Raw genomic sequence first — 72,089 nt, 5'->3', positions numbered from 1 at the left:
CCTATCTAACATATAACTAAACAGATAATTCAATAACCTGGTACTCCTTAAACCTCTGGTGCTACCTGTAACTAAGCAGCACACCTTAATACATATACTGCACTCTCCTTTCTTACAAAAGACACATATAGCAAGCAGCGTGATGAAAACAAACAACAGGGATTAATCCCAGAATGAACATACAATTACACATGGCCCTTCGGGCAGCATAAACAACATACAAAAACATACATTGAGCCCCCAACTAGTTATTTGCACTAGAGAAGTTTCGCTCCATGCCCCTGAGTCAGCTAGGACCCTTGAGTCCTTTTGGCCATGCAGTATGCGTGAGTTTCCTGCACACCGCTGTATACATGTGCTCACAAGAGTTGCTTAAGTGTAAGACGGTAACCACTTTTGCACATATAACGTATACACATCAGATTGGACACACCACGCCTTTCAATGTTGGCCCAGGTACTTATCTTGAGTCTGGGAGCCCCTCGGGACTTCACAGACGCTCCGTGCCTTGCAGTAACACCACCCTTGACACCAATCAGCTCACAGAGAAACACAAAACTTCCCCCTGTACTTATCTCGGGTCTGGGAGCCCCGCGGACTGCCCAGACAAAGGGTGAAGTGCTGTGAATCAACCGTCTGCTCTGCGGTCCCTCCTGCTCCTCCTGATACAGCTACCGTAGGGAATTCGTCCCGCGTTCAGTTTTGCTTTCCTCAGCGTGCGGCATGCCTGTGTCATGATCTCTGCTTCCAAAAGGTCAGGGTTTTCCCAACTCCCTTGGAAGCAGATCCATAACCCAGGTTCCGAGTGCCAACCAGTCCCAATTGGGACCTTTTGGACCCAGTCCTGGCGCCAGTGGCACCAGGCTCATAAATATGCCCAGTCCCAGCGCTGGAAGCGCCGGGCTCATAATGCTTGGGTGGACTTACCTGCAGCAGACCATGCTGCTTACTTGCCTGCCAGTTGAGTCTCTGATCCTCTTCTGTTTGGAACTACTTTTCCTGTTGGGTGGGGCAGGAGCCACTCCCTAGATTCAGAACACTGGAACTCTTCTGGAAAGCAGGAACTCTTTTCTTAGGCGTGGGGTGGGAGGAGACACCTAAGCACTACAGGAGGCTATTTAAACCACACCCGATGGATGAATCTTGCTTTGCATTATTCTGCATCCTCAGCAGCAGAACGCTCATCGTGTCTTCTGCATCTGATCCTGGGCCTAAGGAAAAAGGCTTACCATTCTGAATCCAGTCTTCAGCAACGCCTATAAAGACAAGAAAGAACAGGTTAGCATTACGGTCTTCAGTGACAGCTCTTCACTTACCTGGTCCATCGGCTGTCACCAACGCCTCGCGCTGCATTCCGGCATCTGAAAGACAAAGGCTTACCTACTCTTCGTGCGCTCCGGAGGTCTTCACACTGCATTCCGGCATCTGAAAGACAAAAGCTTACCAACTCTTCGCACGCTCCGGAGGCCTTCGGCGCTGCATCCCGCATCTGAAAGACAAAACAAGGTGCGTTTAAAGACATTGGGGAACTTTAATACTCACGTGCCATTACTCCTTTCCACATCTAACCCAGTGGGTATTCCGGCACCCTGCAGCCGCCCCGAACTTGTACCTGCAAAATAAAAAGACAGTTAGAGCGCATCGTGAAGCAGGCAACAAGCGCTTACTTACGTGCTTCCAGGCGCTTCTATTCATCACACGGGCTCCATCTTCAACTCACTTCAGCCCGCCATCCGCCATCGCCGGAACCCTGCAAAACAAGAGACATCATTACTAAAGACTTTAAAGACATTAGAATTACTCGAAACTTACCGTTCGTGCAGTAAACGACGGACAGCAGTCCTCTGAAGTCAAGAGGCCTGCTCCCCTTATCCAGTGAAGAAACTGGTTACAGCACCCTGCCTCGAGGCAGATGGAGAGCACGGCGTTCACTTACCTAAGACATCTTACCCTTCGAGCCAGACATACAGTGCACAGAGGTCCAGCCCAAAGAGCCAGCCGTGTGTTACACATCACCTTTGAAGATACGGTATATGCCCAGTCAAGACCGGCGCCTCTACGGGAATCAGGTGAGCGTTACAGCCTGCTCCCTAAACATCCAACGAACAAAATAAGCCACACCTGCCACTCGCCGTTGCCTGCTAATAAGCTGTGCTTAATTCCATACAGCTGGCAACGTGCGCGCGTGCAGAACTACCCGGCACGCTGAGGCTGCTGGTAACTGTAGTTTTCAGGTCCTCCCAACACTCCTGTATATTAGTAGGCAAATTTTAGCACTCCACGTCTCTGCCAGCCCTTATTCCTGACAGTGTCTCACTTCCTGGTTTGGGTCCCAGACCCCTGTTTCTCTCGCTTTTCGTTCAGCTCTCTTGGTTCACACTCTCGTCAAGAACCAATATGAGGAAGATGCTTTACTCCTTGATGTGGGTCTCTGACCCCTGTGCTCTCACTCTCTGATTCAGATTACTTTGCTTACTTTCTCGCCAACTACTGGTATGACGAAGATGCCTCGCTCCTTGATCGGGGCCCCCGACCCCTATGACTCTCACTTGCTGGTGGTCAGTGGTTTTTGCTAGGCCAGTAGGCGGGGGAAGCGTTCCTCTGATGCAGGACCAATTTGCTGTCTGCCCGTGTCCCTACCAGGTCTCCCGAACTTCCCTGTATCTGCCGTTGGGATCAGATGGCTTTCCGGTTCTACCTGGGATCGGGCGTCCTTGCGGGAGCACCAGAGTTCCTTCTTCCTCGCCTTGTCAGCTGCTCGGGTCTGTGGGCTGCTTCTCACGGCCTCGCCACCACACTGTACTTTGACTGGCGGTGAGGTTGCTTCCTGCTTGGCCTCTGTGAGACTTCCACGCCCGCTCGCCTGCGTCCGTCGCTCTGCCTGGTTCTTCACTGGACATGATCCGAAACTCCTTGGTTCGTCGCGGGCTGAAGACACCATGTCCTTCTTCGGTTCCCCCTTTGTTATGCAGGCTCCACCCTGGTGCAATATCCACACCTGCAGTAGGGGCTGTCATGTCAGTCCTGTTCCTCCTATGGGCCACCTCTGCCCAGTACTTGGGTCAGGGAAAACCTCAGAGCTCTCAATGATCTTCTTTGTCCCAGCACTTTTGGTTAGGTTAATCTCACAGATGTTACAGAAGTAATTTTCTCCATAGGAGTATGGGTAAGAAGAGGGGTCTAAGGACTGCAGGGTTGTTTAGGGCATGGGTGGGGGATGGGTATACTTCATTCTCCCGAGATGTTCTCCCTTGTCTCCAGAGGGGAGCTCTCCCACTATGAGATCGTCCTTCTGAGTGCCACCCCCTGAGGGACTATCGGGTAGTGGCCTCACCACCCTGGCCTCATGTGAAGGGACTTCCCCTCGGGGAAAAGCGACGATATCTCAGGATTTGTCACAATCCTTAGTTGGGCTCACCTGTGTTGTTTAACTTGCTGCCTTGTCGCACATCCTCCACAGGACTGCCACAAGACTGCAGCAACTCTGCAGCTAACTCCATGGTGCTCCGCACTCAAGCAGGGTTTTTGTGTGGATGCCCCTCCTCATCCTCAGCGGGCCGGCAACACAGTAAACGGGGAAAACAAACCAGCTCCAGGTCAAGGACTGCCATGAAACTGAAGCAACTCTGCAACTAACTCAGCAGCACTGTGCGCTCGAGCAAAGTTTTTTATGGATGCCCCTCCCTCTGCGTGCCGGCAACACAGTAGCCAGGGAAAATAGAGCAGCTCCTGAAAACTAAACCAGAGGGCTCTTTTGTTTTTTACTTGTTTATTTTGAAACGGTTGCACAAGCAGAGATAGCACATAGATAAAAAGCATACATCTTATCATAACGCAAGACTACTTGTCCCTCCTCCCCCCTCACTCCACCAGTTCAGGCATCCACTTGGCTGCACGCAGGTCAGGTCCATTTGGTGCTAGCTCGGAGCTTTCTCATAGGGCCAGTTGGGCAGCTCAAGGTTCATGGGTTTGTGCCGGGAACTTCCGCTCGTGGTCTATAAGCGGGGCCCAAATGTCTGTAAACCGGTGTAGGAGACCTGCTTTGGCTGCCGTGACCTTTTCCACCACCAAAATGTCCCAGAGTTTGGTCCACCATACATTCAGTGAGGGGCCCTCAATGTTTTTCCATGTATGGGCCGTTGTGATCCTTGCCGCTAATAGCATTTGGGTAAGAAGATTGCCAGTCGTCCCATCCCTTGGATAGGATCCCGGTGCTGGCGCGCCAAGTAAAATAGCTTCCGGTTCATTGGGAATCGTTACCTGGGTGATATCTTTTATAGTGGCAATGCAATGGTTCCAAAAGGATTGCATGGTGGGGCAGGTCCACCACATATTTATTTATTTATTTATATTTGCATTTGTAAAGCGCCACGCAGCCCGGAGGCATAGGGGCGCTGTTTCAAGAAAATGACTTAGTTACAGTGCAAGATGCAGTAGACAGTGAATGTTACAGAGAGATCGTGACTGCCAATAGACTGGATAAGGAGGGCTGCCTTACATAGGTTATACAGTTGGCAAGGTGAGCACTGACAGGTGAGAAATGCATATGTCCAGTACCAGGTCCGAGTGGCATTTATACAAACAACATGGTTTTTATAGCTTTTCGGAAGCCCAGGTGGGACTTGATGCCTCTGATCTCGGCGGGTAACAGGTTTCAGTTGGTGACTGCAAGGACTGGGAAGCTAGCGCCCCCTGCTCTGGTTCTGATGCTTTTTGGAATTGATAGTCGGTTGGTGTGGCTGGATCTGGTTGGTCTGTTTGAGGAGGGACCAAAACATCTCTGCGCAAGGTAGCGAGGTGCTGTGTCATGGTGACATTTGTGGGTAAGTGGCAGTGATTTGAAGAGAATCCGTTCCTTGACAGGTAGCAGCCAGTGGACGGATTTTCTGGTGGCCGAGATGTGGTCTCTTTTAGAGATTCCAGTGGCTGCTCTGAGGGCATTGTTCTGCACCGTTTGAAGTTTTTTGATGTTTTTGGCTGAGGTGCCTAGTAGAAGTGCATTGCAGTAGTCTAGGTGGGAACCTATGATTGCTCTGGTGATGGTGAGGGAGTTTTGCTGCAAGAGGAAGGGCCTTGCGGCAGTGATAAGTTTGGAGTGGTAGGGTGCTGCTGAGGAGATTGCATTCACCTGTCTGTCCATGGTGAGGTTAGAGTCCAAGTAGGGTTTTGACTGCTTTGGAGACCGAGATGTGGCAGTTGTCAATGATGAAGGAGTCATATTGGGGCCCCATTTTATTGATTGTGGCTGGCGATCCGATGATAAGTAGTTCTGTTTTTTCGCTGTTGAGGCAGAGCCAGTTTTCGGCCATCCAGGTTTGGATGGTGGTGTAGATGGAGATAAGGATTTTTTGGTCAGCCTCGTAGTCGCCGGTAAGAGGGGTGAGGACTTGTGTATCGTCCGCGTAATTGGTGTATGTGATGCCCATTGCATCGAGGTATTTGAATAGTGACCTTGTGAAGAGGTTGTACAATGTAGGAGATATGCAGGGCCCCTGCTGGACACCGCACTTAATTAAATGTGGCTGGGTGAAAGCTAGGTCGGAGAAGACTTTCATTTCTCTGCCCCTAAGGAAGGATGCTATCCAAGCGGTGGCGTCTGCTGAGAAGTTGCCCGCTGTAGAGAGGTGATGGCAGAGGGTGTCATGGTCGACCAAGTCAAATGCCGCCGAAAGGTCCAGTAGAAGTAGGAGAGCTGGTCTGCCTACGTCTCTGACCCGGGCAGTCCGCATTTGCGCCAACATAGGGGGCTAAAGGATCGATTACATTGATGAAGGTATGTTGGAGAATAATACCAGCAAAGGAGCAGTTTATAGGCACATTCTCGGTTACTAATGCAGAAGGAGGGTGAGTGGGCTCTGCTATATATGTCCACCCAGGTTTGGTTGTCCAGTGAGTGCCCCAGGTCCGATTCCCACTGTGTCATATATGGGTGCCAATGGGAAAGGAGATTGTATTGTAATAGTTTGTAAAGACTGGAGATCCTACCTCTCGCCGGCATTCCCTGCAAGGTAAGTTCGATAGGGCTGGGATTTCGTGTGGCCTCCCGTCAGACCAGTGGATGAGTGCACCAGTGCCAAAGCTGTGCATAAGAGAATCTGTCTGATTCAGCTAAATGAAAAGACAGTTTTCAGTTCTCGAAGGTGCAGGGTTGGCCATTTTCAAAGAGCTGTCCCAAGGATTCCAGCCCCCCCTGCGACCCAGTTTTTAGAATTCAAGTGGTGAGACCCAGGGGAGAAGGCTGGGTTGTGGAAGATCGGGGAATATGGACCTAGGCCACATGTGATTCACTTGGATTTTAATGGCCAATCCCATATACTAAGGGTGGCCTTGGTGGAGGTCTGGATCCCCGTCTAGGTCCTCCGAAGTGGGGAGGGGACATGAGTAAGAAAGCGGAGGGCAAGCGAGAGTCGAGATTGCTCCAGTGCGTTCCATTTCGGGGGTCCATCAGTCATGCACCAAGCTTGGAAGTGCGCCAGTTGTGATGCCACTTGGTATTTACGTAAATTAGGGAGCCCTAAGGCCCCCAGGGGAGATTTGCCCATCATGACTTTCTGGGATATTCTTGACTTCTTACCTCTCCATATAAACCAGAGGATTTTCCTTTGCAGCCGTAGGAGGGGAGGCAATGGGACTGTAGTGGGGAGAGAGGCACAGGCATAGAGAAATTGTGAGAGGAGATTCATCTTACAGGCTGTAATTCGCCCAATGAGAGATATTTCTTGTGAGGACCATCGTTCTAAGGTCCCTTTCCATTTCTTTAAAGAGAGAGGGAAGTTCAATGGGTATACATCTTTTGGGCATGCCCGGATCCGGACCTCTAGCTGAGATATAGATTTCCCGCTCCATTGAATGGGGCATAGGTGCTTGAGGTCTCAGGCCCACCCCCAGGGTTGTAGATTTACCAAAATTAATGCCAAACCCTGTGACCTCTACGAATCTGTGAAGCTCTTGAAGGGAGGACATCAAGGAGGGACAGATATCTGTTATAGACAGCAATACATCACCTGCATAGAGCAAGATATTATGCTGGGGGGGTGTCAATTGGTATCCTTTTATATTAAGGTTAATTTGAATCCGCTGGGTGAATGGCTCCATTACCAGAGCAAACAGGAGAGGGGACAGGGGGCATCCCTGTCTGGGGCCACAGGTCAGGGGAATAGGTTCTGATAGGTTCCGATAGGCTGATGGTCTAACCAATATTGACATCAAAAAACATCCGGAAGAATGGGCTGTAGTCTTAAGGGATATCTTCAATCATTGCCATAAAGCCAGACAGGATCTCGGCATCCTGGACAGAAGCGGTACTGGTCCCTATTTTTAAAAAAGGGTCCAGAGAAAACCCATCCAACTACAGACCCATTGCACTGTTGGACATTTTGGGAAAATATTTGCGACTTTATTACTCACGCACTTTCAGAAGTGGGCAAGAGCTTCACCTGCAGCTGATATTTTCCAGACTGGTTTCCAAAAGGGCACAGGGACGGCGATAAACATCTTAATTCTAAACATCATTAAGGCCAGGGTGAAATCAGGTGCCCCTAAAGTTCATCTGGCTCTGGTCGATCTATCGAAGGCCTTCGACATGGTGGATCGTGAGAAACTCTGGGAAAAAGTGAGAACCTGGAAATGCCCGACTCCAATATTGGATCCAATCATGGCCCTACACACTCAAACTTCCATGCGTGTCGCCAGAGCCAGCAAGGCCACCTGCCAAACAAAATTCTCACAAAACGTGGGGTCAAGCAAGGTTGCCCCCTGGCACCGGCTCTGTTTATTGCCTTTATAGGCGACTTCCAGTACACTGAAGAGAAAATTCGCTCATTCCCGCCAAGAGTGGAACTGTCAAAAGTATCCAGGTTATGGTACGCGGATGACCTGATCCTGATGGACCAGACAAAAATAGGTTTACAACGGCAATTATCAAACCTCTCCGCCTACATGAAAGAAAACAACTTAGAAATTAACACCCAGAAAACAAAAATCCCGCTCTTTACCAAATCGACAGTCGACCGCAAAACCCCATCGGCCTGGTTCCTGGAAAACAACAAATTGGAAGTGATGAATGAATACAAATATCTTGGGGTGTGGATAGATAATTCCCTGAAAGAAAACACCACTACGAAGGCCCTGTGGGATAAAACAAGAAACCTGACAGCCCAACTAAAAGCTGTAGATAAAAAATTTGGAAAGTTTTCGTGGACACCAGCTCTTCATTTCTACAAATCTAAAATAGTTCTCGCTCTAGCTTACGGAATGAGCACAAATCTAACCCTTCCTGAAGAACTGTGGCTAAAATTGGAAGGTTTTGTGTGGAAGACGGTGCTGGGCCTCCCAAAGTCAGCCCCCATGGCGGCGATCCGACGGGACCTTGGTTTTACGTCTGTTGCATCAACAGTGGAGCAAGGGGCACTCCAACTCTTTAGAAAAATTATTTTGCCAGACGGTCTTCCCATCTTTCAGGTGGTAGCAGAAGAAATTCAAAGAGGGGGGTGTAAACCTCTAACTGACTCGATCAAGAAACGGAAAGACAAACTGGAAGAGATAGCCTGCACGGAAGAACTCTTAATCTCTAATCCTGGCAGAGTGAAAGAAAAAATAGTGCAGCAAGATTGGATCTTGACAAATGAAAAAATTCTGTCATATAAACGATTGAAAGATCTTCCGCCTGGACACAATAAACCAAAAACTCAGCTGAAATATTGTGAAAAATGTCCGGAAAAAGATCTGAGAAGAACATTCATGCGAGCTCGGTTAAATACCCTACACACAAGGGACATTTTGGCCATTAGATCTCAATCTGCAATAGCCTCATGTCGTCTATGTGAGAACCCAGATCAGCTTGAAACAGTGAGACACCTCCTGACGTCCTATCCAGCGATGTCTACAGAAAGAGAGGCGTACTTTGCACTACTATTATCCCATCCATCGGCACTTAGTGAAGAGACGGGTTGGTGTCGGCTCATTTGTGGTGATTCAGCTAGACGGTCGAGGGCCGCAGCCAAACTTTTAGGTATTGCCTTGAAAAGAGCCAACCCGGTAAACTTTCAACTTTAAACGTCAAACAGTCATTGATCAGTCTGACGATAACAGCGGGGAAACTGACTTTTGAAAGAAAGAAACTGAAAGCGGTGCCCTAAGTACCCTCATCAGAACTTTTTAGTAAGAATGCTAAAAGACTTTTTGTAAAAATCTTTTATTGATTAAATGCAAAAAAACCCCCCCAAAAAATAGGCTGTGGTTAACCCGGAGCAACGTTTTCAGAGATTGATAGTTGGCTAATACCATGCTTCGGAAGCTAGGGCCAAAGTGAAAGGCTTCTAACGTGAGCTGTAGGAAGGAGCAGTCTACTTTATCAAAGGCTTTGGAGGCATCCAAAGCCAATAGGGCCAGTTTGTGTGAGTCTTGGGTCGCTATGTCTATTAAGTCGATGGCTCTTTGAATATTATCCCCTGTTGACCTATTTTTTTATAAATCCTGTTTGGTCTGCATCAATCAATTTGGGAAGAGTCACTGCCAGGCGCTTTACCAACACTTTTGAGTAAATGTTGGCATCAATATTTAATAAAGAGATGGGTCTATATGAGCGATTTTCCCTAGGGTCTTTGCCGGGTTTAAGTAGGAGGATGGTTACAGATTCTTGCATAGAGGGGGTAATGGAGCCTGAGTTGCCAAAAGAGGGCTTTTAACGGGGCAACCAATTGAGGGCAGAACACTTTGTAAAACCTTGTTGTGAACCTATCCGGGCCTGGGGCTTTAGGCTTTAGGGACTTAATGGCAGCCTCCACCTCCTTACCTGTAATCGGGGCGTCCAACTCCTCTGTGTCTGATTCGTCGAGTCGTGGGAGGGTGGCATCCCGGAGGTAACTCATTTGTTGTGCTCTGTTCCGGTGAGAGGCCAACATCGTCTCAGAAAGGTGGGCTGCTGCTAGTTGTAGCTTAGCGTGTTCAGCATAGTGGACTTTGCCCTGTGGACCATGCAGGCCTATTATGGTGTTCCTTCTTCTTGCCTTAGCCAGTTTATCCACTAGGAGTATATTTGCCTTGTTGTTTTTGGCATAGTAGCCTTGTTTGGATTTGGCCAGCATGCGTGCCGTCTCGTCTGCATAGTGAGCCTCTAGTTTCCTTCAGGCTGTTTGTAGAGCGCAATTGGTCTTAGGCGTCCAGCCCTTCTGTTTGTGATGAGCCTCTGCTCTTTGGACGTCCTCTTCCAGCTCCATGCGGGCCTGTCGGTTTCGCTTTCGATACGCAGCTCCGTGGGTGATCAGTTCTCGCCTAACCACAGCCTTCATAGCGTCCCAGGTGTTAGCTGTGGATGTGTCTTTCGCTGGGTTCTCCTGAAAATAGTTCCGGATCACTTAAGCTATAGAACCCCTCAGTGGCATTTCGTTTAGGAGTGGCTCGTACATATTCCAGCGGCGTCGAGGAGGTGGTTCCAGGTTGTGTGCCCGAAGAGTTAGCTTGACTGGAGCGTGGTCTGATAATATCCTTTGCCCTATGGCTGCTTAATCCACGAAAGTAAGAATCTGTGGCTAGGTCAGCAGGAGATCTATCCGAGAGGACGTTCATGTGCGTGTGAGAAGAAAGAAAAGTCCTTCTCGGCTTGGTGTAATACCCTCCAGGAGTCCACCACCCCCAGCTTCCGAAAGAAGTGAAGAAGTGAAGAAGTCCAGTGGTGATCTTAAAATCTCTGGCGGGGTGGTGGATGTGATCTATCCTGCAGGGGGTCTGGGACCCCATTTAAGTCCCTGCCAATGATTATTTGGCCTTCAATAAAGGGAAGTCATTTGGTACCCAGTGCTTCATAGTATGCCTCCTGTCCTTTGTTGGAGGCGTAGACTGAAATGAGAGAACAAAGTTGTCCATAAATGAAGCCTTTGGCTGCTGTATTTCGACCTTCTGGACAGCATAGTGTCGCAAGTGCCCTAAACTGAACCCAACTGGCTGGGAGTATGGCTGTTGTTAGGGAGAATTCTCATTTTATGGCTACTTTCCCTTACCTATGGAGTCCCCCAGCAGCTTTGCTGGATTTGAAGGGTTTATTTCTTTTTACCTACTAAGAGTGAGACTCTTTTTCCCCCTCTTAGGCATTTTTGCTATGTGTGTTCTAGGCTATTTTTGTGTTTAATGCCTATGGGATCCTTTCTCTCACCCATAGGAACCATCTTTATGCACATGTGTTACACAGCACACTCCGTGCAGTGACACAGGGGTGTCGTAGCGACCCCCAAACATAGACTCCATACCCTGGGACTGACTACTGTCTCCCAGGGCATGCAAAGTCCCCATTTACTTTACTAATCGATTTTTATGAACTTAGCAGTACACCCCATCTTAATATGGAAGTACTGGAAGGGGTTAATAGTTTTTCCCCTATGTTCATTTTCGAGGGGGTACCTTAAAGTCCCCCTCTACAAAGTTTCTGGCTGGTGGCAGTGGTTACTACCTTTTATATTCGACCGCGAATATTTCTCTATGGGATTTTCCCATTGTTCGAGGCTACCACTTTTACTGACAGCCTCTAACATACCGCCGGTTTATTTTATTACTAACTTTACTCCGTTAGGTTCTATTTGCAAGAACTTTGATAAAACGTCTTTCTCGAGTCTTACTCCATTTTCCTAACCCAGGTCGGGGATCCTTTGTTTGTCCTGTTGGCGGGCTTCTGGCAAGAAGCCCTCCTTTCGGCACCACTGAGTCTGGGGTGGGTCTGTTGTTTTGGGAGAGGGAGTAGAACCCCCGGACAGAGTTGCCACCGCAACTCAGGTCGCACTCTCCCGCCAAGAAGACCACTTCACTGTGTGAGTGACAGCTAGGCTCTATGAATGGGTCTCTTTCTGCATAAAGGCAGGGTCCTGAGGTCTGGAAGAGCAAGACGTCGCCACTGGAACTGCGGAACCGAAGGGGAGAGAAGCCAGAGACATCTTCAGCACCTACACCACTGGTGAAGCCCTGCCAGATCGTCTCACCACTTTTCTTCCACACGGCGAGAGGAGATCTTCAGCGAAAGAGCCTCTGTCCCTTGAGCTGGTGGGGTCAATCAGTTCACCTATCGCATCCTCGGACCTGCCTTGGTCGAATTGACAGTGCCCCGCACTTGGAGACCGGATAGCCAGGCAGCTATCGACCCAAAACGCGATTAAAAGGAGCGTACCTTTTAAACTTCGTTTGGCAGCACCGCGGCTGGTTTCTTCCCGGGTAGAAACCAGCCGCGGTGGAGTAATACAGCGACTCGAACCTTCCTCCACGACGAGAGCCTCTCTTCCTCTGTTGGATCCCTCGACCTGCAGGAACTACCAAGAACAACCGCCACCGCAGGAACCACTTCTTCACATTTAAGCTACATTGTTCCGCCAGGCCGCCCTTTCTCCGTGGTAGCCTTAAAGGTGTTTTAAATCCTTTAACTACTTGTGGGGTCGGCCGCCCTCTCTCTTAACATTGTCTTTCGCCTCGCATCTACCTCTTCAATATTTTTCTATTAAAGACTTGACTGCAGCTCCAAGAACATTTTTGCTCCTAAGCTCTTGGTCCTGTACCACTGACTCTGGCTCAGGCCCATTGACTCTGGCTGATTTGTTAGATCTGCTCTCACTAGATTAGTTTTCGATGAGAAATGTGTTGATGCACCTAAATCTTCTAAACGCCTCTTCCTTCCTACTGTTTTAACTTGAGGAGTGCCATTTTGCTCAGTTTTCATTCACTTGTCTTTTGGTTAAAGTGTTACTGTGCATTACTTGTTCACAAAACTTCAGGGAAGTGTTGCTAGGCGGTGTCTGAAGATATTTCAGTTTAACTTGTACTTTCCCTCCTTTTCGTTGAATTGGTAGAGTGCCATTTGTAGTCGGTTTTCACTGTGCCGTTTTGCTCAGTTTTCATTATACCGCAAACTTGTCTACAATTGAATAGGGAGTTGTATATGCTTTTCTTTTGACTAAGCTTAACTTACTTTATTAACTGTGATCTATGTGTTAACTTAGAAGTGTATAAAATAAATATATATTCTCTTTTTAATACAAAACGTTGGTCAGTGTTTCCTTGCTCTATAGTACTGTACTACCTATTGTGTCAACCCTGAATACTGCTCATCTCCCTCTTGAGATAAGTCTGACTGCTTAGCACAGCTACCAACTAAATCTTTGTGGTACAGACTGATACCAAAGGGGATTTATTGCTCTCACCTGTAGTCCTAATCTGGGGTAGTGCTCCCTAAGGGAACTGCCCTGGATTCTGCCTAACAGCTGTCCCCCCGGCAGCAGATGCACCTTTCACATTCAGTGAAATTAAATTTAGTATTTGGTGTGGCGGGGATTCCTCTGGGAGCTTACATTTCGTGAGCAGGGGGAGGGGGCCGGGCGCAGTTCAGTCACCATTCATGCCTTTTGATGTCTTGATTCCGTAGTGCAACCAAGGTTTTAACTTAAGCTTTGAACTTGAAGCTGTAACAGCAAAGTTACAGGGTACTGACCATTTCCTGTCAGTAGTGTCCCTGACAAACTGTAACTAAACTGGCAACAGTTCACTCCCAGGGTTACTAGGTGACATCCACCTCGGAGTCGGGCATGGGACGTGTGAAGCCCGCTATAAATATCAAGCCATTGTGAGTTCCCTAGCATTTCGGTCCCCATTGGACCTGACGTTAGGGACCACCAACTGAGCTTGATGCCAGAAATTGCACCATTAGTTGTTCTGTGTACACGGACTGCTGGGCCACGGGAGTCGGTCATCTCACCCTCCAACCCTTCTGAACTTTTGATCAGGCCGTTCGTCTCAGTTTAGGAGGGAGATCTTCGCCATTTGTGTCTTCCAAGTGCCTAATCGTTCAGGGAACCCCTTTCTAGGAGAATTGAAGTGCGGTTGGGAAAAGACAGCGACACCTGATGTTTTGATCACAAAGGAATAACATCAGCGGTCTCAAGTCTCAAAGATCTCTGCTTCTGTATTATTGCTACAGCCAGGTCCTGGAAAATCTGCAGGGGGGACCCCATAAACGACAGCTCATCCTGCGATCGACCTATCGCCATGATTACTTCCTTGGTCGTGTTAAAGTGGACCTGAGTGATCACATCTGGGGGGAATCGGTCTCAACTACTCAACGAGGGCGCAGGCTATGGGTGCGGTCTAGTATGAGCTGGGATTTTCCAAGATGTGGCAGAAAAGATTGGAATAGATCACCTACATACTCTGCTAGGTTTTGGTCTGGAATCGAAGAGGGGACCCCCTATATACGCAGGTTGTTTCGATTGGCCCTATTTTCCAGATCCTCCTATTTATATTCTAGGATCTCATTCCTGTCAGTTAGAGCTTGGATCTTATGTTGCACCATCAGAAACGTTGCTGCGTGTTCTTGGGTTAAGTACTCCATCTCCCCCACTCTCTGTTCCACCTCCAGCAGCCTCTGGTCGGTCTGCTCCAGCTTGGCTGTGAGCTCTGACATGCAGGATCGAAATTCTGATTTGATGTCTAACATAAAGGCCTGGATGTCACCCTTAGTGGCCAATTGACCAGTGCTCTCCGGGGACGCTGCTGGGGCAGGTTTGGAAGTTTCTGGTTTCTTTCCCTTTTCTGGTGGGAGTAGCATTGTGGAGATGTCAGCGCTTTTTGGGGCTTTAAGATATTTCGACATTGTAGCGGGAACCCGGTGCGCCTTGATGGACCCTCTCTCAGGAGTAGAGGATAGGAGTTGTTGGACACTTCGACTGATCGGGGGGTAAGGGGAGGTTCCATCCCGCTCTGCTCCAACAGCTCAGGGCACTTGGTTGTGTTGCTCACGCATTGTTGTGGGCTTCAGTCCCAGATTGCTTGCGCACAAAGGCTGTCTCGCTTCTCTGGTGGGACCTGGGCCCACGATACAAGTCTCCCACCCCTAACGCAGCTTGATATGGAGTGGGTGCTCCACTAGATCCCGCGAGTTATTCACTCAGGATGGTAGGCAGGAGAAGGAAGACGAGCAGGCTGATTTATCTGTCGGTGTCCCGGTCCATTTCCCACGAATCAGGCTGTGACTTCCATTGAAACAGGCTGGGGGCTGCTTCACAGAGTTTTTATTGTATGTGCTATGTTGGGTCTGCAATTGCGGGTGCCTTTGAAGCACGTGTGGTGGTTCTGCAGCTCCCATGCGTTTACTTTATTTGGGTCAGGTCACGGGGCAGGCTGCAACCCTTTGCTTGGAGGGGCAGCCACTTGGTGGGGCCCCCGGTCTATGTGTCGCTGGGGAAAGGGTCACCTCTGTTGTGTGTCGTGTTGGAGGGGTGGGGGATCGCACCCCTGTGCAGCGCAGAGGAGGGAGGGAGTAACTTCTGTTCCTGCTTCATCGGTGGTGCTCCGCTGGTAAAGTGGCATGTTGCTGCGTATGGTCTGTAGCCATAGGTGCCTATGGAGCACGAGTAGCAGCTCTGCGGCTTCCGTATGTGTGCTCCACTTGGTTGGCTGCCGAGGCTGGTCGTACCCTTTTGCTTGGAAGGGCAGTCTCTCAATGAGGCCCCAGGTCCATGGGCCAACAGGGAGATGGCCGCTCCGGCTGTGCATCGTGCTGGGGAGCTGGTGATTGCGCCTCTGTGTGGCAAGGAGAGGAGGGAGAGCTCCTCCCACACCTGCGTCATTGGCGAGGCTCCGGTGGCATTGTGATCGGTGAGGATTATCAGCTTGGAGGCCCCTTCTGTACGCTGGGGTCGGAGAGTGCCGGCATCAGGTCATTGGCTGGATCTTCAACGGTCTGGGTTGCGTTCATCTGCAGATTAATCTCCTCCTCTCCAGCCCGCGAGGTCCGCCCGCCATCTTGGCCCACAGGCTCCACTGGGTGCCGCCTTTCACAGCTGCGATGAGGCAGATGGAATATGCGTTAGCTGCTCATATTCCAGCCGCTGGTGCACGAGACATTCTGGTCCCTCTGAGTAGTTGGCCATTAAGGCAGCAGCCTCATCGATGGTGCTCCAGGTCACGCCCAACCGGAGCGCTTTTTATTTACAGTATGCAAACTTAATGCAAACAAGACCACCTCAGACCCTGCAAAGTGGCCCAAAGTGGATGGTTGCAGGGCCTCATGATGTATTGTGTAGTAACTAGGTACCTGAAGCAACACCCAGACCAGCAGGTAAATTACAAGTAGGTTTATTGTAATATAGTTGCCAGGAACAACATGAACAACATTGGCATGTCCCCTCAAACGAGCATATCTCTCAACTGTAAAACATAGAACCCCAGCTTCAGAGCAAAACATCCCAACACTCCACTCACTCTGACCTCACCAAATTCCATGTACAGTGATGTCATCACCTCACCCAAAATACACATTACAACACTTCTCCCTCATTTCCTTTCTTGAACAAGGTGACATTCCACAAAAACCACCACCAGACAAACCCCTACATACACGTGTGGCCAGCACGTAATGCACCATCTTACCACACTCCACTGGCGACAAGACAACTGCCACGCGGAGCTAACCTATAACCAGATTTAAGACACTAGAGAAATGTGCTTCACCACAAAACCATGGGACAAAACAATACCTACATGGCACCCCAAGAAATACCCTATCTAACTGTGCCACCAACAAATTGGACACGTAACTACCCGTGTCAGAACAAGACACCCAAATCCAACACCCAAATCAAACTCCAATTCCACTCCTCCCTCTACAAACACAACAATGAGGAACCCAACGCAGTCTAATAAGGGCTAACACCTCCCATAAACAGAACTGAAAATACCTTTGAGAAACAAAAACAATAAACTAAGCACTTCCACCTGTTCCAAGATGCCCCTTGGAACCTAGGTCCTGCCACGACCCAGTGTCCACACAGATAAACTACCCAACACGCCTAACCCTCCGTGCACAAACAACCTTCCACCCTAGTCTGCCCCCTAGGACACCAGGGCTGCCACCCCCGGGCACGAACCCTGCTCGACAAGAGCAACAACAAGCACACCTTCCTAGATCAGTCCACAACAGCACCCCACAGGGCACCCCAACACCACAAGAACACCCAAAGAATCACAATCCAAAGGATTGCGCCAAAACACTCACCGCAAACTACACAACCTAGAACTACCTCCTAGGACCCCCCCCCAGTCCAGTCAACTGCATAACCGCAGTACACCCACACACACACACACCATGGACCCCTAGTCCAGCCAACTGCACCACCGCAGCACACACCAACATACCATGGACCCCTGGTCCAGCCAACTGCTCTAATGCAGCACACTCACACACTAACCTTGGACCACTGGTCCAGCCAACTGCATGACCGGAGAACACCCACACACACACCATGGACCCCTAGTCCAGCCAAATGCACCACCGCAGTACACACACACACCACAGACCCCTAGTCCTGCCAATTGCACCACCGCAGCACACACCAACACACCATGGACCCCTGGTCCAGCCAACTGCTCTAATGCAGCACACTCACACACTAACCTTGGACCCCTGGTCCAGCCAACTGCATGACCGCAGAACACCACGCCACCACTGAGGACACCCAGTCCCCGCCACCTGCACCAACGCAGGACGCCACAATGTAATTAAAGACCCCCATCTTTCAAACTGCAATGTTCACCTCACTGCAAACACCAGATAGACAAGGATACAAGCAAAATGGCACAACAGATAAAATATTGTGACACAATTGTGCAAAAACACACCATTTCGGTCAAACGTTACTGCAGGACTAATGCTGAAAATGATTGTCAGTACAGCAATTCATTACATTAAAAAAATTCTTTTGGCACAAAATAAAATATGCAGTGCTTAATAAATCATTTCAACCCGCAAGTACCCCACCCACGAGTCCGTCCATGAGAAACCCGACCTGCAAAAATAATGTTAGGCTGTAACACATTAGAACACAATGTCCAGTCCATCATCCACAGGTCCTTCACATGTGGGTACCCCCCACCCACAAGTCCAAGTTCCCAAAACGTTCAGTCCCACCTGCAAAAAAATGACTCATGAAAAGACAGTGCCATTTTAGGAATATTAATGCAAAAACACTGAACAAAAACTCAGTCGCCTGGAAATTGCATTTACTAACCACAACCCTACACGCACAACCACTCACACTCATACACAACATTCAACGCGCGCATCCACTCTCACTCACACGCACATGGGCCCATGTTGCGCATACACACTACATCCAAAAATACTGCCAGCAACAAATACATATGCATCTCACTAGTGAAAAATGTTCTACATGAACATGAACGTCCTCCTCCTCGCAACTGACTGCGTAGATACGAAACTCAACTGCTCCGAGGCCCGTGCAGCACCACAACACCAGTCACAGACCACTGGCAAATCCACCGTTGCGCCTGGCCTGATGGAACAACAGCACCTTGAATCCTCACGGTTACATCCCCTCGCCACGAGACCAAAGTTCACTGTGGAGTCCATGCAGATGCTCGCTATAGCCCCTTCACTGTCATCAGAGAAATCTGCGTTATCACCCTTATCCCAAAGATGAGGTCTCCAAACAACTGCCGAAGGATAAATGAAAGTACTACACATGTGCCGCGTACATGCAACGCAGCACAGTCCTTCCTTGCGTTCCAGCAGCTCACGCTGGAACGCACGTTGCAACCAAGGCAACGCGATAACAAATACACGTCCAGTCACGCCAACTGCGCGTTCGCCACTCCTCCACGAACACGTCCGCATTCCGGCTTCCCCTGCCATACGCGAGACCAGTGTTCACAACGGGGTACCTTCCGATGACACATTACATCATCATTTTTGCTCCAGACACCGCAGCGCTCACATCTCCTGCACTCCTCCATATGGTGAAATGACCCGGGGCCCGCCACATTAGAGAGCGCGAGATGAACAACCGTGGACCCAGGCACTTCCAGCTGCTCCCCGGGGCCCACACGAATGCGGTCCATGACTTCCCGCTAGCTGGACCACCCGGCCTCCAGCCAGCACGCAGGGACAGACTCACCTCCTTAAGTCGCGGCGCTCCACATACCGCTCAGAAAATGCTCAATCCTCGCACAGCTCACATGCCGAGAGCCGCCTCCTCTCCGAACCTCCTCTGCCGGCCAATTGACTCAGAACACCAATCAGAGTCGGAAACCGACAGCGCTGGTGCTCTGGGACTTCACAAATGGAGCATGGACGATGCTCCTCAGAGCCCCGCACACCGACCTGTGTGCTGGCTTGCACCTCCAGCACCACCCGGCCACTGGGTCAGGCCAGCACCGCCCACCGACAAGTGTGCCGAATAACTGCCCACAACACCCCCAGCACCACCCAGTCACGGGGATCTGGGGGCCCCTAGAGCTACTGTGCCAACCTGCACTGCACACCGACTTGTGTGCCGACTGGGCTCCTCAACTCAGCACCACTCGGCCTGCTGAAAAGGATACACAGCCCATTCAAAGCAACTCTGGGCCATAAACCTGCTGGCACTTCTTCATGGGACATGGAATCACTGTAGGGCAATGTTTCCTGGTTCTGGACTGTCCCCTCCTCGACAGGATCCCACCTTCGTCGCCAGTGTAGTAACTAGGTACCTGAAGCAACACCCGGACCAGCAGGTAAGTTACAAGTAGGTTTATTGTAGTATAGTAGCCAGGAACAACATTGGCATGTCCCCTCAAGCCAGCATATCTCTCAACTGTAAAACATGGAACCCCAGCTTCAGAGCAAAACATCCCAACACTCCACTCACTCTAACCTCACCACATTCCATGTACAGCGATGTCATCACCTCACCCAAGATACACATTACAACATATTGTTTATTTGCGGCAGGTGGCCCATACCCAAGCCACCTACCCCCTCCTTTATGCCACTCCCTCTTTCCAGACAGCCCCCTCCTCGATTTCATGTCGCAATTAAAGCACTCTGCCTAGAACAAGGTGAGGTCTTGAGGTCATGTGTTTGTGGAAACGCCATTGCTGTTTACAGAACTGGTGTAATAAGTGTGATCATGTTTTTTTTGTTTTGGTATAATGCATTTTAGCAGAAGTAGATATGAAAGTTCTGCTCATAGGGAATACCTCCATATAACTGTTTGACCACTAGAGGGCGCTACAAACAAATATTTGTGGACAACAAGAAAAAAATGTTGCTAATTAGACTGAGAAGCAGTTCACTTTATGCTGTGGCTACCGAGTTGGAAGTGCCACAAAATAAATGTGGCCATTCTCTTCACCACTTGCTGTTCAACATATATTCTGAGCAGCAGTGCTGGAAATGGAAATTATTAACTGTGGGAACCCACCAGCTGCGGGGGGGGGCTTTGGGTGGTCATGGGGGTTACGGGAGGGGTGAGGGTGGATGAGATTCAGTGCTTTTGGAGCACGCACAGGGGTTGTAAACTCAGGTGAGGGAGAACTCACAAGATTTTTCTCAGCACCCTCACCTCCATAATTAAATATTTACATTTCAGGAGATTAATACATTACTAAAGAATGGAGGAGTTTTCTGTAATATTGCAAGAAAATCAGAAAAGGTGCATATATTTACAATATATTTTGAATATTTTCTGCAGAATACAATGCTAACAGCAATATTCACAAACATTGTAACTGGAATTTACTGTAGGGGTAAGTCACTCGACTTTGGTCCTGGTGATTCAGTTCGCATCCTAGTCTGGGGAACAAAAGCAGATAAGCTACCTTAAGGGCCATACGTAGTTTTCCTGGATCAGAGACCTGTGGAGACATTTTTTGCCAGATCTCGGATCTGGTCAAATCCGGCCCAATGACCAGCGATGCTGAGCAGAAAAGAAACTGTGACAAATGTGCCCGGGAAGATTTAGTTAGCACTGTCCTGAATCTGGACACATGGCCTAAAGGTAAGCTCTAAAGGCATATGAACTAATAAAGTGAAGGCACAATATTTTGTTAGCACAGTGATTTTTCAGGCTAAAGAGACTTCAGTTTCTATTAGAGGACATTGGTTCTTTTAGAAATATTTCAGGACACTATTTTGGAGAGTAGAAAAGAAGAGGAGAGATTACAGTCTAGAGCAAAGACCTATGTAAACCAGAAGTTATTTGTGGTTTATTTATTTAACATTTGTAGAGCGCAACTAACCTGTAGGTATCTGTGAGCTGGAGATACGGGGTAAGACAAATTAAAAGTGTTATCAGGAGGCAACAAGGTATAAACATGTGATTTACAGGTAACAAATGTGCAGATTTACAATATGTATTGTTGCAGGGAGATACAGGGTGAGACAATTTACAGGTGTTACAGGAGGCAACAGGGTATAAACATGCAATTTACAATATGTACAGTTGTAATATACAATTTACAGTATGGAAGTTTTCAGTGCTAAGGTCATATCTGCAAAATTAGGTATGTGGGAGTACTACTGATTGGATGTAAGGAGCCAAGTTTTTAGTTTTCTACGGAATTAAGAATTGGAGGTGTCAGCTCTGATGGCTAGAGGGAGGGCGCTCCAGCCTTTTGCTGCTACTCCTGGGAAGCTGCACCCCCGGCTTTGGTTCTTTTGAATTTGGGCACAGTGAGAAGGTAGGCTGAGCAGAGCGTGTAGGCTTAGTAGTTTGGGTTGGGGAGAGCAGGTTATTGAGATATTTGGGTGCTGTGTTGGTGAGACATTTAAGGGTGATCGCCATCATTTTGAATCTGATTCTGTCCTGAATCGGCAGCCAGCGTACTTTGGCCCTCATTAGGACTCCGACGCTAAACCATGTTGCTATTAGCACCATGATCCATGCCGGAGTCTGCCATGGAGAAAGGGGGAATTACCACGCCATTCCAAGGTTGGTGGGGCGGTAATTCCCCCTTTCACCATGGTCCTTCCCCATTCCCATTTTTGCCCCATACGGCTCAATGGGAATGGGGAAGGCGGCAATTACGGTACCGCAAATTGCGGTTAACCCCTTAACGCCTGGGTCGTAATGAGGCCCTTTGCGTCTTGTTTCGGAGATATGCTCTCTTCTAGGGATGTTCAAGGCAGCTCGTAGGGCATTGTTTTGCGTGACCTGAAGTTTTTTGATGCTACTGGTCACTGTGCCAGCCAAGCAAATGTTACAGTAGTCGAGTTTCGACAGGATGAGGGCTCTAGCTAAGGTCAGGCAGCTGTCAGTCGACAAGTAGGGTCTACATGCGTTGATGAGCTTGGCAGTATAGGCGGCTGATGAGATGGTTGCTTTGACTTGTCTAGATAAGGTTATGGAGAGTACAGATACACATCCAAGGTTTTGACTTCTTTCGAGACAGTGATAGTATTCCCGTCTATTATGAAGAATTTGTATTTAGGTTCGAGTTATTTGAGGCACGTTTGGGTGCCGACCAGTAGTAACTCCGTTTTGTCATTATTTAGACAGAGTTCATGTTGGCCCATCCAAGACTGGATCATATGATAGATATTGCTGAGTATGGTGGAATCTTTATCGTAGTCTCCTGAGAGATGCAGTAGGATCTGCGTGTCATCCGCTTAATTTGTATAGGATATTCTGAGTTTATCTAGGCGGTCGAACAGAGGCTTCGTAAAAATATTATATAACGTTGGTGATATGCATGATCCTTGGGGCACACTGCAGAGAACTGGGGCTGGGGCCGCATTTGCTAAGTTGGAGAAAACTCTCATTGTACGCTCTGAGAGGAAAGATTTTATCCAGGTGATGGCTTTCGATGAGAATTGGGCCACGCTGGCTAGGTGACGACACAGTATTTTGTGGTTCACTAAATGAAAGGCCGCACAGAGGTCTAGGAGAAGTAATATGGCAAGATTTCCATTGTCGATGATGCTGTCCATTTGGTTTTTAAGATTTAGGAGCGCTGTTTCCGTACTGTGTCTACTTCCGAGGCCCGATTGGCGTAGGCCCACGAGATTGTTTTTTTCTAGGTGTTCTTGAATTTTAAGGTAGGTGGCACGGTCGAGGATTTTCAGAAGGAAGGGGACTGTGGTAATGGGGCGATAATTGGTTGGGATGTTCGGGCCAAGCGATGGTTTTTTTAGTAGCAGGAGGACCCACGCTTCTTTTAGGTTGTTGGGGATAATGCTGTGCGAAAAGAAATTGTTGATGAGAGAGGATATGAATGGGGCAAGTTCTGTAATACACAGTCCTTGATGATTGGGGAAGGGCAGTTGTCGTCTTGACATCTAGATGGTTTTAAGCTAGAGATGATCTTGATGACCTCAGATGTGGAGACTGGCCTAAATTCGAATGGAGGAGGGGGATTGCCTGCAGTAAGGGTGTCAGTGACAATGGGCCTCATTACACGGTAGGCGGTAACCATGGCGCTATTAGCGCCATGGTTGCCGCCGGTATTTTACCGTGTCCGCCTTGGTGGATGGCAGAATTACCGCCCTACTCCAAGGTAAGCGGGGCGGTAATTCCCCATTCACTAAGGCACTTCCCCATTCCCATTTTTGCCCCCATAGAGCTCAATGGGAATGGGGAAGGAGCTAATTACGGTACCGCAAATTGCGGTACCGTAATTAGCACCAAGGTCCCTTAGCGGGCCCGTTCCTTAACGGCTGGTAAGACCAGCCATTAAGGTCAGGTCCCACAAAGGGACCTCGTAGTAAGGCAGTAAGGGTTTACCGGTACCAGTGCCCTTACCAGTACCGGTAAACCCTTACCGCCTACCGTGTAATGAGGCCCAATGTCTGGCAGGGTTACCTTGGCCCTCATTATGGGTCGGGCAGTCCGGAATTAACAGTGGCGGTAAACCCGCTGCCACTGTTAATTCCGGACAGCCCGATCCCGACCCCTGCAGGCGGAAGGTGATCTTCCCGCCAGGTCACCTCCCGCCTGCAGGCGGACGTGGAAACACCAGCACCATCACGAGATGGTGCCAGTGTTTCCACTTGCCCATTCCCATTAATGGGAATGGGGATTAACACCATTCCGCCTCCGTGACTCCCGGGACACCGGGACTGTAATGCCCTGGTAATTCGGGAGTCACGGAGGCGGAATGGTAATACGAGTCCGGCGGTAACCAGGTGGTTTTACTGCCGCGGTTACCGCCGGACTCGTAATGAGGCCCCTTGTCTTTTTTGTTGACAATTTTTGTTTAACGCATTGATATTTTGGCCAAAAGGGCATTCTGTTTATTGGTGCACCAGGTTTCATCTTTATGACATGTTTCTGGCGGATTGGTTGTTGACTCGAGTTCCCACAAGATGGTGAATAGTTCTTTACTGCCAGATTTGGCATTAACTATTCACTCGTTGTACGTGACGCTCTTTGCTTGCAGTATAGCTTGCTTATATTTTTTTGCGGAGGTAATAAATAGATCTCTGTTATTTTTGGAAGGTGAGGCTTTCCACAGCGATTCTGCAGTGCGTTTATCGGATCTTAGATTCTTAAGGTTAGGTGTGAATCATGAGTTGAGATGAGCTGTTGGTTTGGGTTGGCAGTGTTTGAGTGGGGTGATTTTGTCAATGGCCTGAAGGTAAGTAGTGTTATAAAGATCTACCATTGCAGTTGGATTGACCGAAGGATTGGGTGAACTCAGTGATTGGGCCTAACAAAGGGGGCATGTTGGTGCATTTGATATTGCGTGTGTTTCTTGCGAGAGATGCTGGAGCCAGATGCAGAACCATTTTAGGCACGGTTTGCTTGGGAATGGTAAAGGTGATGACATTGTGGTCTGACCAAGGGCATGGTTAATTAGCTGTCATACTGGTCGACACATTTGTGTCGGCGAGCCAATCTAAGGTTCAACCTTTGTCATGGGTAGCCAGTTCGATATGCTGGGTGAGTCCTTGGACGGCAATTGTGTTTTGTATGACCGTAGCTTTAGGGTCTAGGCTGTCGTAGAGGCCAAGATTAAAGTCACCTAGAATGAGGATTGTGGATGAAGGCTTGGTATTCCTTGAGAGGAGGAGAGCTATGTTCTCGTCAAAGGATTGGAGTGGGCCTGGTGGTCTATATAGGATGTGAATAGTGGTGGTAGCAGCATTGGGAATGGAAAGTTTCTGTGAGAGTAGTTCACCAGAAGGGAAAGGTTGGTTTGGTGATTCTCTGAAGGGGAGGCAAGATTTGGTGATCAGGGAAACCCCCTCCTTTGGCTGAAATTCTGTCTTTCCTGTATATTGTGAATCCCTCTAGGATGGCTAACGAAAGTACTGGGCCTGCTGCAGCATGCAGCCAGGTTTCTGTGACTGCTAGTAGGTCAAGTTGATTAGTGGTTACGTGGTCGGAGATGTCGAGGACATGGGCTAGAAGTAATCTAGCATTGATAAGACCGCCTTCGAAGGCTGTTTTGTTAGTGGTAGTAGTCAGTGTATAGGAGCGGTATGCATTGGGGTAGGATCAATGAGGCTACATGGAGTAAACATCACATTTGACTCAATAGGAGCGCTATGTATTGGGGCAATATCACTGAGGCTGACCATCACATTTGACTCAATAGGAGCACTATGCATTGAGGCAATATCACTGAGGCTGACCATCACATTTGACTCAATAGGAGCACTGTGCATTGGGGCAATATCACTGAGGCTGACCATCACATTTGACTCAATAGTGGCACTATGCATTGGGGCGATATCACTGAGGCTACACAGCGTCAGCGTCAAGTTTGTCTCACTAGGGGCAGTATCAATGTGGCTACATGTAATGAACAACACATTTTGCCCATTAGGAGCGGTGAGCAGTGGGTTAATGTCATTGCAAGTATAGAGCGGATTTGGCTCATAAGCATACAGTGCCGCTTGGTGCTGCGGTTGGAGGCAGTGTTGCTCATTTTCGTCTCTGCAAATGTTTGCTTGGTGCACAGATCCTCCGGCGCATCTGGAAAGAGTGAAGTGGAGCGTGAAATGCCGGAATCGAGCGTATCGGGCATTGTGGTACTGTTAGCGCTATGGGTGGCGACTTTGATGGTCGCAGTGGAGCAACTCGGGAGTAGGTGAGTCGTGGGGATGTGGGCTTTGTGCCGGGCCATAGGAGTAGTGCCAAAGGCATTAGGTTTCTTGGCAGTGATAGCGTTTACGAGTGCTCGAGCTACGAAGCGGTGGGTGGCGTAGGCGGCTTGATCATATGGGGTTTGATGCCTTTTGTTGTGCTGAGGTGTCGTATGAGCATTATAATGGCACCGCTGTAGAAAATGCTCATAAGCGACATTGGTAGCTGCTTCGGGAATGGTTAAGAGGAGTTGGCCAAACTGTGTAATAGTGGAAACAAGCAAGAATTCTTGTGCAGGTGGCATTACGCTCGTAGCAGGTGATTTAGCGTTTGCCGTAGTGAGAAAGGTTGATTTGCTGTTGCAGCGGCTCGTGATGCGACATATACAGGTGTGCGGATAAGATTTTAACAGGGAGGCACTAGCTGTTCTCAAAGCTAGGCGAACGTTGCATTGACTTGTAGCACGTAGGGGACGGGCAAGGTGAGCTGTGACTGTGAGAGTACGATGGTCTTACCTTGTGCGCACTGCTGCCGAGTGATGGAGAGCGGGTTTGGAGATCATGGTGTTAGCCGGTTCACTGCTACCAGGCCTTTCATGGCCTGACAGGGCCAGACAGCAAGAAACCTTGTGAGTGGGCCTTTGGAGGGGGCCAGATTTGATGGCCGGCTCTTCTCCATAGGTCCATTTCCAGGCTGCAGGGGCTAGTAGCAGACAATATCTCTGTGGAAATGGCAGATTGTGCACGTTAGCGTGGCTGGCATTTTTATCTCCCTGGGTTTCTCTTTTTCGCGCTCCCGGCGCGAGGAATTTCATGGGGACACATGGTATGCTCCATCGACAGGGGGAGCTCGTGGATGGGTGAGGTGATGTCATCTAAAAGCAGTCAGGAGTTCCCCTGCCGTTTAACGCAGGTGGTAGGTCCCCGGGGAGATAAAAGCCGGGAGGGATTCTGTGATGAAATGGGAGAGCAGCAGCCGCTACCTCGGCGTGACCCTGGACAGAAAACTCAACTGGGAAAGCCACATCGAGAATACTCAGCAGAAGGCAACAGGAAAGATGGCAGCGCTGTACCCACTCCTGAAGAGCAAGTCCATGCCCCTCCGGACAAAGATCGACGTCTACAATGCGATCATCAGACCAACCCTGACGTATGCCTCCCCAGCATGGATGACCTGCCACGAGCGACACCGGAAGAGTCTTCAGCTAATCCAGAACAAGGCCCTGTGGATATCGTCTGGAGCTCCAATCTTCACAAGGATAGCAGACCTTCACAGAGACCTGGACATCGAGATGTTGGACGAACATCTAGCGAAGCTGAGTAAGAACTTCTGCCAAGGACTGGATCAGAACCTGAACCCTCTGATCAGAAGACTCACTGCCACCACTGCAAACCCCTTCGACCGCTACCCGCGGCCCATCACTGCGAAGACCCTGTGAAACCAGCCCTACTGTGACAAGACCACACAGACCAAGAAGAATACAAACCCACGACTACATACTCAACCCGAGAAGATGGAGTAATGAGGCTCAAGCCTCGGTATCCAAAAATCACTGCTGATGGATAAAAATCTAACAGCAAGAAGAAGAACAAGCGCTCGGTAATGAAAGAGCGCCAGGAGTCAGGAGAGGAAGAAGAGAAGGATCACTGAGGGCTTTGGTGCCTTCCTTATAAAGGGTCAAGCCCCCCTCCCCCTCAAGCCGTTTCGCTTCAGGACCTTGTCTCGCTCTCACCCCCATCCAAGGTTGAGACTGCCAACCTGGTCCGGGAGCCACAATAGTGGAGAGGTGACTGGTGTACGGGCTCACCCTCTGTGAGCAGCATTGAGGGACAGAGCCCAACTTTCATTTCCTCAGCACCATCTGCGCTGAGGTAGGAGAGGGAAAGTGGAAAAAAAGCAACAGGGAACGGACTATTTGTACAGAGAAGTTAATTGTTTTGAGTGTATATAATTGTGTTCATACAACCGAGCACGGTGTCGTGCATGTCCTGTCAAAAGGGGCACACTACACCATGGGCTCAGTATAATGAGCCGGTCGTGTGGGTGTGTACAGACAGGCCTGAAAGAGGCAGTGCAAACTTTTACTCTGTAGCCTCTCCATGTGTGGCTGAGGAGATTTCACTTCAGGCAGAGTCCCTTGCCCCTCAGGACGCCCAGAGTGAATCAGGAGTGTTGCTGGCATTTCACTTTTACGGCCAGCATGGCAGTACTCCCTCATTTCCCCCAATTGGTTGAAGTTTGGCTTGGGGTGGTGGTGAGGGTACCAGACAGGGACAGAGAACGGCGGCCATTCAGCCGCAGCCACTGTACCCTCATAGTGAAGATGAAATAAACAAACCAAAGGCATTTGAGTAAGGGAAAGGGCGGTTTGTTCATTGGGCTAGGGCCAGATTTGGGTCATTGGAACTGCTTTCTCCACATTTTAAAAGCAGGAGTGTGGAGGGGTATGACAGGTCGGTGGTGACTGGCTACCTAACCAGCTGGTACTATGGAATAGTGTATTGAGGAAAGAGCCACTGCTTAGTGTATTGTCTATATGTTAGTCATAGCCTGAGGGGTTGTGTGTCTGGTGGTAGTTTGCAGCTACCAGGGGATCAGGGATACTAGTGTGATCTCCATGTATTCCACCTGCAACGGGGGGCCAATTCTCTGACCGGCCAATTAATGCTATTTAATTATCTAATGTGAATGAACTTGCTCCCAGGTTACCCAATCAATACTATTTAATTATTTATTTATCCAATGTGAATGAACATGCTCCCAGGTGACCCAATTGATGCTATTTAATTATTTATTTATCTAATGTGAATGAACATGCTCCCACGTGAGCCAATTGATGCTATTTAATTAATTATGTATCTAATGTGAATTAACATGCTCCCATGTGACACAGTTGATGCTATTTAATTTGCTCCCAGGTGTCCCAATTCTTGCTATTTAATTATTTATTTATCCAATGTGAATGAACATGCTCCCGGGTGACCCAACTGATGCTATTTAATTATTTAACACTGCAGGTAATGGAACAAGGCCATTTAAGTATCGATTTATTTCACACACTAACCGAGAGCACCTCAGCTAGGGGCCCAGAGGTGTAATAGTATTTGTGCTTATTGAGGATCTGTTATATAAAACAAGCGATTGAAGCATCAAATGGAATAAGGCTATGTCTGTTTATTTAACCAGGTGTGCCAGTACCTCCGTCAGTCACCAGGGCTGACCTGCCCTAGGCCTTCATAGGAGGGTCCCTCCATCACCATGTATGCAGTAAGGTGTAAGTATACCCATACTCAGGTCCCCTACAGGTAGCTACTCACCCCCACAACAGAAACATAGGGAGAATCACCTTACACCTAGGACCTGCGAAGAAAAGACTTGAAGCCACAACTGATAAAGAACCGCAATTTGAAACTAACACAGACACATTCACTACATGCTACACTGTATAATATTATTTCATGCAAAGTGTGTAACTTTATTAAATATGTTATGATGCATGCAATGTCCTTCTTTGTTTGTGGTAATTTTTGACATTCTGTGATGCTTGTAACTTTATTCTGTGACTAACAAATAACTCTGTCATCTTCATAATACAACAGGGACCCACATCTCTTTACATCCGGGAACATGTTTTGGAACAAACTCATTGGGCCTCATTACGAGTCTGGCGGTAACCGAGGCGGTAAAACTGCCTGGTTACGGCCGGACTCGTATTACCATTCCACCTCCGTGATTCCCGGAATTACCGGGGCATTACAACCCCGGTGACCCGGGAATTCCGGAGGCGGAATGGTGTAAATCCCCATTCCCATTGAGTCCCATAGGACTCAATGGGGATCATGGAAACACTGGCACCATCTTGTGATGGTGCCAGTGTTTCCTCGTCCTCCTGCAGGCGGGTAGTGTTAAACCCCCCAGGTCAGACCTGGCGGGATTGACGCCTTTGCCTGCAGGAGTCGTGATCACCCGGTATGGAAACAACGGTGGCGGCGGGTTTACCGCCACCGTTGTTTCCATACCGGGTGAGTTGTAATGAGGCCCATTGAGGCCTTGGAACATATTGGCCCACCATTCGTCAGCACAAAGGGAGGGGTGATTCAGACTCCAAGATCCCAGGTGGATTGTCCTTTCAGATCGAAGTATCGTGCAAAATAGCACTAAATGATTAAGGGTTTCCTTATCTTTAGCACATAGTCTGCACATTGGATTTATGATTTTGTTACATTTCCATGAGCCCAGGCGTTCTTTGGTTTTGAATATGTTTAGACGCAACATCATAAACACTCTCCGTGCCTGAGGATCTGGAAACAATTCAATGTAACGTTGTGGACAATTAAATGCCCGGACTTCGAGCGGTGCCTCACTCATCATTTTTGCAGCAGCTCGTTGAGTACAAGTTCGGTCCCAATCCGCACGCCAGATTTTTAATTTGGCGACATTCGGGTTGTTATGAAGCATGTCTAAGCTGATTCCATATTCTTTCAGTATCCATTCGCATCTCTTAACCCACAATGACACCATACTGTTATTCGTTGGTATTGATCAGTGAAAGATGTCAAATTGTGGTATTTGCTCGTGGTAGCGAGTTTTACGAAACAGGCTCACTAGGGTCCAGCATACCCTAGCATGGAGAGATATGAGCGATAATTCATATTTTACACATGCTGTCAGAATTCCCCTTGGAAGAGCCAGTGCATTGGACCAGAAACAATTCTCCAGCGATGACCATGTTTCATAAGTACAACCCAGAGCGTTTTCAGCACCATAGAGCAGGACTGGGACTACTTTATGCTGATAAAACGCTAACAGTGGTTTTATAGAAAATTTCCCAAATTTCTTTTGCATGATGACAGCTTGACTTGCCAATTGCTTGCATTTCCTTTTGGTTTCAGCAATCCAAGGGCCATCGTTGACAAATTAATTTATTAGCATGCCAAGATATTTTACGCTCTGGGCTGTCTGAATTAACTCTTGACCTAGGAACCATCTCAGTTGTTTAGTTTTTTTCCCTCCTTGGCTATTCAGGTTCTTAAACACTAAAATCTGCTTTCACGCTTCATGTGTTTGTGTTTTCAACCTGCTTAAACATTGCAGTTAGGGTCAGGGATGAGACTACTTGAACGTCTGGTGATTACATCTGTGCAATTCCTTGTTATGTGAAAAACCTGAGGGTATTCTCCCAGGTAGATCCCAGGAATCCCTTATCCAGATGGCCAGGGAAGGGCTGGCACTCTCCTACCCCAACCCTAGAGGCAGACGAGCGAAGGAGGATCACCGGGGTTGGGGAACCCACAGTTATGCTTGGAGGAATACCCCAGGTGAGACGCAGTATTACACCAGGGAAGAAGGTGAGGAAGACGAAGTCCGGAGGCTTTTATAGGCTATTCCCAATCACCCTCCCTTCCACCCAATGAATCTACCTTACCAAAAGGAACATCCAACAACCCCTCCGCATCTGCTAAACCTATTAGACAAAGGAGAAGACAGATGAAAACAAGAAAGAACACCCCGGGAGTACAAGTGGGGGAATTAAGATGCATTCCTTCACCACAACCTAACTGTCCCCTTTATCCTGACAAGGGTTTGTATGACTTTCCTTTGGTTTCTATACCAAACTACAACTCCCAGAATCCCTGTTTTCACTATAGACATCAACCAATGTTCAATCATTCCTCAAATCCACTTTCTTACAGATTTAATTCTTACCAAGAGACAGGAAACTACTGTTCCCAAAATCCAAAGATGCCATTTGGCTGTCGCAGTGTTCAAAGGGAGATCAGCTATTTTCCACAATATCATCCGTCCCGCTTTTCCAATTATCCATCACCATACTCCCCCTCTGCTATTTTGGGACACTATTATTCATGTTCCATTTCACCTTTGTCATTCTCCACATGTATCAAAAACAATCCACATCACTTAAACCCAGTTGCATTGGGAAACTACATCTCCCAAAATCCCTTTTCCTGTTGACTACCCGAGTACTTCCCTTTCACAACAACACACCTATTCTTCTTTTTCTGACAGCAAGTTATATCATCTTTCTAAAAATCCAGGAAACCACTACCACTCCCACAATCCTTACAATCCCACTGTTATGGTAAGAAAAGGAAGGACAGACCATGGATGTTTATCTTTTTGTGAGTTGCCACGGCTCCTCTTCACTAACAAGAGTCAAGCAAGTCAGGCTAACCGAGCCCAGAAAACACACCTCAGACTTGTTAACTCTCCCCACCTCGATAAAAGGCAGAGCTCAGTAGCACACAGAGAGCAAGGTGAGCAAAGCGGCATGAGAGCAGTTTGCAGCAGGAAGAGGCGACCCTGGATGCAGAGGCGAGGCAGTGAGACGGTGCAAGGAAGACCGTGGCCGTATTAGTATAACCAGGAGGGTTGTGATAGAAACCTTTAAGAAAACTCCTCCACTTTGTTCAAGGATAGTCAGTGTGCCCTTCGGGTGAACAAACGAGTTGGAAGGAGACAGAAGCTGTGGTACCCAGAACCTTGACTTCAAAAGAGAGAGCTGCGATAGAATATATTCTATGGCACCAGTGAGTGAGAAGTGTTACGAGAGACCGGTGTGCGTAGACGATGGAGTGATGCATTTGCCAGTAAAGGCTGTGCGTGTCCCGTACTATCGCGAAGCGAAACCAAGAAGTTTGTAGAGACATAGTAATGCTGAAACTAAGGCTGCACGTCTGCTGAGAAACCACGAGAGAAGTAAAGTGAACAATCGTGTGGAAGAGAAAGAGATATAATAATGGAGTGAATCAGGTGAAAGGATTTACCTTGTATAATGTCTCAGAGCGAACAATAGGAAAGGAAAGAGTGAAAGAGTGAAACTACAAATATCAAGAGGCCGTAGGAGAGGCCAATGAAAGTCAGTGATAAACTCAAAGTGGTCATACGAGTGAAAGCAAATGTGAAAGACGCCTCGTACAGTCTAAAGTCTTTGACAAGGGTTGAACTGGAATTATTGTTGAGGCAAATGTGAACCCGACTGAGGGATGCCAAGGAAAGTTGGGGCTAACGAATCCCGTGTTATGAAGGAAGTTTGAACCCGGTTTAGGGGAACATCCAATATTGTGAAACTGAACTGAGTTAACGTCAAGGAACTTTAGAACAAAAAATTGGAAAATGGGCATCAGAGCCCAGGTGTGGGGATCCACGATACTGACTGTGATATAAAGAGGGATCTGAGCCCGGCTGAGGGGGATCCAGGGTGAGACACCTGAACTGAAAGTTCGAAAGAGGAGAGGAACTTTATGTTTATTTGGTTCTTGTACATCAGGCCCTCTGATTCAAGAGACTTTGGAAAGCAAAGAGACTTGCAGCACAGAAGGCCCATATGCTGGTAATGGAACTGTGTCCTCGTGCGGAAGAAGCCAGAGTGTGTGCTTTGCTCGAGTGAACCACCTTGTGCCCTGCTGAAAACGTGGGGAAGGGAGGCCAACGGCCTGAACATCCTGACATATCATTTTGTGAACACTTCTTTCTTTTTCATTAACACTATCGCTCACTATGTATGTTTAGCGGTAAGGATTGGCAATCGTTTTTTTAGTATAGGTCCTTTTATTTTGAGGAGACTCCACTAGGATTGCATTATTATTATTTGATGGTCGTAGCTTTCTCCCATCTGTAGAGATAGGTTTAGATATGCATTTATCACGCACTTGTTAAAGTTCAATAAACACCCTTTGAACTTGAGCCACTTCTGTTATATTTTTACTTGTGATACCATGCCATCCATGCAATTAGGACAGAAATATTTAACTATAGTGTTTTTTTAGGTCTAAAAGGTGTGCATGGTTTAAACTATGCTTGCAACATTATAGGAAAGGAAACTCATCTCACGATTATTTTCCAGAGGTTAATGATTAACCTCTCCTGAAAGCATATTTTTATTTGTGTTTTTATTTCCCCACTCTCCTCCTATCCTCTCACTGCCACCGCCGATGGTGGGATCCTCTAGTAAAAAATCTCAATTTCCAACACTGGCAAGGTACAGCCCAGAGCGTGGCCTTTGGACACAATGAGTTTCATTATCTGCATCTCATTGGGTTCCTCATATGTGTGACCATGAGGGTCACAACAATAGGTGATACGGGTGGCTTGCTTGCCAAGTGTCTGCACCAGACTGCATCCTGTATCCCTGAGATTGGTCTAGGTGCTTCTGGACAATGCACTAAATTGCAGTGTCCCAGCCACAGTACTGCCTGGATGAGTCACACCATCCCTCCTCGCCTGGATCAATGGGTTGGTCCAGGCTCATGGCATATAGTGGCAGTGGCGATGAGTGCAGAGGGACATTAAAAATAAAAGACAACAAAGATGAAGAAGGTATCTGTGCTGGCTAAGGGAGCTTGTTTCAACTATCCACAGGGATCTGCCAGTGACAGGGAGTATTGGCACTTCCTGCTACATGACTGCTGCCATGAGAAAATGTCAGATGAGGAGATTGGTGTGCACTCATCCACATCATGAGGGGCATGGTGCTACTTTTACCACGCTATGCCTGGGTACTCAAGGTGGAGTCCCTCCTGAACTTCACTGGGGACATCCGTCATTTCAGGGCACGCTGATTCCTGAATTTGGTGTTATGGAGGACATTTCTGCTCTATGCTGTAATGCATGTGGTAAAATGAGCTAAAAATCAACATGGCGCTGGTGCGCAGCCATTTTGTACATGCACTTCCAAACCGCAATGAAAGTCTACGTTTCTGTGAGCTCAGTTAGCAGACATGAGTTCTGCCAAGGCTGTGATATTATATTATGAAGCAGATGAGCTAACTGTGGAGGATAGTTGTGGTATTGTTTGCTCACGGACGAGCCAAGAAGGGAGTCAGAGTTGTGCAGGTGCAGTGATAAGGGGTGCCTGGAATGGGTGTGCGGGAGACAAACTGGGTTTTTCCACTACTAACTGGATTTTTCTGCTCTTTGCTCCCCATGCTTGCTGTCTGTCCTTCGGTCGGGACAGTTGGCAATCTAAGGTGGGTGGGGATTTTTACTCCATAAGAGAAGAGGTATCCTGGTGGTAGACAGAATATTGGAACCCCAGGTGATGAAGTCTTGCTGAGAGGCAGGACGCTCCGCTTCAGACCCCGTTGGTAAGTGTGATCTCTCTACCTACCTGCCTCGGGACTGGGTAATATCAAAGTGGCCGAGATGAAGGTTTCTCCTTCAACTGGACTAACAGTGATGTAGACCTTGTTTGTAGCTCTTCTTGTCTGTGTGTGTCTATGTATAACCAATTTTATTTACTTCAAGAGTTATTTGTATGCTTATAGCTGGTATGAATAAAAGGGCCTGTAAAGAGCGGATTATATTCCAATTTTTGGTCTAAGTGTGTGGTATTGCCTTCCTGAGTCCAAGAATTTTTTGGTCTGTGTAATAAGGTAAGTGATTCTAGGGTCATTGTACATGAAAGAAAAACAAAAAATAATAGCGCTATGAGCAGGGGCTTTGTGCTGATATTGAACCCGATGAATCCGGAGCTTGGACTCGGAAAGGCAATTTTCTTTTTGTGTTTGGGAAGGAAGTGGATGTGGTTTAAGGTATTGTCGCTAGGGACGTGAAAAATTCATTGACACCATGAGTTCCCTATTCAGGAAAAAAGGAAGCTCTGCAGGCAGTGACTGTCCTTAGGTGATGATCCCAGTGTGGACATAGAGTCCATATGACCAATTGGCACAGGCTTGAGGGTGGATTTTGTTGCATGCATTCAGAAGGCTGCATCAACAGAATGTAGAGTTGCAGGCGAGTGTCCTAAGACTGCAAAAGGAGCTGGCTTCCGAGAAACAGATTGTAGTGATGCAACAGCTTCAAATGAAGTTGTATCATGACAAGGCGGATAAATATCAAGCAGTAGCCGAGCGAGCTGCTGTGAGTCACCCGATACAAATATTGAAAGAGGAGAGGGAGGGTAAATACGCGAAAGGTAGCAACAGTGATTGCGTCCACAGGGTTTATTGTGACCCCGACCAATGAGATGGATATGTGTTCGACAGTACTAGTTCAGAGAGTGGGTCAGAGAGCGAAGGGCCGTCCAAAACAGAACCTGGTCGGAAAGAGGTGACTGTTAAACCAGTCATGCGTAGGTGTGCTGGGCCAAATCCGCATAATCCTGGAGGTGGTTTAGTGGATTTGACAACGTTAGAGGATTATTCTCAACTGGAGGTTGAGGAAATAATTAACCGATTGAAACAGAGGGCTGGTGAGCCTGTGTTAACATGGATGGTCCGATTATTCTATGGAGGTGTAGCGGGTCTTCTTGTGGACGCAACAGACGCCTCAAAATGTCTGCCATTGTCACAGGAAACACATGTTCAGGAGGTATTGCGTGCAGGGCCACCTCATGGTGATGATGGGAGAGAACTGCAAGTGACGTTATTACAGTTAGCTGCTCAAGGGTGTAATTGCAAATATCCAATTACATCTGATTGCCGTAGTGAGGAGAAGAAATGGTACATATTGAGAGAGGCAATTCAGAGGCGTAGGGAGCATACCATGAAAGAAGCTATCCATGTTGAGGATCCCGAACATATGGGGGTAGTGGCATTATCGGTCTCAGTCCGAAATACAAACATTCAAACTGCTCCTCCGGCATACAAAAATGTAATTATGACTCTGTTTGTGTGGATGACCGGTAATATAATGGATGAGGTGGTGGATGCTATCAGACAGTTGGCAGACCTAGGGGAATGGGACAAGACAGAAGAAAGACCCTGAGAGAGAGAGAGAGAAAGAGGGGCGCAGCCACAGACAAACTCAAGGTTTAATGGCAAACATTTCACCATTACTGGATTGGGAGGGAAATAGACCCCCACAGTCCAAACCAGAGTTGACATGAACATTGGTAATCTTAAAAGGAATGAATACCAATTGTTGATTGTTCCCATACCCGAATACATTATTGGCTTTGATATTCTGGAGGGGTTGACGCTAGGATTGAGAGGTAAAACCTATCAATTTGAGGTGAGTGCATTGACGTGTACCCCGTCTTTGTGGCAACATTGCAAATGCCCCCCATGCAGGTTCACAAAGCAGGTATCTATGTAACTATATCATATCCGTAGGGGGCAGAAGGAGATTTCAGACACCATTAAAGGATATCTTGAAGCAGGTGTGCTACGACCTGTAACCATGGCTTGGAACAATCTAGTCTGGCCTGTTAAGAAGCCGGACGGAAGCTATAGGATGACTGTGGATTATGGGAAGTTGAATAAGTACACTCCTCCATTAATACCCGCAGTTCTTGATGTGGTTACTGTGATTGAAAATGTGCAGAAGTTCGAAGGAACTTGGTATGCGGTGATAGATCTGGCAAATGCATTTTTCACCATACCGATTGCAGAAGAATGACAAGAGCAGTTTGCATTTTCTTGGAATGGGAGGCAGTTTCAACGTTTGCCCATGGGGTACATGCACAGTCTGACAATCTGTCACTAGCTGGTGGCAGAACATTTGGATAACATTTTGTGCAAACCTGATGTGTAGATTATGCACTCTATTGATAACATTTTAATACAGGGAAAGGATGAGCAGAGTGTGCAGATGCACCTAGACATCATTATCGACGGACTGAGAAAGGAAGGATGGGAAATTAATGAGACAAAAACCCCAGGTCCCGCGGAGGCTGTGATTTTTCTGGGAATTCAGTGGCATAATGGGCATCGTGAAACAAGCTTAATAGTTCATAGGGTTGTTTGGGTTCTTGAGACAGCATATACCACATTTGGGGCAGATTCTTGCGCCCTTCTACAAAGTGACATGGAAGAAATCTAACTTCGAGTGGGGAGAGGAACAAGAGAAAGCATTCCAGTTAGCAAAACATACTACACAGAGAGTTCTTGATTTATGGCCATTGAGGGCAGGGGAAGTAGAATTAAATGTGTCTGTACAGGAAAACTATGCCAATTGGAGTTTGTGGCAGAAACAGGATCGATAGCGTGTACTTTTGGGGTTTTGGAGTCGTAAGTTACCCGAAGCCGGTGACCGATATACTCCTTTTGAAAAGCAATTGTTGGCATGTTATTGGGCCTTGTGGATACATATCACATGACGGTGGGTCACGATGTATTGATCCGACTACAAATTCCGATCATGCAATGGGTAATGAGCTCTCCTAATAAACAAATCAATAGAACCTGCTCAAGAGGCTAGCATCATTAAATGGAAGTGGTACATTCAAGATCGCACCGAAACCGTAAAGGGTGGAATTGCAAAATTGCATGAGCAAGTGGCTAGTATTCCGATGGTTGTTTTGGAACCTTTGGAGGAGGCCGAAGGTAGTGAATCTCCTGTAAAATGGGGAATCCCGTACAGAGAGTTGATGAGTGAACAAACTGAACATGCGTGGTTCACTGATGGTTCAGCCAAATATGTGGGGACTGAGCGACACTGGAAAGCAGTGGCATATAATTCCAAAATGAAGAAAATATTGACATCAGGGAAAGGGAAGAATAGTCAATTTGTGGAATTGTATGCAGTGTTATCAGGCACTGAAGCAGGAAGCACCTGGTTGTTGTTATGTATACACAGACTCATGGTCTGTTGCGAATGGACTAGGTATTTGGCTGCCAACGTGGCAGAAGAAGGGATGGAAGATTCATGCCAAAGAGGTGTGGGGGAAAGAGTTGTGGCAACATATTGCCAAAATGTTGATGCATAGTACAGTAACCATTTATCATGTAGCAACCGACTCATTGGAACGTTGGTTCAATTCTGTTGCAGATGAATGTGCCAAAATGTCAGTCATGGACACGAGGTCTGAGGAAGATGATCTGGAAGGGATAGCTAAGTGGGCACAGCAGAAAAGTGGGCATCTTGGAAAAAAGGCTACTATCAAGTGGGCACAAGATCGAGGGATTAGCATTCCTTTAGGCACCGTGAAGACTGTGATTTTACATTGTCTGGTGTGCCAACATCAAAAACATAGATCTATTCCACATGTAATTCAGGGTACATTAAATGAGGTAAACTACCTGGACAGATTTGGCAGATTGAATAAATCAGTCCGATGCTGATTAGCAGAGGATGTCAGTATGTGTGTACAATTGTGGACACCTATTCCGGATACTTGATGCTGATGCCATTCAAGAGAGCCACACAATTGAATACGATTAAATTGTTAGATCAAGTGGCACTGTATTATGGAGTACCTTTGCTGATTCAAAGTGACAATGGGTCACATTTTAAAGGAAAACATATTCAAGACTATTGTCAGGAAAAGAGTGTGGAATGGATCTTTCACGTCCCATATCACCCAGAGGCTTCGGAGTTGATTGAGAGAATGAATGGGTTGTTGAAAGGACAGTTGCGAAAATCTGGTGAGGGTAATCTGAAAGGGTGGCATGAGCGTGTTTTGGATGTGATGCAAATATTGAATAACAGACCGATCGCCAATGGCGAGACTCCATTAATGCGTATGTTAACGCCAGGCTTACAAATGAAGCCGAACAAAGCATGTGAAACATTCATGTACTGGGAAATGGTACCTGGAGCGCTAGCTCCTTATGGAGCCACACCAGAGTCTGCAGGGGTGGATTTACATGCAAGGGAGGATATTCGGCTTGAGCACAGAGGAATCAGTGCGATTGACACAGGGATTGGAGTACAAATTCCATCAGAACATATGGGATTATTTGCCCCTAGGTCTGGATTAGCATTGAGGGGAATCCTTTTTTTTTCAGACCCTGTGTTGCATGTTTGCGCTTGTGGATTTGTGTGGAGTGCATTCGGGAGGGTCCAGGGACATGCGAGAAGTGGTGGCAAATGTCTCCATCCTGCAACTGATTTTGAGGATATGGACGACGACTAACAGCTTTGATGTCACCACAGCGCCGGAGGACGCACCAATTGTGTTTTATCATGGCTTCTTGAGGAAACGACATGAGCGTGATGTTTTTCCCCCTTCCGCAGCTTCCATGTCTTTTTTACGGCATGGCTATGCTGCAATTGTCGAGAACCTGAGAATGTATGAGTCTTTTTGGCCTGTTGCGTGCTAAACATCTTGCACTTCTGCTTGGCTGATGTTCATGATGTTGCAAATGTGATTTTGATGTGCCTTGTGGCTGTCCCAAGGCCAGCTCCTGTGTTGCGGCACGTTTTTGGAGTACTGTATAATGATTCTCTCGTGGAAGATTCTGATGTCAGAGGCTCTTTTTCTGTCTATGAGTACTGCAAGCTTTGTGCTGACACAGATCTGCAAAATGCAGTCATATGACATGTATTAACACCTACAATATTGCTCCTGCTGATGTTTGTTATTTGATGACTTGTGATCCCAAGTGGCAAATGTCAACAATTGGACTTGAATGATGATCGTGGAAGCCCTGATTTTGAGAGATGTTTGTGTACTCGATCTACGGATGTTTGTGTTGATGTCATCTGAGCCATGTGAAACTTCCTACAGGTTTGTTATTCTACTGTGGAAACTTTACATAGTTTATATTCCTGCTATCATTTCTGGTGGTCCTTGTGCCTTGATGCGTCTTAGCTTAATGATGTTTCCTTTGCCACCGGCTGTTCGTCGGTCTACGCGTGCTGTTCATCATATTGGCTTATCCCCTGACTGTGATTCTAATGTGCATTTGTTATCTGAAACTGAGGTGTTGGCACTCGCAATTTTCTTGGTGGGGGGTTTCAGTTTAGCTGCTGGGGGCTATAAATCCTTAATTAAGTTGGCTTGTGTGGTAGTGAAAGGACTTAATGAGACCTTGCTAGCTTTAATTGAGCTGTTATTAGATAACAGACATTTTAGAAAAGCTATTTTCCAGAACAGAGCTGCTATTGATTATTTGTTTTTGAAGCATAATTTAGGTTGCAGTGCTGTTGAAGGAATGTGTTGTTTTGATTTGGAAGAACGTTCCCATTCTATTGAGAATCACATTGGTGGGTTGAGGGACCTCATTTCTGAAGTCACTCAAGATCAGGACAGGAGCTGTTCTCACCGGCTTTTCGTTCATTGGGATATGGCAGTTCATTGTCCAAAGGGTTGAGTGTAATGCATGCGCGAAAATGAGCTAAAAAAACAATATGGCGCTGGTGCATGGCCATTTTGGACATTCAATTCCAAACCGCAACGAAAGCCTACATTTCTGTGAGCTCAGTTAGCAGACATGAGTTCTGCCAAGGCTGCGATATTATATTATGAAGCAGATGAGCTCACTGTGGGGGATAGCTGTGCTATTGTTCGCTCAAGGACGAGCCAAGAAGTGGGTTAGAGTTGTGCAGGTGCAGTGATAAGTGGTGCTGGGAAAGAGCGTGCGGGAGACAAACTGGGTTTTTCCACTAGTTACTGGATTTTTCCGCTCTTTGCCCCCAGTGCTTGCTGTCTGTACTTCGGTCGGGGACGGTTGGCAACCTAAGATGGGTGGGAATTTTTCCCCCATAAGAGAAGAGGTATCCTGGTGGTAAACAGAGAATTAGAACCCTGGATGATGAAGTCTTGCTGAGAGGGAGGACGCTCCGCTCCAGACCCCATTAGCCAGTGTGATCTGTCTGCCTACCTGCCTTGGGACTGGTTAGTGTCAAAGTGGCCGAGATGAAGCTTCCTCGTTATACTGCACTAACAGTCATGTAGACCTTGTTTGTAGCTATCCTTGTCTTTGTGCATCTATGTATAACCAATTGTATTTACTCTAAGAGTCATTTGTATGCTTATATCTTGTATGAATAAAAGGGCCTGTAAAGAGCCGATTATATTGCAATTATTGGTCTAAGTGTGTGTTAGTGCCTCCCCGAGCCCAAGAACTTTTTTGGTCCGTGTTATAAGTGTGGGGTACATTTAAAGGCCTTAGACAGAAGCCCCTCTCACTTGAACAGCAGAATTTAAACACTGCCACCAAAAACGTCCTTGCTGTGCTTTTATTTCATCTGAATAACACACATTTCTACATTGCAATGAAAAACGGCCCTGTTTTTCTCTCTGTTCACCTGAAGACAAGAAGTTATACACTGCAACCAAAAACAGCCCTGCTTTACTGTTATTTCACATGAGGGGCAATAATTTCAACACTACAAAGAAAAATGGCTTTTGTTTTCCCTTTCACATGAACAGCAGCGCTTTAAACACTGCAAACGAAAAATGGCTTGGCTTTTTCTTTGTGTTCATGTCAACTTAAAGAACAATGGGAAAAGGGGGCCTACCCCTCACTATCAATGGACCAACAGCAAATGCAAACTTGCTCAAAAAGGAGAGAAATAAAAGAATCCTGTGGCCTGCCAGACAGGGTTTTAAACATCAGAAGCAAAAAGCCTGCACACGTCTTAAAAAGAAAACGGCTTTAAAAGCCACAGTGGAAAGATAGCATTGCTCAAGCAGAAAATGTCAGGGAAATATCATGTGGGGTTGACCAAAGCGAATGCAGATTATGTTCCAACCCACAAAACTCCAGTCACCTTTGAATAGACCGTTACTACAGGAAAAACAGGTTCTGGCCTGAAGGCAGGAACTCATGATGACAAAGCCCCACTCCGACTGGATATCACAGATATCCTATAACCATCCCACAATAAAATGTGATGCTGGAGAAGGCGTCATAATTCCCTGCTCTGCAGACATGAAGGCAGGAGCCCAAAGATTTCAAAGGAGGCAAAGTGTGGCTAGAGCTTGACCAGGAGGTGTGAGCTCCTTGTCGCATCCCCTTCAAAAGAACCCACACCACTTCAAAGAGACTTATGAAAAACTCTGGTTACAGGCTGAGCCCAGGTAGACAGATGGCTGTGGGGGGAGGAAACGGCCCTCCCCCAGGTGGAACAAGACACTCCCAAGTTACATTAAAAGACTGATTTAATTTTAGGCATTTTCACAGCAATCAGAATAAGAATCAATTTCGGTTTATGCTATTTTTCATGTAATTTCCAGGCGGTTTTAAAGAGACTAATTGCATTTCCCTAGGACTTTGGGAACTGAAATGGCCAGTTAAGACGAGTTTCTGGCTGATCTGAATAGGTGACATATATGACAGCAGTTGGTGAAAAGATGGAAAATGAAATTAGGAACATGCTTGATCATTTGCAGATTCATAACTGTTATATACTTTATGAAAAGGACAAAAATGTGCCAAATGGCCATGCTACATCATACGGATTTGGCGATCAATTTATCTAATTCCCCATGATGAGCTAAAACCGCACATCTGTTTCATATGGCAGTGGCTAGTAGAATTATGAAGTTATGAGACATAACTAGTTTTTGCCCTAAAGTGGTAATGAGAACAAAGGAATTGTAATAAATGCAAACAGATAGATGGTGCTCTCTTCCCTTGAACCAATCATGCCAGGGGACAGAGAGAGGAATTGTAAACTATCCTATCAGAGCAGCAGCGATAACTGCAGGATACCCCCCTAGATTGTAAAGTTAGTGATGCCATTCATGCTATATAAGGGGGGCTGTACTAGGACTAGACTGTACTAGGACAGACAGACAAAAACCGGAGTACAGGAGAAGGAGGACAGAGAGAAGGCAGCTGAACCTTACCCTCTTTTAGAGTGTAGTGACCAGACCCATTGCCCCTGCTGCTCAGAGTGTCCTGAGATCCAGCTGGCTTTCCTGAATCCACAAACAAGGCCTGTTTTGTAAGTAATATATACCCCAGACCTAAATTACATAAGCCCTTCATTTTTTTTGCATTGCATCCAATATTTCCCCCATTGAAAATCCCATTAAACCCCCATTGAAAATCACAAAAATTGCCAGTGTAATTCAGTCACCTTCCCATAGAAGAATCTATTAGTAGCCTGCGTATGTTAGCATATCTTCTTTAAAAAAAATCCTTAGTATCGTTTGTAAGTAAATCAATGAATTTCCCTATTTGAAATTCATGGTGCAAGATCGTTGCCATTCGAAACCAACCAGCTTGTCCATGCTGTTGGATTTAATTATTATAGTCATTAAAGTGTTGCCTCAAAAGAATTAGGGCCTCATTACGAGGTTGGAGGTAAGGGGTTACCGGCACCGGTAAGGATGCCGGTGCCGGTAACCCCTTACCTCCGTATTCCGAGGTCCCTTAGCGGGTTCCACTAAGGCCGGCTGGTTTTACCAGCCGCCCTTAGCGGGAGCCACTAAGGGACCATGGAGCTAATAACGGGCCCGCTATTTGCGGGCCCGTTATTAGCTCCTTCCCCATTCCCATTGAGCCCTATGGGGGCTCGAATGGGAATGGGGAATGGTTTTCAGAATGGGAATGACCCGGTAAGTCCCTATTCCGACAACCCGGACCCGGAATGCGGTAAGGGGGTAGCCATGGTGCTAATAGCACCATGGCTACCTCCAACCTCGTAATGAGGCCCTTAGTCTCCTTGTAACAGAAAAACAAATTTGTCAGTGTATTGTTTGCCTTACCAAACAAACTCCCATTTGCATCTGTCCTATTAAAACCCAAACTGTTTTCCACTGTGAGCAATCCCTTTTGCCTAGAAGTCTACCTGTACATGCCTCTGTCCTTGCCATTGAAAGCCGATTTTCCTATTGCGAGCTTAAACCCTTCCATTAGATGCCTGTCATTGTAAACAAATTTCCATTTGCCACTGTATTTTCCTTTTGCATTTGCTTTCTCCCAAAAACGATTTTCCCATTTAATTTCTACTTTGCTCTGGTGTGCTGATTAGTATTCTCTAAACTTTCCCTATCTCCTAAAGTGTAAGCAATACGAATTTCCTTTCATTCTGTCCCATAGCAGTTGTGAGTAAGAACCAAAACCCCATTCTGCCCTTTTGCTCCAAAAATGGGTTTTCACTTTCTTTGCTGGTTTCCCATCTGGGGGTGGTGGGCTTTACCCCAAATCTGATGTTCTCTCTCTGTTCCTACTCCTTATCACTGCATTCCATTCAAAAGGAATCAAGTTTAATTGATGTTTGGGGGTGAGTGTTGCAGAGGGGGGCTAAAACTGTGGCGCTATCACTTTCAACCTGATGGTATTTTGCTGTTTTGTCATTAAAACAAAAGCAAGTGTAACAGTCTATTTCAACCTGATTGTATTTTCCTGTTTTGTCATTTCCTGCTTTGTCATTAAAACAAAAGCGAGTGTAATGGTCCATTTCAACCTGATTTTATTTTCCTGTTTGTCATTATAACAAAAGTGAGTGTAGATAGGATATCACATTTATGTTGCCACAATTGTGGTGGCTGCTGTTTGTTGACTATTTTACTTTTTCATTAAATAATAAATGAATACATATGTTATTGATACACAACGGCCTGGTTCCTAGTCCATTGTGACATGGGGTGTTTATGGAGGTTGATGTTACTGGTTCCCACGGGGGCGTCGACCGGAACTGGGCCGCTGTTGTTCCCACCAGCGTAACGTGTAGCGCCGAGATGACTGACTGGACTGGCCCGCTCAGCCTAGTTTGTCTGGCTCGCAAGAATATTCTTCTGCAAAGGAGAAGAGAAATTAACCACCCGTGGAATTGAGTGTCAACCCACCTTCCCCACTCCCGTTGTCTTCCCACAGATCACTCTTGATGTCCCCTCCTTAGTCTCACCTGATGGTTTGGAAGGATGAGCTCTCCATCCTGCATCGACCGCAGGGGCGCTTTGATGACCAGTTACTTCACTGGCATAGAGGAATTGGTGAGTTCCAGTATTGACTCTAAAGTCCAATTGTTCATAAGAGTTCAAATGTCTGATCTTCACTCTGTCCGATTCCTTGCAGGTTGCCGATTAATCCACTCGAAGATTTCCAAATGGCAATTGGTAAGATTCAGGTAAGTCTATTGTGGTTTTCCCCTTATGGGCCGGGGTACGGCGATGAAGCAGAGTTGACTGCGCCGACCCGAGATGAGGTGAGTACCTCCCGCTGTAAATCAGGTAAGTCCTTGGGGGTAGCTTGTATACCATTAGAGAGTCCCCTTGCTCACCTTGCTGTCTTTGTCTCCTTAGGTGTCGGAGGGCGGCCGCGAGATGGAGAGAGCGAGATGGAATGCTGAAGTACCGCCAAGCAGGTGAGTTCAGCGCGGCGCCGTAGGAATGCGAAGCGATGCTTCAAAGACTTCTGTCTTTCAGTTCCGTGGCGAAATGGATCAGGATTCAGGTAAGGATTAAAGTTAAAACTCCTGTTCTAACCTTTATCCTTCTTTTCTTCTTGTTTCAGGAGTCCCAGGACTGAAGCGGGCGTGGCTGAAGACTGGAGCTGCTGAAAACACGGTGAGCGTTACGCTGCAGCAAGCAGAATAACGTGAAGCACGTGTGGCTGTCCGGGCGTGGTTTAAATAGCCTTGGAAGAAGATCCAGGTAAGTATTCTTCCACAGCCCCACTCAAGTAACAAAATAGTTCCTTCAGTAAAATAGTCCCTCCTAAGCCTCATTTGGCTTGAGTCTTCATGCAGCATGGTCTGCCTCAGGTGAGTATGCAGCATGGTCTGCTTCAGGTAAGTTATCAATAATGAGCCTGGCGCCCATGGCGCCAGGACTGCACCCAAACAGCCCCTAACTGGGGCTTTTGGGCATGCTCCAAGTGGCATGATGCCTGCTTCCGGGGCTGCTGGGCCTGGTCTGGTCTTCCGGGGGCAGGCATCATGACAGTTGGGTGCAAGACGGGTTGGAGGCCTACTCAAAAAAGAGAATTTGTGGTTTATTAAAAATAAAAAGCGCTTTATTGTATGCCACATTCATTGTCGGGGAAGGAGACCCTGGCTGGAGTGTGCTGTGTTATAAACAGTGATATAAGGTAAGTGGTTTAAGGGTCATTACACATGACAGAAAAGCAAAACATATGCCAACAATGGAATATGTGGATTGAACACCTCAAGATTCTTCACAGCAACATCAGAGGATGAGGACATTGCAACAAAGTTGATCCTTCTTTTTTTATGGAAGTGGAACCCTCCATAAACCATTTAATACTATAAAGCGAACTGATGAGTCCTATGAGACAACCAAAGTGGTTCTCACAACTTACTTTGCATGCCTCGCTAACATAGATTTTGTTGATCTTGCTGTGAGAGGTTGTGGCCAGGAGCCTAAAACTATTCAGCAATCAGGGTGTTGGCAGTTCTTGGTGTTTTTTCCTCCTAGCTTTTACTTCTTGGTTAGACAAGCAAATATTCCTCAATCTTTGTTATTTGTTAATTGTGGGAAACAGATGTCCCTGAGTTATAGGAACTGTGGGGCGGGGAACGTTGCTGTTAACCTAATAGTTCACACTCACCAGTCGGGACGTGAATGTAGAGGGAGGCATGAAGCAAAGAGGTATGACTGTCTTTATGTACGTCATGTCAGGGGGAGCAAAACTTCTGGTGTGGATAGTTTTTCCTGTACAACTAGGAATGCCAATGGAATGTGCGACAAGATCAACCGAGGGACTGTTTCCCAACTTCTTAATAGGCACAAACTGAATGTGGTCCTTCGACAAGAGATTCAATCGCACAGTAATGACTGCAGTTTTTTGGCCACATACAACAGAGGTTTCTCTACAGGCTCAGGAGAGTTGCTGGTCATCCTTTAGAAATCTTTCTCCCTAACAGTGGTCAATGTTCTACTAGCATTAAGAGAAAAGTATTTCTTGATCATGGGTGAATTTAAGGGAGACAGTGTGTATGTTTACCCTCAACTTTGGAGTTATTAAGTGTACAGAGGATGTTGCATTATCCAGCTATACTGTAGATAATTGGGGTGATTTTAACTATGTAATGGCTAACCAGCTGAATTGAGTAAGGGAGCCATTATGCTATGGGTTATAATATTCGACTACACAATTTTACTGATGCAATGGGTCTGTTGGATGGGTGGAGGTACTTGTGACTGGTACAGAAGTGTGTTGCAATGCAACCCTGGCGTGTTCCACGTTCCTGACTGTTATGTGGTTTGGTGGCTGTGGTCCGTTTCTGTGAAATAAATTACACTCCTCTTATCTCCACTGTTGTGCGAGTGTCTTCACTTCACTGGCGACGAGGACTATGAGTCGGTGTGGACCCATGGAACCCACATGTGTGCACTTTCTGCCAGTGCACACAGTCATCGTGCCTCCAGCTGCAGACGAAAACCAGAGCGCATCCCGAGGCCGTGCCTCACAGTGTCCAGGGCGCTCTGCGGAAGGGAACTCTGGCTCCCTATCAGCATTTGGGAGCAGCACCGAGGACTAGCGAAGCTTCTGCAGGGGTGCGAGCGCAGCCCAACGGACTAAGCTGTCCAAGGAAAGGACCCAGCTACATCATCTGCGGGCACCCATCTTAGGTTGCCTAGCAACCCAACTTTACTGTGTGAAGCCGGCCTGAGTGAAGGAACCAGCAAGGTCACGGGTGTGGCAGCCAACTTAGGCTGCCTAGCAACCCAGCATTTACTGTGCGCCTACAGTCGTGATCAGTCCGAAGCACCACAGCATTGGTCCGGCAGTCTGCAGTTGAGTGGAGCATGTCTGCACTGGCACAAGACCATTCATAACAAGCTACTCACATCCTATTGAGGTTCAAGGAAAATAAGGGTATCCTTCCTGTACAAAGTAACCACCATCACTACAGTCAAGCCATGTCACCATGCAACAAAGCCACGCCAAGTCCCCACCCGCATTTTTGGCAACACCAGGCGAACCCCCAGTGTTATGGCACCTCTGGATTGATGCCTTCAAATTGTATTTGAGGGCAGCTGACGGTGCTAAATACACCAATGATAAAGGGGATGCTGCACTTTCGAACTGGTTGGGGACTGAAGGCCTGAGGGTATTCAGATATGTGCCTGGTGAGGATGTTCACATCCACACTGGAGGGGAAGGAGAGACTATAGTAAGCTTGTACGAGACGGCATTGAAGAAGTTGGAAGGGTGTTTTGGCAAAAGACCAAATGTGGTATTCGAGAGGTACCACTTGTTTTCTAGGGCACAAAGAGCCGGCGAGTCAATCGACTCATATGTCACAAGGTTATGCACTCTCATCACAACCTGCAAATTCACCGCCGTGCATGAGGAATACATAAGAAACCAGGTGATGATGGAAATGAGCATTGCCAAGGTGAGGGGGAGACTATGGATTGATAGGGATCTTCCCCTTGACAAAGTGATTGAAATACCCAGAGTCATTGAGGAGTCCAGAGTGAGTATGCAGGCAGTGACCGAGAAAGTCAACAGGTCGGTCCAAGGGGAGCCTGTACAAGCCGTCCTGCCACCAAAGAAAAATAGGGGAGGCACAAAAAGCAGATTTGACAAGGGAGAGAGTAACTCAAACAAGAATACCAGAGGATTAACTGGTCCTCTTGGCAGGCAATTGTGCAGAAGATGTGGATGGACGGGTCACCCAAGGGAGTCAAGGAGTGTCCTGCATGGGGAGTAGAGTGCAGGAGATGTAACACCAGAGGACATTATGCCAAGGTGTGCAGAACCAGTGGTGAGGGAAGACAAGCTGTTAGGATGGTGAAGCTGAAGGATGTGTGGATGGAGTGGTGGGGTACATGAGTGAAGTGCCATGCGAAGGTGTGTTATTACATGTGGGAGTTGTGCCCAAGAAAGGGCCATGGGGTGTGTTGACCATAAATGGATTGCAGGTAGAAATTTTGGTAGATTCTGGATCACCATACACGATATCTCCGGAATTATACATGAGGAGTTACAGAAAGACACTGTAGGCACTCAAACCTGCCGACATCAACCGCTGTGCGTATGGACAGCTACCAATAAGGGTGTTGGGTTACGAGTGGGCATGAATAGAATTCAAGGGGCGCTCTACGGAAGGGAAGCTATACGTAGAGCACAAGGTTGAGAGTGTCCTGGGTTGGGACGAGCAAGCTGCTCTGGATAGAGATACGCCCTGGTAAGGCGATTCCGATATTGTGTGTGTGGTGAAGGGAGAGTGTTTGCAGAAAGAGGGTGATGTAACTGCAGAATACTCTAAGAATACCTTTCCCACTGGTTTTTCGGATAAACTGGGTATGTTGCGTGGTTTTCCCCACAAAATGTTGTTGAAAAGAGGGGCAGTGCCCAAAGCCCATAAGGTTAGGAGGGTACCAGTGTTGGCCAGAGAAGGATTGAAGAGTGAACTAGCAAAACTCATGGAGGCAGGAATAATAGAGGAGATTGAATCCTCTTAATGGTTGTTGCCGGTAGTTTTGGCGCACAAGCCAGATTACGGTCTCAGGATGTGTGTCGATCTCAGGGGGCTAAACGCTAACATCTGGGTGGACTGCCACCCTTTGCCCAACATCAATGAGCTATTAGCCACTGTAGGACGGTGTGCAGACTAAAATATCGAGAAAAAAAAATGGCAAAAGTCAAAAAAATTTAAAAAATAATGCTGAAAAAATAGTTGCTTTTTTATTTATATTTATTTTTTGGCTCTCGCGTGTAAAAAAAAAGGTAATAAAAGATTTATTTACAAAAAAGGGGGGCTAGAGGGAACCCCCCATTTCGAATAAAAAACATAATAAAAAAGAAATTCGACTTTTTTTTTCGACATTTTTTTTTTCTATATTTTGACTTTCGACTTTTTTGTTTTCGATTTTATGACTGTGAACCCTGTAGGACAGGCCGCATGGTTTTCCATGTTAAATTTATCTTGAGCTTACCATCAGATAAATTTGCATGAGGAATCTCGACCCCTTACTTCGTTCATTATGCCATTTGGGCATACAGATTTTGCTGCATGCCATTTGGGTCAGCATCTGCCTCTGCTGTGTTTCGACACCTAATGCAGACACTGCTTGGGGGGCGTGTGTAATGCAGACACTGTTCGGGGGGGTGCAGGGTGTAAGCTACTTCCAAGATGACTTTTTAGTATGGGGTAGGGATCGCAGGAAGCATGATGAGAGGGTACTTAATGTGATGATGATTTTGCGAAAGAATGGTTTGACTGCCAAACTGGCAAGGTGCCATAAAGGGGTTTCCAGCGTCACTTATCTGGGACATACAATGGATGTAAATGGCATAAGGCCTAAAGAACGGTTGGACAGGGTGATGAGGGAGGCACACTTGTCTGTGAATAAAGAACAACTCAGGTAATTCTTGGGCATGACGGAATACTATGCGAAGTTTATTTCTGTCCTATGCAGAGAAGACTTATGCATGCGTGCGTTGCTCAAAATAAACGTCAGGTTTGAGTGGACAGAGCGTTGTCAAGAGGAGTTTGTCAAATTGAAGGATGTAGAGAATGCCCCATCACTTGGTTCGTTTAACCATAGGAGCAAAGCGGTGTTTACTGTGGACGCTAGCGATGTAGGATTGGAGGCAGTGATGGAGCAGTGGCAGGATGGCAGATTCAGGCCCATTGGATTTGCATCCAGAGTGATCAGGGATGCTGAGAGACATTATGCAGTGATCGAGAGAGAAGCTTTGGTGGCCTCTTGGGCGTCAAGGCATTTCAGGACATTTTTGTGGGGCATTCCTTATGTGATTTGAACTGATCACAAGCCCCTCACGTATGTTTTAACCACTAAAGGTATGGAATCTGTGACTCTGAGGATAGCAAGATGGATGGCAGATTTCCCATGAGTTAAATTTCAGAGTAGAACACATTGCTGGGTCGAGAAATATTGTGGCAGATTGTATTGTTTGCCTGTGGACTATCAAGAGGACGAGTGCGAGAACGGCACCCAAGTAGCTTGTGTTCTTCCGGCCGTAGGGAAGTGTGAGTGGGAGAAGGAGTATGTAGAGTTAGCATGGATTAAGGAAGGTTTTCGAGTCGGGTGAAAAAACGTAAACATTAGTTGTCTGAGGGGCTGTGGGGTGTGGTGAGGTGATAGGTTAATTCCCCCTCTCAGTTTAAGGACCAAGCTTGTGGAGTTGGCTCATGAAGGGCATTTGGGCAGGTCCCTCACGAAAAGATTACGGGAGTCGTACTGGTGGCCGGGAATGGATGAGGAGGTGAACAGGTCATAAAAGGAGTGCGTGGCTTGTTCCGTAAGTGATAAGAGCAGGGTGTTGAGCCTGCAGCCGGTCTACTCTGTAGAGGTTCCTAGCGAGGTGTGGTCGAAATTGGTCTTAGATATGGTGGGCCCCATGGATGGTCTTAGCGAAGGGTTGAAGTTTGTGGTGGTTTTGGTGGATTACACATCACAGTGAGTGGAGGCCGCAGCATTGGAGACTGTAACTTGTGAGAAATCTGAAGGTGTCTCCCTAGCTAGTCCCTGGGGATCTGTCATCCAGGTGGCCAGGACACGTCCATCGCTATTGGATCCAGGTCCTGGAGGTGGACCAGTGAGGGAGGATCACCTGGATGGGGGGTCCTCGGGGAGTGGGAAACACCATTTCCCCATCCTACCACGTAGGACATTGAAAACCACTGCCACCCCTCCCCCCTTTTCCGACCCGAACACTTTCACACGACACACCAGAGAACGGACTAACTCCAGAGCCGATTACCTGACATGTCCCCAATACAAGAAGGCTCAGGCAAAGTCAGGCAATTGATCTGAATCACACACACCTGACGGCCCTTTCCCTTCCCCACAGGGATTAAAGGTGGAGCAAGAGAGCATAGTACAAGCAAGGCAGACCACACAACGAGACAGCTATCCAGACCCAGCAGTTCAAGAGGAGGAGAAAGGCAGCAAGAGGCTGATGAGGAGGGACACGACCTTGCCCTCTTCGACAAAAACCAGCGGTCCCTCCGCTAAAAGAATCATAATGCTGAGGACAATACCCCAAGTGTGGTGCAGAAGATGTCAATGGTACATGGAGCGTATCGATGCTGATAAGCCGGAGCGAGAGACTCCTGCTTCCGTGGCACCAGCCTTGAGTCCAGTTAAGAGGAACGCCAAGCGGTTCATCACAGCCGGTGAGTCGAGGGGAGAGCTGATAAGAACTGGGCTGTGGTGAATGAAAGTAGCAAAGTGAGAAAAGCTTAAAGAACTGTAACACTTGGTCACTCCCCATCTGAATGAAACTACAGATATCAGAAGTCCGTAGGAGAGCTGCCAAAGATAGGTCAAAGTGGTCATACAGGAAGGACGACCGAAGAACTTTGAGAAAGCAAGAGAAGTGAATACCGCAAACATTGAAAACAAATGTGAATGTGAAGTTGGCAAGAGTGAACACGGAAGAGGGATGCTGATGAGAAGGGGCAAGTCTAAAGTCCCAAGAAACAGTGCGTTGACAAGAGTGAACCCGGTCGAGGGTTGTCCACGGGAACTGTTTAAAAAGACATTAAGATTTGTGAAAGATGGAAAAGCCATAATGAACCCGGTGGAGGGGTCAGCACCGGGAAATGGGGGACGCAGGGGTGAAAAATCCTCACCCTAAGTGAAACCAGGAAACAAACTTTCATTTTGTTGAAGGAATTTTGTGTTTTGCTATTCAAATACGTCAGGCCCTCGAAGGCAAGAGACTTTCAAGAGAAACAAGACTTGGCCAACGATGGTCCTGATAGCTGCAAGTGGAACTGTCATCTCGTGCTGGGGAAGCTCTAGAGTGTGCTGGGCTCCAAGGTCCCCCCTTACCCCTTGCTCAAAACGTGGGAAGGGAGTCCCAGGCTACCGCATCATGACATATTATTTGTGAACACTTCTTTCTTTTCTTGAGAACTATCCCACACCCTTTTGTATTAGTTGTAAGGTTTGGCAATAGGTTTCTTAGTATAGGCCCCTTTTATTTGACACAACGCCACAAGGACTGCCTTAGTTTCATTTGATTGTCGATGCTTATTCCCATCTTAGATTTAGGTTTAGATTAGGCGGTTTCCCACCCTGCATACAGTTTAATAAACACTCTTGAACTGTGGTCACTTGTGTCTGTGTTTACTGTTGCCACCATGAGTTCCTTACAAACTACACAACAAATTGTGGGTTTTCTGTGCAGGGTTGTTTGATAGGGAGAGAATTCCGGCTATTACAGACAACGGAGTTAGCTGGTGTATCTCCTAATGCAGGAGTTTTTGAAGAAGTCAGGTATAAGTAACCTTAGGAACTCCTTGCACAACCCCTCCACCAATTGATTGGTGGAGAGGATGAACAGATTTGTTAAGGGAGCTATTCAGTTGGCTGTTGCCAATGGGTTGGTTTGTACTGAGGTTTTGTCAGAAGCGTTGGCTGCTTATAGACATACACTGTCGCCCGTCACAGGACGCACCCCTTTTGAACTTATGAGAGGAACTAAAGTGGGTTCAGAAGCTGGGCCGGCTGCTCTTGGCAGCAATGTTTGCACTGAGGTAAATATGTCAGAGGTCTTGGAGAGGGTGTGCGTCTGTCAAGAGAGGGTAAGGTGGCAGCAAGTAAACAAGAAGCCATTAGAGGTTTTGGTGGGTGATTGTGTTTGAATGAGGAACCCAAGATTTGTGTCCAAGGGAAGCAGTGTTTACATGTCCCTGCGGACTGTGGTGAAGGTGGGTAAAGGATATGTTGTACTGGATGACGGCTCAAGTTGGAGCAAGAGAAGGTTAGTAGTGTAGAGGGGTACACCGGTTGTGCCAGTTCCTAACGAGGATGCAGTTTGTGCTTGGGAATTCGATAGGAGCTCCAGTTCTAATGGTTCTACGGGTAAGCCGGAAAGTGTTGTGGTACAGGGAGGTAGTGGTGTGAGCGATAATGTAACTGAAGTTGTAACAGCCACGGCTATTGGTGATGGGGAGAGCCCTTCCGGATGTCCAGTACTAGTGCTGTTCAGAGGATCAGGCTGCCTCCTATCAAACTGAGAGACTATGTGGGTTAGGGTGTGGGAAGGTGAACACATGGGGCTAGGGGGTGCAGATGTTAGGTGTTCTTGTTCAGTTCATTCAATGAGTTGTTTGTTTATCGATCCTTATATTATCTTTGTCTTCTGTTCCTCTTCTCTCAATTTCTTTTCTTTTTGTTCAACTTTATGGGGGGTGGAGGGATTGTTGTAATGCAACCTTGGCGTGTTTACATCCAGCCAGGGCTCTATGTTCCTGACTGTTATGTGGTTTGGCAGCTGTGTCCCGTTTACGTGAAATAAACTATGCTTCCCTTAGCTTTACCGTTGTGTAAGTGTCTTCACTTAAAAGTGTTTCTCCTTCCACACTGGAGTCCAATCTTCCATTTCAAGATGTGACTACTTCCTATTCTCCTGAAAGTGCCCCATAGAATTAATGTGGTTGGATTCCTCCTGAGGGGTATTTTGGTTCCTTCGCCACTAATGATGAAGATCAAGGGAATAGTGCCGAACTTTCCCGAGATAGTTTAATCCTTGCAGTTAAAGTTGTTGTGCATCGAGTGTTGTTGCTGCTTTGGATGAAGTGAAGCGTCACTCAAACTTCCCAACACCTGGATGGTCGAGTCCGTCTTCGAAACCCTTCTACCTGATTGGTTAAACATTTCCCTGGGCATAATGACAGTAACCCCTCTTAAAATTGAACACAAACTCCTTAAACTAACTTGACCGGGAGTTTACCGATTCATTAAAAAAGAGGTTTTAATAACTAGACAATCTAACTCTTGATTCCAGTTCGTCAAATGTCCGCTTTCTGGGGATCATAAAGTCCTTTGTTTAAAGACCGAAAGCTCCGTTACGTTGGTATTGTTAAGAACACACAGCCGTATATTCGATGTAATGTAATTTTAAAGATGCAGAGTATTTTAGGCGCGTTACTTTCGAGTAGGCTGCCTCGATACTCTGTTAATGTACAATGACTTTACAGGGATACCTTAAATCTTTTCACTAATGGCGGCCCAAACACTGCGTTCCCCCGCCCTGTCCTCATAACGTTGCGTTGACGCACGAGATTCGTGCGCGCCTACAAACATTGGAGGGCGCGCACTTGCAGATTATCCGCGCGCCTTCTGGCTCTGTCCCTCCTCCTCTTCGCCGCGCGCCAGTGCAGCCCGCCCCCGTAACGCTCTGATTGGATACGTAAAGACGCTGGCAAGCTGCAGGAACAATAGGCAGCCCCGAAGCGATTGGCTGGCTATAAAACAATCCCGGTGGCCCGGATGCGCCAACATTCCGCGCTATAAACGGCAGTTGGAAGGCGCGAGGTTGTGCAGTTTGAATTGACGTTCGGAGCGTTGTGTAACCAGGACGCGCGTTCATCGTTTCAGAGACTCCCATCGCCTGCTTATCTTCGTCCTTGCTTTTTGGGTTGTCCGGAGCTCAGCGCCTCGTTGGAAATGGTGAGTGCGGGTGTGGTTCGTTCGTGCGTTCTTTCTTCCGGTGAATCACGAAAACGCTACGACCGCTTCTATCCGCTTTATGAAGTGATTTCGAGTGTGCATATCGCTCGGACTGCATATAGCGCACGAAGCGTCCGCGCTGTAGAGTCCCACCGACCCCGCTCTGAGGGATGGCTTCTCGTTCTTTAGCTGGCGACTGGGTGGTGTGATCAGGGTTTTTTTGTAGTGGGTCATCGATTGTAACATGTTCGTTTTCTTGTCGCAGGCTGGCGGTAAAGCAGGAAAGGACTCTGGCAAGACCAAGACAAAGGCTGTTTCCCGCTCGCAGAGGGCCGGCCTGCAGGTTGGTTCCTCCTCTTCCTTTGATAATCTGTAAATGGCGGCTCGAGTGGGCGGAGCGTTTTACAAATAGATACTGTTTTCTTCGCGCGTGGGATTTTTGTTTCGTGGTTTTGATGCATGTCGCCTTTGTTTCAGTTCCCAGTGGGACGTATACACAGGCACCTTAAGTCCAGAACCACCAGCCACGGGCGTGTGGGGGCCACGGCTGCCGTGTACAGCGCCGCCATTCTGGAGTACCTAACTGCCGAGGTGAGTGCCTGACGGGGGGTGCCCATTACTAGGAGGGTTGGTCCTTTGCGGACTGGCATCGGTTAGGCCTGGCTGGGCCCAAGCGCAGATGTCGTCCGCCCCACTGCTTTCATTGCGCCTGCGCGTCCCTGCTGTCTCGACCCAGCGGAATGGGAGGGGGATTTGTGCCCAGTTTTGCACTCTCTCCCCCTAACGTTTCTATAATCGACGGCTGGGCGGCCCATGATGCGTCTAACCAACCACGGCATGATATTTAGTTGCAATTTTGGGAATTCTCATCATGACTGTAGCATTTGTCAATTGGATTGCGAATTGGCGTTTTAAGCGTGTGAGCTTTCCATCAGTAGGTTCGCTTTGCATTAACTTATCACGGTAGTGGTATCACTACCTCCTCCAAAAAGTGTTGGCATCTACTTGGCTGAACTAGTGTTCTTACGTTACCTGATTTTCTAATAGTGTAACTTAAGCACGTATACTCGTAATGTTTTTTTTAGTTGCTGGGTACATGCGCGAATGGGCGCATGCTGTAAAGTAAAAGTATGGATGTTGTGCGACCCCAGCATCTGGCAGGGAATATCTGCCAACGCTGGATTTCAATGATTTACCCCTTGTTGGAAGGGGCCCATTCAGAACCTAGTCTGGCCTTTCGCTGGAGGTGAACACTAACGTTATATAATGTGGTTAAATTGAGTTTAAAAAAATTAATCATTTTGTGTCAACCTTCCAGGTGCTTGAGCTTGCTGGAAATGCTTCAAAAGACTTGAAAGTGAAGCGAATTACTCCTCGCCATTTGCAGCTTGCCATCAGAGGGGACGAAGAACTGGATTCCCTCATTAAGGCAACCATTGCTGGTGGTGGTAAGTGCCCTCCCACCAGCGTCTTTGTTTTTTTTTTTTTTTGCTTGCTCTTGACTATCTAAACCGATGTTGGTTCTTGTGAACCGGACCTGGGTTGTCGCTGGTTTGGGATGCAGCCAGCTTTCATTTATGTGGCTGAGCTTTGACATTTCAGGTCAGAAATGCTGTGGGAGCGTTGTTCACATCCCAATGCCACTCGGGCGGGTTACACACCTTCCATCAACTAATGGGCTTTGTTAATTTGCTTTGGCTGCTCTTGGGGGTGGGGGGAGGGAAAGGGAGGACTGGCATACAACATACCTTTTTTTCTGTTAGCTACTGGGGAAGTTTCTAACTCTTCAAAAAAACGAGGAGTGCTTTTAGCTCCCCGAATCGGGTTAGCGTACTCCACTCAGTTCCTAAAAATCAAGACCGAAAGGCTATATTTAAATCTTTATGGAACGACCTTGTTGACACGATCTATCGTTGTCAGATACCGCATCTTAAGCCTGTCATGAACCATGTCTAAATCTCAAACATTTGTCTTTAATCATAGGACATTTCGTTTTGCTTCTCAAGATGGCGAATGTTTTATTCTGTCGCCTAAACTAAATTGTTTTTTCCCCTTCTAGGTGTAATTCCGCATATCCACAAATCCCTGATTGGAAAGAAGGAACAGCAGCACACTTAAATTCCGCAATAGCACTTGCAACCTTCTGTGTAATCCTGACTTGGGAAGAAGGGACACCAGAAACTTAAACACCATGGACTACAACTGAACTTTCCCAAATTAAACTTTGCCTTTTTGTAACTGTATTTGAGGTTAGAGAGCCCAATTGATCTTTGTAACCAGCCATTCGGATTGAATTCTTGCCCCATATTTAAGTGTTGCTGTGGCTTCAAAGAAGCTATTGATTCTGAAAGTAGTTGGTTTTGGTTGGTGAGTTTTATTCAGTAAAACATTTTAACTGTAATGCAGAGTAGTATCAAACACTTGGTTTTGTACAGACATACGATACTTGTTCTGTTGACTTTTGTTGCTCAATAAATGTCGTATCCAACTTTGGTTTGTTTCTTTTTAAATGTATTGTGGGTTGTTTGCCCTGGCTAGGGGTTTGTTGAATTGAGGAAGCAAATGGCATTGCTATAAAACCAGTAGGTGGACATGCTTGCTTCTTGTACTTTACCTGTGTTCTTGCTCGCGCCCCCTAAATCCCTTTACTTGCTATTTTATCCGCTAATGGCCCAGTTGCTTTGCATTTGCCCTGTGGTGATGCCACAAACCTAACGGGCAGGTGCACCGTAGTTTTGATAACACGCCGGTTTCGAAGTTATTCCAGTCCAGTTTTCATGGTGATGCTGGAGTTGTATTCCTTGGCTCCTTTTCAGAGTGGGTTCGCCCAAAAGCACGGCGTTTCTTTCACCTGCCCTAATTGTGGTTGCGTTGTCAATACTGTTGGAATACAATAATTGGCTGGAGGTCTAATGTGTTTATACAAATGCCAAGTATACTTGTGTGTGAGTTATTTATGTCTTCTGGTACAAAGTTATACCTATCTCTTGTGCTGATGAAGTTCGCGGGCCAACATAGGCGCAATTCCTTAAGCATACATGCAGCGCATTAATTTGTATTTCTATTGTGACTGTTGTATTTTTTTGGTCACACTTGTTCATAAAGTCGCATTTTTGGCAAGCACTATAAAACTACAGTGGAAGTTATGCATGGCTGGCTGTATCTACTGTAAGGCTACCACTGGATTATACCCACATTGTGTATAGCCGGAGTGGCACCCGGTTACCGGGGGTGCGAGATCACGTTCCGACCCTCCATAGACTGAACTCTTCGGTGCTGTGCTGACCCAGTTACTGTGACAACGGATTATTTAATGTGTCCCATCGAGTGAAGCAGTAACTTCATGTTCAGTCCTGCCCTGGAACCCAATCTATCCAGCTCAATTTTGTTGCCAATGGTTAAATGAGTTTGATTTACTGATCACGAACTGATCGGCTGGCTGATTTGTAGCACTATACGGTCACTTTTTCGCTTGTGTTTAGGAAGGGACAGAATTGCTTTTGCCCTTTAGTTTCTGGTGTAATTACTTTTGTCACTGGTCCATTAAGGTAAGAAGGCAGTCAGCACTCTGTAGCACACCGTGTTAGTGTAGACCGGGGCACTTCAATTTCCTATAACTCGATGCGGAAACATTCAAACTAGCCATTGACCCATGGCGAGTAAGAAATGGTGTACTGAATATGTATAGAAGGCGACACACTAGCTAGCCAGATTCCCTGCCTTTGGACAATTGGAGACATTTAAGCCGTACACGTTCTGGAAGGGAGCCATTGGATAAAAGCTGTAAAATGCTTTTCCTGCCGTCACTTTTCCTTGTATATTAGAAATGCTTTGCTCCGAGTACTCTGGTTACAGCCATAACTACTTTTCCCTTTGGGTCAATCCGTGACTAGCCTGGTCTGCTAAAAGCTTTGCGTAACAAATGTATTCCCAAATGTGTTCGTCACGTGCTGACGCAGCAAAATGTGCCAATGGTATGTACGTTTGTACCAATACTTTTTATAATTTTGTTTTAGGTGAGCATGTTTACCAACTTTGGCAAACCCAATAGCTTTGGAAATGGCAGTTATGAAATGGGGCAAAGAGGATTCGAGGATGAGGTACTACCATGTACTGTAGTGAATCTAAAATGGGCTACGGTGACTAAACATCCCCGAGATGGATGCAGTAGTGCACCAATATGTAAATGTGCTCTGGTTGATATATGGGAGGCTTCATGTCTTGTGTAGATGACATTCTTGGTCTTTGGAGGCTGAAGTTAGAAAAATCAATGGTTCTAGGAGTCTTGACTGATTTGTGTTGTTGGGCTAGTGCTGTGGTGGACTTGCCAACTTTTTTGAAAGGATTTCTGAAAGTCATTGTGGTGCTGATGGGAGTTCCGTAATGTTGCTTAGTGAAGTGAACTTAGGGGCGCAGTGAACTTTTCATATGTAGCGCTCATGGTCTTGTGCTTTGTTGCTGGACCATGCTTCATAAGTGAGATCTTGCCTTGTAGGAACTACCTCATTTAGTCATGGGTGTGCATCGTCCTGTTAATATACATTGTATATCAGCACACGTAGCTGGAATTGTCTCTTCGATGTCGAATATGTTTTGCTGCACCTTTCTGTATCTGTTGGTGTTTACATACGGTATTCTGGCATCCCCGCCTCTTTTAACTGGATACATTTTTTTCACTTATTTATTCTGTTCTGCAGTTTCCACGTCCCTTACACGCACCCCACCCCCCCCCCCCCCTTCTCTTTCCATGCCACTTGTATTCACTGGGCCTGGTAAGGCTTGGTCGCACTCTGAAACACTTGTCTTTTGTATCCTGAATGTTGGTATAGTTGATCGCAGACCCTGGGTTCGGGGCAATGAAGTGAGCAATTGGGAACTGCTATATATTTATAAACCCCCAGAGGTTTCTAAGCCGTACCGGGGATCGAACCTGTGTCGTCTTGCTTTCAGGGCCAGCACGTTGCCCCTGAGCTATCCCCCCCGAGACTGGCACTGGGTAGACGCATTTGCCTTTCAACACAATGGGGGACATTTTAAAGTGTACACTTTCTGGAAGGGAGCAATTGGTGTAAAGGCTGTAAAATGCTTTTCTTGACTAATCGCTTTCCCTTTAAAGTACTTCTTTGCACCAAGTACTCTGGTTACAGGGGCACGTTGCCCCTGAGCTATTCACCCGAGACTGACCTGGGGTAGTAGATGCAAAAAGACCATGGTGAGGTTTTAGTAGGTTTTAAGATTCAGTATATTCTGGTACATTAGATGTTAAATGGAACATCTGGCTAAATGGCGAGACATTGTAATGGCGAAATGTGGGAATTGCAGAGGGAACAGATTACAGAAACTATTAATATATGCTATTGCATGTAACTGAAGGCCAGCATATTGCACGGTAGTGAACAAAACGAATGACATTCCAATTAAAGACCAGATAAAAATATAATGCACCAGCTCAAACATTGGTTGCCGAGCGACTGGGTAAACTGGTAATACCAGCCAAAGAAAGACTAATCAGGAGTCACCTAGCCGTTAGAGAATGTTCCTCTTATTTAGATTAAGCAGTGGTCTGTTTGCCCTGGGCCCACTGCGCAAAGTTTGGGCATGCTGGGACCCCCAAAAATGCCAAATGGACAGTATGTATTGCATGCCATTACTGCGCCCATCAGTCGCTGGGCTCCCTCTTCCCACCCATACCCAGTCCCTGGGCTCTCACCATCCTGCTCCCACCACTTTCATGGTTCCCGCTAGTCCTTGGGCTCCCCATCCCGTTCCCAACCCAGTCCGAGGGCCAGTGAGTGGGTGGGCATAACTATTTCCTCCAGTACCTCCAGGAGAGCTGATTCTGGCAGGTGTGTATGGGTGATAGGTGGGTTGGAGGAATATGCTACAAAGGCATTTGGCCATTTTAAAAATTCCTTTGTTTTGCAACCTCTTCTCCCCCCAAACCCTGTCTATCCACCACTTCTTCACGGACCAAAACAAACGCACATTCACACTAGCATCCATCACCATACACGTACCTTCTGCATTGGCCGTGTTGGTGCTGGAACACCCTGCTGGAGGATGCCCTGTCCGTATGTGCAAGGAGGTGCAGGAGCTCACTCATACAGACATGCAGTGCCCCAGACAGTTTTCTAATGAGCTATGCAATGCTGGCAAAGCAAAATGCCCCCACCTTGCATGGCTGTGAGCATGTGCGGATGGGGAACTGAACTGTCAAAGGGTAATGGTGTTGCCCTTTGCCAGTTCAGTCAGCCCTGGAGCACTCCCCCAGCTGGAAAAAGCATCTGATGGAGTGCTCACTGTTTCACTGGGCTGGGTCCTTAGCTCCTCCATATTGGGTGAGGGGGCCACTTGGTGGGTGCCCCTTGCCATTATGGATGAGCTAAGAAAGTGTGGGGCAGTCAAAATGGGCCACCCACATGAGCCACCCTTGCCCATTTCTCCCAATCTAAAAAAAATTATATAAAAAAAACTTGCTCTCACGGCCCCCCAGGGATGTACCTGCGAATCCCTGCGGGGGTGCGCACCAGTTAGAATACTGCTGGATTAAAGTAATACTATATGTGCAAACCACCAGTAGATTAGAAACTATCACGAAAGCTGTAGACAAACATTAGGATAGCGCATCTAAACGAGATCACTAACGGGAAGCATTGAAGTAGAATTCTTCAGTTCTACAATGAAATGCTAGAAGCTCAGATGGGCAAGCATTCAAAAGGTGGATGATACAAAATGTTTGCAGGAAATGGGATTAAGTGAAATATTGATTCAGTATTATAGAATACTAAAATGATGGTGGTAATGGAGGACGTGTGCTTTGAACAGTAGAGCATACATATATGGAAACTAGAACAGCGTTGATCAAAACCAAGTTGTACAGTGAACTTCGTGAAGCAAGCAAAAACAAACTGCATCATGAATGTACCCAAGATGTGTTCGTTTGTGAAAAGCCTATGGGACGTGTTTAAATGATGTGGGCAGTGGCCATTATCCCATCCAAATGGTGGAATTCGGGAACATATTCCTTTAACACTCGAATTTGAAAGCAAATAAGTAGTTGTAGCCATAACACAATGGCTGTTGTAAAGAAACGTTTCCAGGGGAACAAGACTTTACTACTGTTTTGGAAAAGCTATGGAGGGACAGGTAAACCACGAAAGACCTTTTGACCTTAAAAAGCAACAGCAGAAACGTATCCAGTGAAAAGCAATATTGGTGGAAATTTTGCAAATGGGTGAATAGATGCACAGCAAATTAGGTATATAGATTTTGGCGCATTACTGGAACAGGGAAGAGTGGCACGATCCCAGCACTACAAAAATGTACTTTATATTTGATAGAAAATGGGGAGCTAATAGAAAAATATTTCCAATCCATATACTATAAAGGGAAATATCGAGCATTAGAGTTCACATTTAAGGACGTAGTGAATTGGGACGCGGGATGACTTTGATAAAACAATTGGATGACTACTACGAGTCTGTAACCTCCCCCCCCCATTGTTTTGGACTACACCGATCAGCCCTAGCCAGCAGTCAATGAGTCATCATGAGATTCGTAGTACACAACGTCTGCCGAGCCATAGGTTGCAGAATTCGGCTCCACATTAAGGGGAAACCTACAACCCGAAGATGGTTTGTGGCAATTCTAATTTAAAATGCTAGTGGAAGTTGGTCAAAACAATTGCTGAGGTTAGACGATCAAGTATCCGAATCTGGAAGATTGCCTCGAGTAGAGAAAGAGCTGTTCTAGATCCCATACTGGAACTAGGGAAGAGAGGGCACACGTTCGTTAACTGCAGTACATTGTGAAATCATGGAGTGGATTATATGCAATTGTCTAACGTTTAATGTAGAAAGTGGAGGGTATGTTAACAAGGTACATAGAATAATTTAGGCTATATAGAGCCACTATTCATGAAGTGTTTATGGCAACCACGGATATAGAAGGCAGTAACAACGAGATGATAGAAGCTTAGTTTGATATCCATACAATGTGAGGGTCCAATTTAGTTGCGGGATTAGCAAGTAATTGGCCCTGGAGAGTTGGGGTGTTTGGGGGGAATGGGGCATGGTATTTGATTGGTTAGGAAGTAGGAAAACGGAAGAGGTTGGATTGGAAGGGTGTGTAGAGTAAACTCACCTAGCTAGATTCCACCCTCGTGCTAGTTATATCAGTCCCACTAAACTTGCATGGCGATGGAGTTGAGTTACTACCCATTATTGTTAACCTTTGTTTCTTGGCTAGTGCAACATGACTTTGCAAGCTAAATCAGGCACAAAGGAACAGTTTGCGATCCTGAAAGAACTTGAGAATCCGATCCTGGTACCTGATTGTGTAAAAGATAAGACGTGGTGTTCTGACATCCAGAAGGCCCTTATGAACAAAATTTCCACCCTTCAAGTTAAAATTTCTAATGAACTAAACATACCACATACGACTTCACAAGTCAGCATGCCACTGCTCCACCTAAACCAGCACAATGCTTTAACTTTTCTGAAGTCTCCATACTGATATGATATGGCATTTATAACGCGCATATACACAAGTGTTTCAAGGCGCGACGAGGCAGGGGAGGGGAAACAGGGAAGACAGACAACAATCCTACTAGGCCAGGTGTCATTCAGATCGCAAGTGCATAGGAAGGGGGAAGGGGAAAGTGCAGTAAAGGATAATAGAATAAATAACAGTAAAGTACGGCCAACAGCTGGAAAGTGAGGGTAAGTGCAGGCGTCAAGTGCTGGTAGGGATACAGAAAAAAAAAATAAACAGTCCCCAAGTGCAGGGTTGCAAGGAAGGCAGTGCAGGTGTGCAACTGGTGGGGGAGGGGACCTGGGCCAGAGATCAGAGGGTGGCCAGATAGCCAGTGCAAGGTCAGTTTCAGCCAGGAAATCAGCAGAGGAAAGGAGGAGAGAAAGAAGCAAAGAGAAAAGTTTTGAGGTGCTTCCGGACCCGGAGATGATTCTCCTCAAGTTTCAGGGGGGCAGGAAGGCTGTTGCAGAGGGAGGCCTCAGCCGAAGAAAGAGAACTACCACCAACTCCTTGCTTGGAGAAGTGACTGACCCTGCGGGAGTTGGAGGCGGATGAGCGAAGAGCTTGAGAAGGAAGATATTTAGGCAGAGAGAGTTGAAGGTATTGAGGCCCCAGAAAGCCTTGTGAACAATGCAGAGGGTTTTGAACTTAATCCTCGCAGCCACTGGGAGCCAGTGTAGAGATTGCAGTCCTGGAGAGATGCGATCCCTGGGCTTGAGGCCAAGGGCAAGTCTTGCAGTCCTGTTCTGTATAAGTTGCAGAGGGTGAAGGGTGGAAGCAGGCAGAGTTAGAAAAAGGCTGTTGCAGTAGTCCAACCTAGAGAGAAACGGAGCTCTGGGTACAGTGAGCTTCTGGGGGAAGGAGAGGAAAGGAAGAATACCCCTGAGGAGGTGCAGCTGGTAGTGTGACTTTTTAGAAGGAGAGTGTGGAGTTGAAGATGACCCCGAGGTTATTTTGCCTCCGAGGCGGGAGGAGGAAGAGGACCAAGAGAGGCAGGCCAGAAAGTGACAGGAAAGGAGGGTGTGGGTGTGCCGATAAGGAAAATCTCGGTTTTACTGGCATTAAGGCAGCACACCACTCTTGGATGGCGGAAAGCCAGTCAGATATGAGAGAGGGAGAAGAGGTGGCTGAGGGTAGCCTGAAAATGAGCTGGGTGTCATCCGCATAGCACTGGAAGTTGGGGCAGAGCATGGCAATGCGGTAGACAAGAAGTGCCAGGTATTGGTTGAACAGCCAGGGAGAGAGGTTAGACCCCTGGTGGACACCACAGGTAGAGATAGAGGAGAGGAAGGACCCACGTTGAACCTGGGAGGGTCGATTGATCAGAGAGAAAAGAAGTCAGCCACGCCAGAGCCTGACCGGTGATCCCCAGTTTATCAGGGAGATGGTTTAGCAGGATGGCATGGTTGACCTTGTCGAAGGCGGAGGAGAGATCAAGTAAGATGACGACACAAGGGGGGATGTTGGAATCAAGGTTGGAGAGCAGGTCTTCACGGATGTTCAGGAGTTCAAGGTTGTCATGGGACATCCCCAATAGGTCCGGAATCTTGAGTAATCAGCACCATGGATACCAGCTGTCTCCTCAACTGAGCCAGCATCCTTGCTATTATTGGGAATGGGGGAAATGCATGGACAACCAAATTTGAAGTCCAATCATTAAAATATGTAAGAATATTACTAGATTTAAAAGGTTAGGTGGGGAAAACAGGTGGAAGTTATAGAACGCAAAAACAAAACTAGCCTGAACTTGATGAGAGCTGTAGCGGTGCCAATTTTGGAGCAGAGGGCTTCATCATGAGTTTGGTGGTCCGGAAATAAGGGTGCCGGTAGCATCATACCAGCACCCTTTCCGGGCCACCAAACAAAGTCTGCCGTAGGGGCACAGACCTCACAGCACGCCTGACCTGCTGGAAGTTCAGGCCCCTACCAGCATGCTTTTCCCTGAAGCACCAGCACCATTATTAACAGCCAGAGTACTAATGGCAACAAGCCCCTCGCTGAGGGTGCGGGGGGCATTTCCACTTCCGATTATGGGGCAAATGTAAGTGTAACAGCTGTAGAAAAACAGGATTTGAGAAAAGGGGCAGGCGGCAGCAGCATATTTTTTTTTAAAATATATTATTTAGAATTAATTACAGACCTTTACAAAAAGGACAGCAGAATGCTTGTAATTCAAACACTAACATAATAAATAGGACAAGCATTTCGATTTAGGAGCCGAGGGTCTGCAGCATGCTTACTGTTGGGCCTGCCATGATCATGTGATTGTTCTGCCATCCTGTGTGGATGCTTTCGCCAGATAGTGTCTATAGAATCCAAATATTAGCAGGTTTGGCGGCCTGAGACAAAGGCCAAGCATAGTTACCTTAACTATAATACCAGTATGAGACTTCTCAGAGCCACAAATGTACTCACACGCTTAAAACGCCAATTCGCAATCCAATTGACAAATGCTACAGTCATGATGAGAATTCCCAAAATTGCAACTAAATATCATGCCGTGGTTGGTTAGACGCATCATGGGCCGCCCAGCCGTCGATTATAGAAACGTTAGGGGGAGAGAGTGCAAAACTGGGCACAAATCCCCCTCCCATTCCGCTGGGTCGAGACAGCAGGGACGCGCAGGCGCAATGAAAGCAGTGGGGCGGACGACATCTGCGCTTGGGCCCAGCCAGGCCTAACCGATGCCAGTCCGCAAAGGACCAACTTTTTTGTTATTCCAGTGTTTAGCAACACATCTGCGGGCAGTTGCAAGCTGGCTGGTGACTTTCTGCCATGATGGGGAATGTTCTGTGCTAGATTAAGCACCCCTATTAATAAAACGGGAGGCCAGTTCTCATCTATAAGTTTACTAGCAACTTCAAACATCACTGCCCAAAACTTTTGACCATGCTAGATGATATAAGTCGACATGTGCATCATGGCACCATCTGCATACATTCTCTGACTGCGGTAGGCTCTGTTAGGCGGGCTGGAGAATAATATGCTTGGTGCAGGTATTTAAACTGGATGGGCTTGATGCTGGCACTAAGGCTATTTTTTAAATTTGACTACCAACAAAAGCCTAGCTCTCTTCTGTTATAGACATCTCAAGCCTTTGTTCCCACTTTGCTTTCACCCTCGCCACCCAAATAGCCTTGCCTTGTTTAGAGTATAGACAGGAGACCAGCCTGCCCCCGCCCTGAGCCAAAATTATGTGTAGGATTCCCCTAATCCTTGGTTGAATTGGAAAGGATGGGAAAACTCTGTGTAATCGGTTCTTAATCCTGAAATAGAGGAAAACTTTGAGCAGTGAGCTGACCCCCTACCTTTCCACATGCCCAATGTAATGAATAGGAATGTTTCTATTCCTAACTTGTCCGCAGTACTGATTAACAGTGTCCCTGAATTGATGGACAGTCCTGCCACAGGTACTATGGGTGAGAACCGACAGTTGGATCACAATTTTTTTGGCCATTCAAGCTGTGCACGCAACCTATTTCATTTCGCCTTGGTGCAACAGATGCCATTATGGACCACTGTTCTGTGTAATTCTGGGTCTGCTATTGCTGTCTCTATAAGTGCATGTGGTCTGTCCGGCTCCGGACTATACCAATTCCACTGTGTAATGAAGTGTGAGTTTTCAGTGAGTCGGACAACTGCCAATTTATTAGGCTTGTGTTAAACAGGATACTACATCATAAGCACCCCACCCCTACTCCAGCTACCCCATACTTCCCCACTCTCTTCTCAACCTCCACTTCTGGAATAGCCACACCCGAGATCCCTGCTCGAGCAAGGAACCCATGCCAGCCTATTTTCTATCACTCCCCACACCTCCCTTTATATACATGTTTACACCACACACAGCAAGATCAAAATTCCCAAAGTTAGCTGTTTCAAGCCCACCTTGTCACATTGGTGTAATGAGAATGTCCCAATTGACTTCCGGCTTTCCCAGCCCAGACACGTTCTAACAGCATGCCCATCAATAGAATTTCCCAGGCCGTTGATGAATAAGTGTAGAAATGTAGGGAGGATCAACATTTTTACTAGTGATATTCTCAGCATAATTTTATTTTCAAATTAACAGAAACGTACATAATGTATCATTGTACATAATTAAGGGACCTCATACATACTAGTGTTCTGAAGGCACCTACTACCTTTTTGGAACAATGCCCCTCTTCCCTTCCCCCCTTACAAACAACCCAACAAGCCTTCAGTAGTCTATTTCACCAGCCCTTCCACTGTCTAGTCATTACGCTGTTACTCTTACCTAAAGCGTTATGTTATTACTTGTCCCACGGATTCCCGACTCTCCGGTACGATAGTCAGACACATGGGCTAGGTCTTTCATTTGGCCTATGTCTTGTCTTTTCTTCAAGCTTGGGAAGATTCCCAACCGACAAGCTGCTGTGGATTGGACATTCAATATCAAATCTCGAGACATTCTATTTGCAATTTCTCCGCAGTATCATTGAAGTTTTGAGCATGACCAGAAAATGTGTACAATCCCTGCGTTCTTATCCTTACATCAGGGGCAGTATTGCTTGTCTGAACCATTAAATCCGGAGATCTTTTGTGGTGTTAGGTATGCTCTATGTGTTATGTATAGCTGTATAAGTTGCAGTTTGGCATTTCTAGAAACTTGTTTGTGATTACTTTCAGCCATTCAGTATCTGTGAAGGGCTTTCCCAAATCTGTGTAGTATCTTCAATTCAGTGGAAGAATGGCTATAGAGTAGCAATTCATGAAGTCTAGATACTGCGTGTCCCCCCGGAGACATATATATGGTTTCCACTGCAGCGCACGGGTCTATATGCCCGTAAAGTGACAGCCATCATTGTGTAAGGGCGTGTACTATGGTTCGATGTAGTAAATATTGTCCCGTATGTATACACGTGCGCTCCCCTCAGCGCCTGCAAGTCCATTAATGTGTCGTCGCAAAGCAGTTCTCCTATCATGACAACCCCATAGGACTCCCAGTGTTTTCTTATACCCAGTCGCAACTGCTGTCCATCTGACATCACCGCAGATAGTGGAATCTGTGGGGAGAAGGGGTCTTTGACCGCAAGTACCTTGCAGGCTTTATCCCATAGTTGTTTGCCTAATGTCACCAGGAGCGGTTGCCGCCCAAGATGGAGGGTTGGCACCCACAAAATCTCTTTCAAATAAGAATGTTTTGCTGCTGGTTGCAGCAGGGAAGTGTCAAGTGTCGGTTTGTCAGATTGCCATCCAGCTACAAACTGCAGCTGACTAGCTAGGAAATAGAGTTCAAATTGCGGCACTCTGATCCCACCATCATTATAAGCTCACTGGAGCGTGCTGTCAGGTCCAACCTTCAGTCCATCGCAGGAGCTGCTGAGCCCCACAGACCCACCCTGGTGTAGCGCACTCAACTAACTAAAATACCAGTTGAGCCTGTGTCACCCGAGGGGGGAAAGGGGAAGTGGATAAATAACAAACTCAGACACCAGATCTCCAACCTCCTGGTCTCTGCATGGACGAGAGATGTATACAATATTAAACTCTTTTAATTAATTTTTAATTTAAGTATTACTTTCCAAAACACACAAATCAATTACCTGGAAGCTCCTCTGCAACTGCTGAGAGGATAAATGTTCTTGAATACTTAGTTTACTTCATGACACCCAAGATTCCCAGTTTATTCTTAATTTGGCACTTGATATAAATCAAAACTTCTAAATTGCCTTTTAACTCTGAATTAAAGTCTTCACCCTTTTATTCCCAGAAGGTAAATAGTTCTAAGTTATGTTTTAGGATCCCTTAAAGGAAAGGTAGAAGGTAAGAAGACTCCCGTTTCCATATGCTTAAACAATGAAATGACTAAACTGTGTTCTGGTTAGCTGATGAAACACGTTGGATTCATTGTACTGTCATTGAAAAAATGAGTTCTTTATAGGTACACTAGGGTTTCAGTCTTTTCACTGGGAATGGTGTTCATGCAGATCAATGGCTTTAATACATTAAATTAATAGAACAGCCACTGAAAAGACGAGTTGACATTATTTGTACACACATAGTATTTGCTGGCATAGGAAAATAGTGTCCCCACTTTCCACGTGTAATTCTGAACTCCAAATAAAGTTTATTCAAAGAAAAGAAACTTCCTGCAGTTCCTTCAGTTGCTGCGTATGCCTTCAAAATTGAGTAATAAGTGATGGTTTGTTTATAATTGAATTTCTACTGTCTGCAGTTCTCCACAGTCGCCTCGCAAACAGCTCCTTATAAAAAGAAGTAATGTTTACTTGAACAGTAACAAGGTCAATATTTCATGAGCGTTTCTGCACTTACCGAAAAAACAGGAAATGCATAAATATCACAGCGTCGGAAAGAACAAAAGCGAAACGCTCACCTTCCAGAGGAAAGGAAACACACAGGAATTTCCCAACCTCACCTCAGGACACTGCTGCTGTCGACGAATAAACAGATAGGAATCCTCTTCACCGTAGATTTCGGAGGAACGTGAAACAGCAGTTGATTTCACATGTGTACCAAAGGGGCGAGAAAAAATAGGAAGCCGCCTATCAAAGTTAGTAAAAATGACGTTAGAGAGTTTCAGAGAGATTCTCTCAGCCAAAACAACTTGCGCTACACATGCACACAGTAAAGTCAAACCATTAACCCCTAAGGACCCAAAATACTCACTGGTTGATCAAACCAAGGTAAAGACTTGTCTTATATTATAAGTTGAACTGGAGTTCTCAGTCAGACACAATTCTACTTAGCTTTGAAATGAGAATTCTTCAAAATTCAAATCTTCATCTCTTCAATGATGTCATACATTCTTAGATGAAACTTGACTTGCTTCTTGCTTGTTCAAGGTACAGATGATTTCTTTTGAGAGCCTAGGCCCAAAACTCAGGAGCAAACAAAAACATGACTGTAGTGTGAAGGAAGATGCATTTTCACGGGTGCATTAGCCTGCTGAGCTAACCATATAACCTATTAGGTCCATAGATGGCTGCATTAACAGCTAAGACTAACAGCTCATTCAAAGTGTGTACTAAATGCTGAAAGAGACCTGTAATGATTTAGTAGCGCCTATATACTAAGCACAGTGAGCTACATTGAACGTGCCAAAGGGGTGTGGAAGGTTACATTCATAGCTTGCAAAGGCAGGGCAGAGGCCCAAGTTTAGTAGCTAATAGAGACCTGTATTTGAGTGCTTAAAGCATTATAGCGCTTAGATAGCCAGTCTTGCAGTATCAAGACACTAGCTAGCAGAGTGCAGGCCCGATAAAGCTTGCTCACTAGGGGTTAATGCAATGCATACTGCTTTAGCTTCCACTGGAATATTCTTTCTTTGCAACCGTGGCACTGCCAGCCTCCCTAAACAGGCCCTCATTCGCATGAGAAGAAACGACACGACCTTGCACGCACTGATAAGAGACATTCCTGAATTTGCAGATGGGCTCTTAGGGGGGAAGAAGGAGCGCCTTGGAGAGTTAGCGAGCTGGGGTTTCTTCCATCAGTAAACATGTTTTGCACTGAGAAAGTTCTAGAATATTGCGCCACGCTGACTGACAGGACGAAGGTACAAGAATGCATGCATACATGACCGGTGTCCAATCAAGTATTGTAATTTCCCATTACTCCTCCTAGAATCTAAAATCGCTCTGACCTTAATTCCTCTGATTGATCGTCAACAATTACTGGACTTGGTGAAATACCTAATCTTGTTCGAGCAAGTAATGTTTTTGTAGTGAAAAGGGGAACCCGCACTTCCCTGGGGC

General features: G+C 46.8%; 1 protein-coding gene across 1 annotated transcript; it reads left to right on the top strand.

Annotated features, from left to right (window-relative positions):
• The first annotated feature begins 55,522 nt into the window (after positions 1–55,522).
• H2AZ1 (H2A.Z variant histone 1) lies at positions 55,523–58,310 on the top strand. Its single transcript, XM_069630712.1, has 5 exons — positions 55,523–55,818; positions 56,084–56,161; positions 56,296–56,409; positions 57,137–57,266; positions 57,878–58,310. Exons 1-5 carry the CDS (start codon positions 55,816–55,818, stop codon positions 57,934–57,936), a joined length of 384 nt encoding a protein of 127 aa, XP_069486813.1. The 5' UTR covers positions 55,523–55,815; the 3' UTR covers positions 57,937–58,310.
• The last annotated feature ends 13,779 nt before the right edge of the window (positions 58,311–72,089 follow it).

This window comes from Ambystoma mexicanum, chromosome 6q (genome assembly GCF_040938575.1).
Source record: "Ambystoma mexicanum isolate Mex_15411 chromosome 6q, UKY_AmexF1_1, whole genome shotgun sequence".
NCBI lineage: Eukaryota > Metazoa > Chordata > Amphibia > Caudata > Ambystomatidae > Ambystoma > Ambystoma mexicanum.
The sequence above is the reverse complement of the archived record's forward strand: the minus strand, read 5'-3'. Positions and strand labels throughout refer to the sequence as shown.

What these genes read in the sequence shown, in the direction of transcription:
- H2AZ1 (XM_069630712.1), top strand. An exon ending in TGGAGTACCTAACTGCCGAG is followed by an intron (nt 56,410 to 57,136) that starts GTGAGTGCCTGA and finishes TCAACCTTCCAG; the next exon opens with GTGCTTGAGCTTGCTGGAAA. An exon ending in GGCAACCATTGCTGGTGGTG is followed by an intron (nt 57,267 to 57,877) that starts GTAAGTGCCCTC and finishes TTCCCCTTCTAG; the next exon opens with GTGTAATTCCGCATATCCAC.